Source organism: Lactuca virosa, chromosome 8 (assembly GCF_052849685.1).
Source record: "Lactuca virosa cultivar CGN04683 chromosome 8, Lactuca_virosa_CGN04683_v6, whole genome shotgun sequence".
Lineage (NCBI taxonomy): Eukaryota > Viridiplantae > Streptophyta > Magnoliopsida > Asterales > Asteraceae > Lactuca > Lactuca virosa.
The window spans coordinates 273,799,685-273,871,773 of record NC_136433.1 but is presented as its reverse complement, the minus strand read 5'-3'; positions in this window follow the sequence as shown (position 1 = coordinate 273,871,773).

Sequence of the window (72,089 nt, the reverse complement as noted above, 5' to 3'; positions counted from 1 at the left end):
GAGTCTGTTCATGGACTCGGCGAGTTGATCTGTCAGACAACATTTCAGTTTTTCAAAATCACATATAAACAGCAATATAACAGAAAACAAGCCTAGTCTCTGATACCACTGTTGGGTTTTGAGCATTCTAACACTCCTATGGTGTACATGCAACCCTAGAAACCTTGGATCTATGTTTTCTCTATTATACATGTAAATATTGATTTTTCCAAGGTTTCATCCTATCTAGCATATCATGAGGTATATGTAATATAAAACTAGTAGAATGACAGACCTTTTATTGTTGCTTGATTCCTTAAGACCTTGTGAGCCTAGCACCCCAAGTGTGATGCCTCAAATGTTTTACATAACACCAAAACTCTTGGAATAACTTGAGAATAGAACACTTGTATGAAAATTTCGGCTAGTCCTCTCTCTTTTAGTCTAAGTGCCAATTTTGCTCCATATGAGGCTCCTTATATAGTGTCATGAAATTAGGGTTACACCATGCAAACCCTAATGTGCATGACCTTTCACTTACTCCATGATCCATGGGTTTTAACCACCTTGGAGCATCCATGGAGCACCCTATGGGTTTTAGCCCAATCTTATGAACCATGGATCATAAGCCCATTATATAAGAATGAATGATTTACACAATCAATCCCCATACATTTAAATAGTATCCTTTTGATCACAAAATTAATTCCAAATTAATTCTTGATCAATACCAATTAAATAATATTATTTCATATTAATATATTAGAACTTATAATATATTAATAAATCATAAGTGTCCTTTTCTCTCATTTTTTCTATCCAATTGTTGTGATGCCATGCAACCCAAATGGACCATGCCAAGTCGGGTCAAGTACATACCAAATATAGTTATGGACTTAGACACTTTATCCAACAGTTATTCCGGTGGAGGCGCGACCACCACCGTCGAAGAAGAAGAGTCGTTGTCCTGTTGCATCTGATGCCGTCGATGAACGAGGATCGACGAAAGGAACGCTGAGGCCATTAGGAGAAGCCGGAAGAGCTGCAACAAAGCTGTTGTCATCGCGAAACCTTCCCCTTCTTCTGTTCGTAGTTGCGACGCCGCTATTACCGCCTTTAACCACCGTTGTGGCTACTAGGGCTACCGCTGCCATCGCTGTGCACCACCAGGTGGATGGTTGCATCCAGATTTCCAAGCAAGAGTGTGTGGGGGGTGTGTTTCTGCTTCTAATGCGCATGTGTTTTGTTCGCCGGAAAACCGGGGAACGCCACCACCACCACTGTGAGGTGGTGGCTAGCACCTCCGAACACCGCCTGCCGCCACAGAGCGGTTGTGTATGTGTGTCTTTTATTTTATGTGTGTGTGTGTTTATTTCGGTCTTTTGGTGTAAAATGTATTGTATGGTCGGATAATCAAAAAAACAACTCGTCACCGTCGTGAGGTGGTGGTTGCCACCTCACGCCGCCATTCCACCGCCACCAGCCGCCACCTTGGATGGTTGTGTGCTTTTGTGTGTGTGATTGTTATTTTGGGATGCTTGAATAACTTTTAGTCAAAAATCATAACCACCACCGCAAGGTGGTGGCCGCCACCGTGAGCCGCCGTTGACCACCACTACCCGAGGTGGTAGTGGGTGGTTCCCGACTTGTTTAACCCTAATGGGACCAATGAAGCCCTAATTGACCTAAAATCCCAACCATGTGACTAATGGGCTAGTAATTGGGTTGGAAACCCTAATTAGGGTTTGGAAAACCCTAATTAGGGTTTGGAAAACCCTAATGTCATGAAACCCTAACTTTGGGGATTGATCGGGACCCACACATGAATTATTTAATAAACTTAAAACATTAATTAATAATCATTTGCAAATTAACCTAAAGGCAATAGTGGACTTAATGGATTAAGTCCTTAATGGGTTAAGCAGGAACACTTAACCCTAATCGTCATTTCATGTGAAAAACCCTAATTTTACTTGGGCTTTGAGTTGGGCCTTCCTATTGGGCTTTGGTGATTGGACTATTGATGGGCTATCCAAGAACAAGTAAATGGACCAATATAATTGGATGAGCTTTAGGATAAGGCCCATGTGAAGGACTTGGGTCCAATTTAGAAAATTGGGCCATAGGTGGGCCATAATTCGGCCTTGATGATTATGAGATATTGGGCCATTGGAGTACCAAGAGTTTGGACTAGAATAAATGGATGGGCCTTAAGGAAAGACCATGTAGAGGTGTGGGCCCAATTTGGAAAATGGGGTCATATGTTGGGCTTTGGCCCATTGTTTGACTTTTGGGCCTTTGGAGTGTGAGTTGGACCTTGGGCTTAGAACCCAATTATTAATTGGGTATTGTTTGATGTTGATAGTTTGGGAATGTATCAACCAGCAGTTGGAGTTTTATCTACGCGACTTCAGCAATGCCAGGTGAGCTATCCTCACTATACTCAAGGGTCTAAGGCACCAAGGCCACCCCTTTTGGATTGTTTTCCTGATATGTTATTCTAGTATGAGCTGTTAGATTAGTATCCTAGTAGATAGGATGGTATTATGGTGCTATGCTCTGTTGGGTTAGTGTCTTGATAGATAGGATGATGTTATGCTAGTATTATCTGTTAGATCGGTTTGTTTGTCTATAGACTACTATGTGATTATCTGATATATGTGCACATGTTTGATTGGTGGTTGAGGCGCATCTGCTTTGTGCGAGAGCCAACAGACCTGGGCATTCCAACCCGATGGTTATGGGTCGAGAGTATTCCCTCCCGAGGATGATTGGACTTATAGTGTGTGGGCATTCCAACCCGATGGTTGTGGGCCGAGAGTATTCCATCCCGAGGATGATTGGACTCATAGTGTGGGCATTCCAACCCGATGGTTTTGGGCCGAGAGTATTCCATCTCGGGGATGATTGGACTCATAGTGTGTGGGCACAACCCGATAGTTGTGGGCTGAGGGTCTACCATCTCGAGGATGATTGGACCCAAAGTATGTTGGCATTCCAACCCGATGGTTGATGGCATGGGGTATTCAAACCCGAGGGTTGATTGGAGCCATAGTATGTTGTTTGTGATTATATGTGTGTTGTTGTATGTATGGGTATTTTGGGGGAAACTCACTAAGCTTTGTGCTTACGGTTTCAGTTTATTGTTTCAGGTGCTTCATATGTCTTGACAAGGCGAAGACGTGATCGTACACATCCTCATGATTCAGACTTATGGTTTCTGGGATACTCTGATATGAAACTATTTTGAAAACATTTTGTAATAACTAATGGCTTTTGGATGTTTGAAAAAGTTTTAAATTGGCTTGATTTCTATGGGTGTTACACTAACCTAAGTGATCAAATCAGTAGGATAACAAATAAAAGTGAAGAGAGAAGGATGTGGATAGAGAAGTTGGAACTAGAGCTTAATAGGTCAAAGGACGATGTCATTTATCTTAAGAGACAATTTAGCACTTTTGAAACAACGAAATATTTTTGTTTTAATTGTGAAGCGGTTATATTTTAATATTACTCAATTGCATATTGATTGTGAAATAGGTAAAAATATACACAAAATGATTTTACTCTTTCTTGAATTAAAAGAGGATGAAATCAATGCAGAGTGCTATAAGTGCGAATCCATTGTGTCCTCTGATGATGTTTCCAAATCTTACAAAATTGGGCATGACAAAATTGAAGCTTATATTCAGTCCAAGAAACATAAGAATATGTTAAAGAAAATGTTGGATGAAAATGATAAAGAACAGATTAAATCAAATACTGTGCAAACTTTTGACTCGTTGTGCACTAAATTGAGTACAAAAAATACTTTTGACGCTGAAAACGTTTATGAATTTGACGATAGTGACATGAGTGAGATTTCTGTAAAGGATGAGATTGAATGTTCAGCATTTGTACAAAATGAGACTGAACCAAAGAAAATGTTGATTTCTGAAAATTCAATTGCATATGTTCGTGTTGTTGAAAATAAAGGTCCAACAGTTTTAAAAGCAAAAGCCACAGTATTTCCGAAAGTTCAAACAGTCCCTAATCAAGTTTTCGTAAAAAATGAAATGAACAACAAAGACACGTCAGAACTAACGTCCATTGTTAATGATGATAATGATGATAATGATGATGGTTGTGACGAATTTTTCTAGTCTGGACCAATAGACAATTCAGACGAAACAAAAGCTCTTTCCGAAATGACCTCATGGAAAACGAAAGGAAAATACATTTCGGAACCACTAAATCGTGTTGAATTTCGTTACGATCAGGGAGGACCAAGTGACACTAAGGATGTCCCCAGTGAAACATCTTCTGAACAACATAAAAAGCCTATTAGAAAAGAGAAACCTAGAGCTAACATTCATAAGTCAGCTGAGGAACTTATTGCTAAGAAAAGGCAACTAATTGCAAGACATCAGAAAAACTTAAAAGAAAGAAAGTGTTTGTGGAAATCTAAAACTTCCAAGGAAATCTAAAACTTCCAATTATGTTAACCCAGAAAGATCTGCAAATCAAAATGAGAAATCCTCTCCAAATCTGAAACCTAAATCATTTACAAAGCCACAGTCTTCAACTCCACAGGTTTCAAAACCAAAAGTTTTTCTGAAACCATCATTTTCAAAACAAACGAAACCTTTAGAAAAGACAAAACCCAATTTTTCTCCAAAAACAAATGTTTCAAAATATGTCAACACATCAAAAGATGTTAATGGCAAAAATAAAGTAGTTTCGGAACCATAGATTTCTCTCAAGGAATTCGAAGCGAACTTGAAAAAGGAGAAAATGGCTTTTGAAAAGAAGATGGATGAAAAGCATAAGCATTTTATTCAAAGAAAAACAATTCCATTTGAGGTTGGTCTTTGTGATAATAAAATAAAGGTTTTTAAAATATTTAGAGGATAGAATAGTGTTTTGCTCAAAAGAACCTTTTGGGTTGATACAAATATAACTTTTCCCGTTTATAAGAAAACCTCACAAGGACCCAAGAAAGTTTGGGTTCCTAAATTTCTTTGAATTTTGAAGGTAATGCGTGACGAACAATACTACTCTGAATGGTATATCGGCAATGGTTGTTCACGTCACATGAAAGGAAGGAGACAAGAGCTGAGGGAATTCCAAATGCTGAAGGACAGTGGGAAAGTGAAATTCGGAAATAATGCCACAGGAGAGATCAAAGGATATGGCATGATTACGAATGGCGAATTCTCCATTCTGAAGGTAGCATATGTTGAAGGCCTGCAACATAACCTGATAAGCTTTTCACAATTGGTTGTAGGTATAGGGCTGAAAGTATCATTCGATAATGAGGGATATGAAATCATAGAGAAGAAAACAAAGGCAGTGCTGCTGAAATCCAAAATAAAGGGAGAGATGTTCCTTTTGAACATAAAACCGATCACCGGAAAGCCTTCAATTTTCCTACTTACAAAAGCATCTTTAGATGATAGTTGGTTATGGAACCGAAGGCTCTCGCATCTGAATTTCAAGGACCTCAACAAATTTGTACTTGGCGATCTAGTACAAGGACTTCCTCTTCTGAAGTTTGAGAATGAACATTTGTGTGCAACATGCGAACTAGGAAAGCAAAGTCATAAAAGTCACTCGACTATTGTAAACACCAAAGTAATCGAGCCGCTAGAACTGTTACACATTGATCTTTGTGGTCCATCTTCCATCGAGAGCATTGGTGGTAATAAGTATATTCTAGTAATACTTGATGGTTTTTCTAGATTTACTTGGGTTTATTTTCTTAGACAAAAATCAGATGCAACTTCGAAACTAAAGGACTTCATCAAGAAGATCGAGTTAAAATTGCGAAAGCCCGTTCGGAACGTACGCAGTGATAACGGTTCAAAATTCAAAAACCAAGTGTTTGAAGAATTCTTGACTGAAATAGGAGTCTCTCACAACTTCTCTGCGCCTTACACTCCTCAGCAAAATCGTGTCGTTGAAAGACGAAACCGATCTCTCTGTGAAGCTGCAAGGACTATGCTTTCTTTTTCGAACCTTCCACTATATTTCTAGGCTGATGCCATCGGAACTGCCTGTTTCACTCAGAATCGCTCTCTAATAAATAAGAGATTTCTTATCACTCCTTATGAGATTCTAAATAAACGAAAACCAAACGTTATGTTCTTTCATGTCTTTGGTTCCAGGTGTTTCATATTTAACTCAAAAGAACAACGGAACAAATTCGATGTAAAGGCTGAAGAAGGGATATTTCTGGGGTACTCTCTTACTTCTAAGGCATATAAGGTTCTGAACAAGAAATCCAAAAGGATAGAAGAAACCTATTATGTCACGTTTGACGATAACTATCTTAAGAAGTATCAGAAGACTAATTGTCCCGCTGAGGAAATCTTTCCCTCAACAAATCTGATGACGATTCCTCTTTCAAATCTTTATAAGGAATTCATGAATTTGTTTGATGAGCCTGAAAAGGCCATTTATTCATAATCAAATTCTCCAGATAATAAGGAAGATGAATTGAAGAAAATTATTGATGATGCTGCCAAAGATCTTGGAAATGAGCCACTTATTCCGAAGGGTTCTGAAATTTCGAATGCTTCTAATTTTCCACCTTCGACACAAGCTTCTAATGATTTAGTTCAGGGGGAGGGCTCTACATCAACCTCCACAAATGATACACCTGTTCAGGGGGAGGATTCAAATCCCGAAGTCAACACTGATATTCTAATCCAGGGGAAGAATGAGAATGAAAATAATGACTCATACTTTCAATCGGAATTTGAAGATGTGTAAATTCTGAATTGGACCCAACCTATGATCCGAACTATCCGTCATTGGCCAAATGGACCAAAGATCATCCGAAATCTCAAGTTATCGGAGCAGCAACTTCAGGAGTTCTCACAAGAGCTCAACAAAAGGCAAATCAAACTGCATTTTTTTTTATAATGGAATTTTGCATGTTTACTTGGTTCATCTCGAAAATTGAGCCAAAAACTGTAAAGATTTCTCTTGATCATTCCGATTGGGTGCAAGCAATGCAGGACGAGCTTAATGAGTTTGAGCACAACAAGGTATGGAGATTGATTCCAACTACAAAGGATGCATCTGTGGTTGGATTAAAATGGGTATTTCGGAATAAGCTCGATAAAAAAGGAAATGTGATTCGGAACAAAGCACGGTTGGTTGTAAAAGGGTATTGCCAAGAAGAAGGTATAGACTATGAAGAAACATTCGCAGCGGTTGCAATGATGGAATATGTTCAGATTTCCTTGCCTATGTAGCGCACCAAAATTTTGAAGTCTATCAAATGAACGTCAAATGTGCATTTCTGAATGGTGAATTAGAAGAGACAGTCTACGTGGAACAGCCACCAGGTTTCCTGAATGAGAAATATCCAAATCATTGCTACATATTGGATAAGGATGTGTATGGCTTAAAACAAGCACCATGTGCATGATATGAAACCCTTACTCGTTTCTTAAAGCAATTTAAGTTTAAGCAAGGCTAAGTCGATCTAACTTTCTTTTGCAATAAAGATGGTGACCATCTAATGATTGTCCAAACTTATGTTGATGACATCATTTTCGGATCCACTAATCCGAAATTAACAGTTGAATTCCGAAAATTGATGGAAACTAAATTTGAGATCAACTCAATGGATTCTATTAACTTTTTCCTTGGTTTAAATATTAGAAAGAGTTCGAAGGGAATATTCATCAACCAGGAAGCCTAGACGAAGACCTTACTTGCGAAATTCAGAATGGTGGGAGATTCAAAGGTCAAGGTTCCAATGACATTCGGAACAAAGCTTACACCATCCTTGGACAAGCCAGCAACTGACATGACTCTTTATTGACAAATGATTAGTTTTTTAATGTATCTAACAGCCAGTCATCCAGATAGTATGTTTTCTGTTTGCTATTGTGCCAGGTTTCAGGCAAATCCATGTGATCCCCATATGACTGCCGTGGAGAACATCTTTTGTTACTTAAAAAAATGACCTATCTCAGAATCTGGTATCCCTCCAACTCAGGGTTCTTTGTGCAAGCGTTCTCTGATGCTGATCTTGGTGGATGCGGTCTTGATCGAAAAAGTACAATTGGAGGATGTCAGTTTCTGGATGGCAAACTTGTTAGTTGGCAATACAAGAAGCAAACATGTGTCTCCTTATCCACTGTTGAAGCTGAGTATATAGCATCTGCATCATGTACCTCACAAATAGCGTGTACTCAAAGTCAGCTAAGAGATTATAGAATAAATATGAAGAGGATTCCTTTATACTGCGATTCCAAAAGTGCAATTCGGATTTTCCATAACCCAGTGCAACACTCAAAAACTAAACATATTTCACTGTGATATCACTTCATCAAGGATCATGTTGAAAATGGAAACGTTGAAGTTCATTTCGTTCGATCCTCTGATCAATTGGCTGATATCTTCACGAAGGCCTTACCTGAAGCAACTTTTAATCGTATTCTGCAACGTCTCGGAATGATAGAAGCTGAGTAGGTTTCGAAATCCCATTCGTAATTGGATGTTACTATTCAACTCCGAGCGTTCGCAATCATTCGGATTTTACTGTTCAACTCCGAGCGTTTGCAATCATTCGGATTTTATTGTTCACGATCCGAGCTTCGGAACGGTTCGGAGCATACTATTTATCTGGGTTTCAGAACGTCTCTGTATACTTTGTATATTATGTGTTTTCCGATTGATTCCGAGCTTTCGAACGATTTGGAAACCACTTTTTATTTGAGTTTCTGCATTTTCTTTTCTTAATATTCTTACTATGTTTTCTGTTTTTATTTACTTTTTCAGAAAAACCAAATCACAAAAATATTTTATTTATTTCTGTTTTATCTTTTTCAGAAAAGTAATACTTACAAAAATATTTTTTTATTATTTATTTTTCCTTATTTTAGCATTACTTTGGGAATACGTTTCTGCTTCAGGTACAATTTCTTGTTGTCACAATTTAGAACGATGGGGCAGGTATGAAATTCTGAATCTTTGTACTAGCTAAGTGTCCCTAGAAGCATGCGGCTGCATGTTAACCTAAGCCTCTTAGACTCTATGTTGAAGCCTTAATGAAACTTTCATTCCGATCGTTTCTTCCCAATCAGGCTAATTATTCACATAAGTCATTGAGCTACCTTACTCTTCTCACAATGAGTTAAGAGTTGACTGCTTAGTCATTCGTTTATAGCAAAGGTACACCTTCTTTGGAACCATCTATCTATTTCTCCATCACATTTGCTTTCACACTTATAACCCTTGAGACTCTGAGATATTACCACTGAGGTTTATTGTTGCACAACATCTGTATTCATGATCTTTAAATCGGTATCACCACGATTTAAGTGAAACCCAAAATCTGAACCCTCTTTCTGAATTGACGGTGAACAATTAATATGTTTTAGATTTTTCACCAATGAATTGACGAAAATAATCTTTTGGTTAGTACCTTCAAAAGCATGAACTCTCATTTTTTTTTGTGTAATCTTTATGAAATGCTCTCGACCTAAGACTTTTCTTCCCAAAAGATCCAACTTTATTTGTTTTTCCTGAGATTTTCAAAATCTATCTTGTTACTCTAAAAATATCCAAAGATTACTTGTTTTTATGGCTACACCGGTCAAATAGTACTTCATTCGGATTTTCGAACATATGTTGAGTTTCAGAATTTGATTGAAGCTAAAGCCACCCATATTAGACTATGAAAAGAAGCCTTTCACTATTTCTCAACAAATAGGTGATCGTAATTCAACGGGAAGCCACACAAGCACTTCCGAATATCTCCTGATTCCGAAGGAAGAGATTGTTGCCTAGGATCAAACTGCTTTTACGATTGGTTACTGATTATTCCGAGACAGGTTATGGTGATTGGTTCTTGATTCCAAAAGAACATAATGGAACCAATGGTATATTAGGGATAAGATTTCAATCAGGCGCGTCGACTTTTCGAATCCCTGATATCATGCGTGTCAGTTCTAACGTCGCGTGACACACAACAGTTCTCACACTATCCCATAATACTTTTACGGGAACTGGGGAACGTCAAACGACGGGACCTTCTCTCTCCACTTATCATAGATGTATATAAGGGGATTTTGATGGTTTATTTCTCTCACCGCTTACAAAATACTCTCAAAGCTAAACCCCTTTCTCTCTTCCTTACTGTTCATCATCTTCTTAACCGATTCCATGGCTGGTTCGTCTGAGACTACTTCATTTGCTGACCAATCGACCTATGTGGTCATGTTGAATGTGAAACCAGGTCAGAACTTGATACTCGATCTTACAACTTCCCGCTATAGTGATGTTTTACGACCAATGATTGAGTGTTTGCGTTTCTCGCCACTGGCCCAAGCCCTAACCATGGCAGAATCCATTCCTCTTGTTCATCTTTCAAGGGAATTCTCTACTGCATCTTACGTTCTGGCTGATGACGCAATCAATTTTGAGGTTGCTTCTCGAAGAACTTCCATTACCAAAGCCCGATTTTTCAGAATGCTAGGGTTTGTTACGACTGAGGGCTTGGTTGATCCGGATTTGATTTCATCGGTTGATCTCATTCATATGTTTTATCAAATGGGTTATAATGGTGAGCTTACTCTACTATCCAAGTTCAAGAAATCTAACCTTCCTACCGTATGGAATAGTCTTTTCACCTTGTTGTTCAAAAGCTTCTCGGAACGTGTTGCCGGATCCGACAATGCAAGTAAGCTTTTCACCACCATCCTTTATGGTTTGTATCATAGAATCAACTTGGATTACGGCTCTATTCTCCTAGCACAACTTGTACAAAGCACATCCTCTGCCACTCGCACTGCTAAAATATCATTTGCACGGTTCTGGTCTATCATCGTCAAAAGAGCTTTGGTTCATTTTAATGTTGCTTTTACTGATGATGTTGTTGTTGCTGCGATTTCGATCCTGCAGATGTCAACGTTTATGTTTCCCGATCCCACCAAGTTCAGTTTCATTGGATCGATTCCCTAGGTCATGCTCGCAAAGGTGCCTCAGAACAATGCTATCATCAATGCTTATCGGAAGTTGCCTTTATCAGGTCCTCGTCCAATGACTGATGAATTGCGAACAAGAATTGAAGAGGTAAACAGACCAAAGAAGGGAACAAAGCGAAAGGGCAAGGCTGGTCCTTCGGAAGTGGTCAAAGTTACAAAGAAGAAAGTGAAAAAGGCCGCTCGCAAACCTAAGTCTCCTTCTCCAGTCGCTGAGGAGGATTCAGATTCCCATACTATTTCAAATATTAGGAGAACTGAACAAGTTCAAAAGGAAGTTGAAGATACTGTTGTGAATACATAACTATTGGTCTTGAAAGCAACTCCTACCGAATCTATTCCGAATGTATATTCTCCACTCACTACTTCTATACCATTTTCTGATTCTTTCCACATGAATACCCCACCTCCATCTCCGACCACCACTTCATTTCCTATCACCACAACTCATCCTATAACCATTTCCCCACTACCAAACATATATGTTGGTGTTTCTTAACCATAGATCTCTGTTGCTATTTCAAATCCATTCTATACCGATTCCACAGCCACAATAATTTCTACTGCTAGTACTCTGATGTCAACGGTCAACGTATCTGATACGGGGGAGATGCTACTTTCGGTGTTACAGTTGGTCCCAACGCCTCTCCAATTTCACCTTTGAGGGAAGATGATCCAGATGTTATGTATGGAGATGATCAAGACGACCTTCAGAATTTTGTCTTTAGTCCATTCACAGTCTGTCCAACAAGCAATGATGATGAAGCCCCTATGACGCAAGGGCAGTTCAAACAGCTCAATTCTAAATTAGATTCGCTTTTGGAGCCCTCTTTTGCCTCTTCTAATTATGAGTTTATGCTCAAATCTCATCGAGAAACGGTTAAAAAACTCACCAAATAAAATGAAAAAGTCCTTGAAGACTCAACCAAGTCAATCAAGGCATCTGAAAAGACAATTGCTGATACAACCGAAAAAGTCGAAAAACTACAATCTGAAGTCACACAGTTCATGGCAGATTTCCGAACCTCTGCTGATAAGAACATCGAAGCAGCGAACAAGGTCATTACAAGTCTTGGCACAACTCTACAAACTGAAAGAGAAGCCATTTCTCGTGTTTGTGGTGAACTACAAACCGATTTCGTTGAAATGGTTGCTTCTGTTGTCTCCAAGATAGAGCAGCTTTAAAAAGATCTTACTACTGAGAATACACTAATGGATATGTTGGCTCATAAAACTGAAAAAGTTAAGGTTCTCTCTGTCAAACTCAGTTACACAACCAAGTGTCTGGATCACATGGAATCTAAGAAAGCAGTATTCCGAAGCTGTGTCTTCGACATAAATCAGTACTTGCACAATCTTGTTGAAACTCCTGACTCAATGCTTACAGTTTCAGTTCGCCAGCACCTCTCGGAAAAACTCAAGCCTGTCTTTGCCATGCTCAATCAACTACAGGGTGTTTCGGAAAGCAGTTCTATTCTAAATTAAGGGGGGAGAAGATGTTAAGTAAAAAGAACAACCTAAGCCTCAGGTTAAGAACGCTACTGATGAACAACATAAGGATAAACCGAAGATAGATCTGAAGGTTAATGAAGCTTCGAGATCTAAAGGAAAAGAAAAGCTGATAGATGATGATGATGACATTGAAGAAGAATTGTATAAAGGTGAAAAGCTGGTAAGAAAGAAACGTGACAAGGTACTTGATGATCTTTTGTTTCTTCGCCAAGAGTTAGAAGCTAAAGAAGCTGAAGCTGAAGTTGAGAAAGTCACTCTTGCAACTCGGCAGACTCTCTTTCCTCCATTGACCTTAGAGCGAATTCAAAAGGAAGAAATTGATGATCCGAGCGCTCATTGGTTAGAGCCGTCGGTATCTTTTGAGTTGGATAATACCGATTATTCCCAGCTTGACTCCCCCTTACTCCGAGAGCTTTCCTATTCCTAGGATTTGCTCATATTGAGAAGTCTCCTCTTTCGGATTACGACATTAACAACCTGCTTTTCAATTTTTATCTCAAGTATGGTCAACCTCAGTACAAGATTTGGAACTTGAAGAAACTTGTTGTTATGAATGTTTATGCTCCTTTTCCCACTGAACCCTTCACAAACGTCAAGTTTAAAGGTTTTCGTGGAGCAACTCACATCGAAGAGGACTTCATTATTTCTGATTTTTTCAAAAGATGAAGTGAAATTTAAGCCGATTTTTTCGCACTTGAAAAGAATGCTGATTTGCTACATTCACGAAGTTGCGAAACTGGATGTGGAAATCGCTTTAGTATTGAAGAAAATGCCTGTTGTGGATCTGAAAGAAGAAACAACGGACTTTCAGAAGAGAAGGTTGGGTAAGATAAAGAAAAAGGATTGGAGTGTGATCTATCAGAGAAGGGAAGGTGATAAAGTTAAGAAGAGTTTGTTCTTTTTATTAGACAAACATTTGTACTCCACTACCGCATTGACCCATATCATGGACTTAACCGTATCATGCAAATTAAATAATGAAGGTGATCTGAAATGCTGCAGAGACATGATCAAGTGGTATATTGTCATTCGGAACAAACTTCTGAATTTGATGACCAGGCTGTTTAAAGTCCAGAAGGTTGAACAATGAAGAATCTCCTTTCTTTATTTGACAAAAATGAGGAGATTTTTGGGTTATTTATTGTGCTATGTCAAAGTTATTATACATGTATTTAGTCTTTATTAACGGATTGGGCCTATCCATCAGTCACTATGATGCTAGGGTTAGACTATTTATAGTGCATGCATGTATCGTTCTAGGGTTAATGGCTTTGTATTGGCCTACATTCTTTTAACAGAAAAGTTCTCTTCGAACTCTTCTAAAGCTTTGATTATATAAAGCATTCGGCACTGTTTGATCTTCATTGTTCTTGTTGTTTGATTCATATCGTTATAGAATCTATCGATCAAACTCTTTATTGATTCAACAATGCTAATCGAAGTAATACATAGTTAATTGATAACAAATTTACTTGTGATGGAGACTCATCATGTGTAGCATTTGGCAAATCTGGCATTGGCTTTCCAATAGAAACAGGGTGAGCTAATATTAGGTTATATTGAATGAATATTTGTTGTTTGCGTCTGTTTGTATCTACTTGAACCTCAAGTTTAGCAGTACGATCTTTTGATGAAATTCTACTTCAATGAACATGCCAATATTTGTTTGCTTTGAGTCTCGCGCCAACCCTCTTTAAAAATGCACTATGTTCTTTTCCAAAGACAAAAGAGATAATATATGTGAGAAGATCAAACTTGATTGATCCTTCTTTAATCTCTATTTTTTTGACTTGTTCATAAAACATGACAAATAAATACAGTAGTAGCTGTTATTTACTAATTTGCACAATATATATAGTAAAAAAATTAACAATTAAGGAAGTTTCATTATATTTGTTAATTTATCGGTCACATCCTTAGGAGAGTCACCTTCATATTCTCCCTTTTTATTTACACGTGCTTCCTCCGGTTTAAAGAGCACGACAACTTGATCTTCGCCTATTTCTTTATATTTTACTAGTTTATCACCCGTGAGAATCACGGTTACAAAAATAATTAAACTTTTATAGAAAAAACTCAAATTTATTAATTATTTATTTTAAATAAATTATTAATTAAGAGGTTTTTTAATTATATAAAATTATAATCATTGATTTACATAAATATGTAAAATTATATCACTTTATAATTTGTATAAATTTTATTTTAATTTTTATTCTAATGTTATTAATTTAATGTAATTAAAGTGAGAAATTTAAAATTTAAAATTTAATCAATAGGTTGACAAGTGACATGTATTAATTAGGGGAGACATAATAGGGTGACACACGACAAAAGAAGAATAAAATATACATTAATTAGAAGACCTAATATGGTGACACGTGTCAAAAGGAGAATAAAACTATTCTTTTATTAGAATAGGGAGATAAAACTATTCTTTTATTAGAATAGGGAGATGTTATAATGATTTTCAATCCCATTGCAAAATTCCATTTAAAAAAATCATAAAATTTCGATTTTAAAGCATTGGCAGTCCAATTTTAAAATCCGACTTATGAAACGAGTAACAAGATCAACATATGAACCGACTAAAAAGTATACAATTAGGAAATTGCATACATCAAAACTTGATCAACATTTGTAACAACAAAATAACATGATCAACATTTTCAACAACTAAGAAAATATCATGATCAACCATCGGAACACCATTAAATCATAACATTATCAACATTAACAACATAATAAACATTTAAAAACAAGTAAGAAAATATCATGATCAACAATTGGAACACCACCAAAGGGCTTCTAGCCTAGCGGTATCTGGTGTTGCTCTCCCTCCTTGTGATTGAGGGTTCAAGTCATGCCGTGGACATAGGTGGATTTAAGGAGTAGTTTAGGAGTACGTTAGATTTTCCGTTTCAAAAAAGAAACAATTGGAACACCATTGAATCATAACAAGATCAACATTTATAGCAAGTAGGTTGAATGATGAACATAGTTCTATAATTAAGAATGTCATCAATGTTATTCTAGCATAGTAAACAAATACATAAAATAATCAACATCTAGAACAACCTTCTAACATATATCTCAAGAGCATCGATTAACATACTAATTTTTCTCTTAGGCAAGTGTATCCTGATCGTGCCAACTTATGTAGGTATTTGCAATCTTGTCGCAATACTCTTCCCTTTTTTGACATTGTTAAACTTTTTGTAAGCACTTAAACAAATTATAAAAGGGAACTACTCGGTTGCACAAATAATATAAGACAAGTTGGGGCTAGCCCACTTGGCTGACAAGGTATCTAACTAGGAGTTTTCTAACCAGGAGGTCATGGGTTCAATCCCAGGCAAATACTAACATGACCGTTCAAAAAAAAATTATATAATACAAGGAATCAAGGATTGAATCCACATGGATACAACCTAAAAAGTCAATGCATCATTGCATAAGACACGTACTAGTAAAAAACAGAAAATATGAAAGAGGGGGGTGGGAGTTGAGTAAAATTATAAGTAATAAAGTTACAGAAAATAAAAACACCTAAAAAATAAAGTTAATAAAACTTAGATTGTAACATCCGAGTTTCTAGGCTAGACATTAATGATGATGTAATAGTATAGGTTAACCTTTGTAACCCGTCTTAAAATAATAAAGATGTATTATTTGTTTTGTGCTTAATTGTGTGACTTAAATGAATTAAGAATAAAAATAAGCGTGAAAATGAAATGTTAGATAAACCCGATATCTATGAAGGATGTGGTAGTGGTCGTGACGAGGTTTCCGAATATCTAAAGAATGCCGAAATCCGAGTTATAACGAAGAAGTTATGACATGTCGTAGTTTCGCGACAGAACCGGCACGACGCTGAATGACGTAAATAGTGAAATCTCTATAGAGCGATATTTAGCCTTAGTGATCTAAACGAAAGTCGTACAATACGTTAAACCGAGAGCGTGCATAAAGAGAACGTCTAAATCTGACTTCGTATGAGGAAGTTATGATTTTTCGAAGTTTCAGCATTAGCAGTATGCAGCCCAAAGTTCAAATATGAGATTGAGCGATATTTAGCCAAAACTTTCTAAATGAGAATTGAAGATCTCATCGATAGTAGTCCAACGGAAGAAAGACAGACGACGGAGTCTAACGGAGTTTTCCTGTCCCGACCTACTAAAAATAATATAATAAAAATAAATTCAAAATTAGCCGACGGAGTCTAAACGAGAGTTGTAGAGCATAATCTCACCTACGTGTGCATATAAAGAACGTCGAAAACGGAGCTCGTATGCGAAAGATATGAATTTTTGAAGTTCGGGGCACGAAACCTGATACTGTGTCAGAGTTCACGACGTGAACACTGTGTTCACGACGTGAGCTCAGAAAAACGTCACCTGGACTCTGTCAGACCCCACTTGTGATGAGACATGCAGTGACGATCAAGCCCCACGACGTGAGCATTAGAAACTCACGACGTGAGTGCATAAATTTCACCCTATAAATAGAAATCAAGGGTCAGCCGATTTTGGTTGCTCCTCCCTTACTCTCTCACTCCCGATACCCTCTTTAAGCCCTATTTTAACCCCCCGAAGCCCCGGTATCATCCCGAGACCCGAAGCGAGTCCCGAAGCCCGAAGATCCCGAGAAGAAAAGAGTTTCCAAGCCGAAGATCTGCTTGCGAGAAGCCCGGTGTGCGAAGATCTTCGAGTTTCAACGAAGAATACAACTCTTAGAGCCGTAGTGCTGTCCGATCATCTTCTGATCAAGTGAGTGTATATTCCTTTTCTTCTAATACATAGATATAAAGTATCTCCTAGTGAATACGTGTTATGTATATATAGATATATATTATCCGTTACTTGGAATGAATCTGTATATTTGGAATGAGTATTAAATGAATATCTTATCAGTTTTTAAGTTGCATATGTATGCATATGTATATTGTTATCTACAAAATGTTGTGTAGAACTTGGGTAGATAGTTGTCGTGTGATGAACTGATGAGAGGCCTCGATGTTGATGTTGTTAATCTAGTCATCTAGCGGAGTATGGATGACGACCACGGACTCTTTTTAGACTGTCCAGTTGAACGCTGGCAGGTTCATAACCTGTAGGTGTTGTGAACGATGTGTTCACCGGTGTACTCTATCCCCCTCATGGTTGCCTTTAGGACATCTATTGTCAAGGAAACCCCTTGCAGTAATGTCCGTCCCGATGAAAAATCCTAGATTAGGTCCCTCGAGATAGATGTTGTTTTAGGGACGTAAAGTGAGGATAACGGGAATGGGTAATCGGGTTAATGTTGATTGGTGAATTTAAATATAATTATTTATTGTGGGTTGAAAACCCTATATGCTCACCAGGCTCCCAAGCCTGACCCACTCAGTTTATTTGTATTACAGGAAGTGGCGCGAGGACATAAGATGGATGAATCATCAAGCTATCTTGTTTATAAGCCTGTAGTTGTATATAACTGTTGTATGGCTTGTAATTTGTCGTTTATGCTTTTTGGTCTGTATCGGAACATGACATCTCGAGTTTTGATATCTAATGAAAATACATTCCTTTATGAAAACAGGAATCAACCCCCGGTGATTGAGCAAATACCTGTTGTAGCTGCTGCACCCGAGCCAATGACAATGGATGGTGTACAATTGATGATTAAAACGATGTTGGATCTTCAGATGGAAGAAACTAGACGTCTGCTTCAACAAAATCGCAAAGAACTTACAATTCAAGTTGAAGAGCCCGAAGTGAATGGAGGGCCGTCGGAAGGAGGAAACTTCAGTGGGACTGTTGGTCAAGCTAACCCACCGATTGTTAGAAAAAACAATCGTGATGGAGGAAATGATGGAAAGGGATGTAAATACAAGGATTTTATGGCATCCAAGCCACCATGTCTATCCGGAAGCCCGATGCCGGTACAAGTTATAAACTGGATCTCCGAAATGGAGACAATGTTCGAGAGTTGCGAATGCAGCAACAGGCAGAAGACCGCTCTTGCGATCCCTTTGTTGAAATCTGGAGTGTTGAGTTGGTGGAAGCTGTTAGCTGACTCTATGCCCAAGGGAGAAGCGAGCAAAATGTCTTGGGAAGACTTTGTGGTGCAACTCAAATTTCAATACTGCTCCGAGCAGGACCTTCTGGAAATCAATAATGAGTTTCAGAATTTGAAGAAGGGAAATTTGAGCGTTACTGAATACGCTGCAAGTTTCACAGAAAAGATGAAGCTTATTCCATACCTAGTTCCAAAAGAACTCTCAAAGTTCAATAAGTTTGCCCTCGGATTACTAGCGGATTTTGGTCCAATGGTTAAGCAAGCAACCACATTGAAAGTTGTCATCTGGGCTGCTAGAAATGTTGAGACTCAGATCAGGGAGAAGGGTCTGGAGAGATCAGAGGTTGGTGAGAAGAGGAAGTTTGATGGGCCTTCAGGGTCCAACAAGAAAAATAAATTCTCGAAATCTAGTTCGAGAGGAGGAGGAGGAGGCGAAGCGAAATGGTGCGAAAAATGCAAGAAGATGCATCTTGGGAAATGTGGTGGGGAAGCCACATGCTTCAAATATGGAAAGCCAGGGCACTACGCCAATGAATGCACCCTTACCAAGAAAGTTTGCTATGGTTGTGGTGAGGAGGGGCACATCTCAAGGGATTGTCCGAAAAAGGAGGCAGCAAGACCCAACATTCCACCAAAGCCGAAGGCGAGAGCCTTCCAGATGACACTGGAAGCTGCTAAAGATGAAGCTGATGTCGCTTCAGGTACCTTTCTCGTAAACAAATTGCCTGCCCAAATTTTATTTGATTCTGGAGCCAACTACTCCTTTATTTCACCTGAATTTGGTAGAAAACTAGCTTTTCCTGTTGATAGACTAGATAATGCTTTATTAGTCGAAGTTGCTAGTGGCAAGTTTGTACCTATTAGCCATCGTATGAAAAACATATTAATTGACTTGAATGGGAATAAGTTCCACGAGGAATTATTGCCTATTGAGCTAAATGGTTTCGACATCGTGCTGGGAATGGATTGGCTTAGCGCCAATGATGCCGAAATACTGTGTAAGAAGAAGATTGTAAAAGTAAACCCGCCAGGGAAAGAGTCATTTATGGTGTATGGGGACAAACGCAGAGTAAGTTTTGGGATCATTTCTCTAATGAAAGCCAGAAAGTGTTTGGCCAAAGGATGTACATCATATCTGGCATTCGTTATTGACGCAAAGAAGGAGAAAAAGGAGATGCAGAGCATTCCTGTCGTGTGTGATTATCCGGAAGTATTTCCTGAAGATCTTCCCGGATTACCGCCTGATAGAAAAGTGGAGTTCAGAATAGACTTGTTACCAAGGACGACGCCAATAGCAAAAGCACCTTACCGACTAGCGCCAACGGAGATGAAGGAGCTGATGATGCAACTTCAGGAGTTTTTGGACAAAGGTTTCATTAGACCTAGTTCATCACCCTGGGGAGCTCCGGTGTTATTCGTAAAGAAGAAAGATGGAAGTATGAGTATGTGCATCGATTACAGAGAGCTGAATAAAGCAACGATAAAGAATAGATATCCATTGCTAAGGATTGATGAACTGTTTGATCAAGTACAAGGTTCAAGTTATTTTTCAAAGATCGACCTAAGGTCAGGATATCATCAGCTGAAAGTAAGAGAGCAGGATATCGAGAAGACTACATTCAGAACACGATATGGACACTACGAGTTTTTGGTTATGTCGTTTGGACTAACCAATGCTCCAGCAACATTCATGGATTTAATGAACAGGGTTTGCAATCCGTTCCTTGATAAATCTGTGATAGTGTTCATAGATGACATTCTGATTTATTCGAAAAACCAAGAGGAGCATGGCAGACACTTGCGACAAGTGTTGGAAGTCTTGAAGAAAGAGAAGCTGTATGCTAAGTTCTCCAAATGTGATTTTTGGATTCGATAAGTCCAATTCTTGGGTCATGTGGTCAACCAAGAAGGGATAATGATTGATCCAGCAAAGATTGAAGCTGCGATGAAGTGGGAACAACCGAAAAGTCCCACGAAGATCCGAAGCTTTTTGGGATTAGCCGGATATTACCGAAGGTTTATGCAAGGCTTTTCTTCAATCGCTACTCCATTAACAGCTTTGACTCACAAAGGAGCTACTTATGCTTGGAGTGATAAACACAAAGAAGCATTCGAGTTGCTAAAGAAGAAGCTATGTGAAGCACCGATTCTTTCTTTGCCCGATGGAGTTGAAGACTTCGCTGTCTATAGCGATGCGTCTGGTGTTGGGTTGGGTTGTGTTTTGACCCAAAGGGAAAAGGTGATAGCATATGTCTCTCGACAGCTAAAAGAGCATGAAAAGAACTACCCCACTCATGATTTGGAGTTGGCAGCAGTAGTATTTGCTCTGAAAATATGGAGGCATTACCTCTATGGCTCGAAGTGTAAACTTTTCACTGATCATAAGAGTCTCCAATATCTCTTTAGTCAGAAAGAATTGAATATGAGGCAGCGACGCTGGCTAGAATTACTTAAGGACTACGACTGTGAGATAATTTACCACCCTGGTAAAGCAAATGTTGTTGCTGATGCTCTCAGTCGGAAAGTCAATCTTGAAAGAAAAAGGCCAAGAGCGTTGAGAATAGAAGTTGTCTCGACAATTGTGGAGAGTATAAAGAAATCTCAAGAGGAAGCTTCTAAAAAGAATGATCGGAAGGAGGAACGTTTAGGCAAAACGTTGGTGTTTGGTACAAACGGTCATGGACTGAAGGTATTCCAAGATCGTATTTGGGTGCCTAAGTCCGGAAGAATAAGAGATCTTCTGATGGAAGAAGCTCATAAAACCATGTACTCGATTCATCCCGGCAACACTAAAATGTATAGAGACCTGAAACCCTATTACTGGTGGCTAACGATGAAGCTTGACATTGCGAAGTATGTGGCGGAGTGTGTGACTTGTGCGAGAGTCAAGGCACAACATCAGAAACCATACGAGCGTTTAGAACCTTTACCTGTGCCTATGGGTAAGTGGGAAGACATCACTATGGATTTTGTCACTAAACTGCCCAGAACAAAGAATGGTCACGACATGATTTGGGTGGTCGTTCATCGCTTCATTAAGAGTGCGCATTTCATAGCAGCCAATGAGAAATGGTCTATGGATAAGCTTGCGAATTCTTACGTGAAGGAAATTGTGAGGCTTCACGGTGTTCCGTTAATGATTGTGTCAGATCGTGACAGTCGTTTCACCTCGCGATTTTGGAAAAGTCTACAAGAGGAATTGGGTACCAAGTTGTGTTTGAGTACATCTTACCATCCACAGACTGATGGTCAGATCGAACGAACGATACAAACGCTTGAAGATATGCTGAGAGCATGTACCCTGGAATTCCAAGGTAACTGGGATGAACATTTACCTTTGGTAGAATTTTCCTACAATAATAGTTTCCACTCGAGCATAAATATGGCACCTTATCAAGCTTTGTACGGTCAGAAGTGTCGTACGCCGTCTTGTTCGCTTGAGGCTGGGGAAAAGCAGTTTATGGGACCGGAGATAGTCCATCAAACTGCTGAAAAGTTGAAAATAATTAAGGAGAGAATGTTAGCAGCTCAAGATCGTCAAAAGAGCTATGCTAACAAGAAAAGACGACCAATGACTTTTGAAGTTGCAGATTCGGTTTTGCTTAAAGTCTCGCCGTGGAAGGGACTTATAAGATTTGGTAAAAGGGGAAAGTTAAGTCCAAGATTTATTGGACCGTTTAAAGTTCTTCAGAGGATTGGGAACCAAGCTTACAAGCTCGAATTACCCGAAGAACTGAATGGAATTCATAACACTTTCCATGTGTGTTATTTGAGGAAGTTCACGGGAGAAGTTCCCGATATAATTCCAATTTCTGAGTTAAGAATTGATGAGAACAAAAGGTTAATTGAAGAACCGGAGGCAATCGTTGACCGAAAGACTAAGAAATTACGACGCAAGATGGTCGAATTGGTGCTTGTCCGTTGGAAACATACGAATGGGCCGAATCTCACCTGGGAAATAGAGAGTGACATGATGAGTCGCTATCCGCATTTCTTTATTGATGTGTGATTCCGAGGACGGAATCATCCTAAGGTGGAGAGAATTGTAACGCCGGAGTTTCTAGGCTAGGCATTAATGATGATGTAATAGTATATGTTAACCTTTGTAACCCATCTTGAAATAATAAAGATGTATTATTTGAGTATTATGTGTTTTGTGCTTAATTGTGTGACTTAAATGAATAAGAATAAAAATAAGCGTGAAAATGAAATTTTAGATAAACCCGATATCTATGAAGGATGTGGTAGTGGTCGTGACGAGGTTTTCGAATATCTAAAGAATGCCGATATCCGAGTTATAACGAAGAAGTTATGACCTGTCGAAGTTTCGCGACAGAACCGACACAACGCTGAATGACGTAAATAGTGAAATCTCGATAGAGCGATATTTAGCCTTAGTGATCTAAACGAAAGTCGTAGAATACGTTAAATCGAGAGTGTGCATAAAGAGAACGTCTAAATCTGACTTCGTATGAGGAAGTTATGATTTTTCGAAGTTTCAGCATTAGCAGTATGCAGCCCAAAGTTCAAATATGAGATTGAGTGATATTTAGCCAAAACTTTATAAATGAGAATTGAAGATCTCATCGATAGTATTCCAACAGAAGAAAGACAGACGAAAACGGACGTCAGACGAAGAAGTTATGGATTTCTAACAGAGTTTTCCTGTCCCGGCCTACTAAAAATAATATAATAAAAATATAATAAAAATAAAGTCAAAATTAGCCGACAGACTCTAAACAAGAGTTGTAGAGAATAATCTCACCTACGCGTGCATATAAAGAACGTCGAAAACGGAGCTCGTATGCGAAATATATTAATTTCTGAAGTTCGGGGCACGAAACCCGATACTATGTCAGAGTTCATGACGTGAACACTGTGTTCACGACGTGAGCTCAGAAAAACGTCACCTGGACTCTGTCAGACCCCACTTGTGATGACGCATGCAGTGACGATCAAGCCCCACGACGTGAGCATTAGAAACTCACGACGTGAGTGCATAAATTTCACCCTAGAAATAGAAATAAAGGGTCAGCCGATTTTGGTTGCTCCTCCCTTACTCTCTCACTCCCGATACCCTCTTTAAGCCCTATTTTAACCCCCCGAAGCCCCGATATCATCCCGAGACCCGAAGCGAGTCCCGAAGCCCGAAGATCCCGAGAAGAAAAGAGTTTCCGAGCCGAAGCTCTGCTTGCGAGAAGCCCGGTGTGCGAAGATCTTCCAGTTTCACCGAAGAATACTACTCTTAGAGCCGTAGTGCTGTCCGATCATCTTCTGATCAAGTGAGTGTATATTCCATTTCTTCTAACACATAGATATAAAGTATCTCCTAGTGAATACGTGCTATGTGTATATAGATATATATTATCCGTTACTTGGAATGAATCTGTATATTTGGAATGAGTATTAAATGAATATCTTATCAGTTTTTAAGTTGCATATGTATGCATATGTATATTGTTATCTACAAAATGTTGGGTAGAACTTGGGTAGATAGTTGTCGTGTGATGAACTGATGAGAGGCCTCGATGTTGATGTTGTTAATCTAGTCATCTAGTGGAGTATGGATGACGACCACAGACTCTTTCTAGACTGTCCAGTGGAACGCTGGCAAGTTCATAACCTGTAGGTGTTGTGAACGATGTGTTCACCGGTGTACTCTATCCCCCTCATGGTTGCCTTTAGGGCATCTATTGTCAAGGAAACCCCTTGCAGTAACGTCCGTCCCGATGAAAAATCATAGATTAGGTCCCTCGAGATAGATGTTGTTTTAGGGACGTAAAATGAGGATAACGGGAATGGGTAATCGGGTTAATGTTGATTGGTGAATTTAAATATAATTATTTATTGTTGTATGGCTTGTAATTTGTCGTTTATGCTTTTTGGTCTGTATCGGAACATGACATCCCGAGTTTTGATATCTAATGAAAATGCATTCCTTTATGAAATGCTTTGGTAAATATTATTTTATCATATTTTGTTTTTGGGAACAAATTTCGCAACTCTTTTAAATCCATGGATTTACTCTGAAATTATTTTAAAAGCATAAATTAAAAGGGTCTTTTCTGGCCGTGATTTTGGGGATGTCACATAGATAATAAAAAGCGTTTCAATTCTATTGCGCCTCTTCTAATTATGGAATTAATCAAGATATCATTATATAAAGTGTGTTCTATATAACCTGCACCTGAAAATTACTAATAAGCTCTCTAGTAAATTCTTTTTTACCAAAATGATTAACCAAAACACGATCTTTGATTAATCCTAACTTTTTACTAACCTAATTAAACAAGCTCTAAATCAAATTTTAAAAGCAGCATTATGATTTGTGTATAATTCTCATCAATATTCAATACTTCTCATAAGCTCGGAAGTGTAAAAATATATGATTTTCAGTTTACATCATCATTAAATCCCAACAATGAACCAATTTAATTTATGTTTGTTACTTAGTAGCAACTGATTAAAACAAATATGAATTTTAATAGGTGATTAACTAGATTGATTAATCCTAGATTAGGTGATCACTCTGAAAGAATTAAAAATCAAACTTGAAGCACAAACTAAAAACCAAATCATAGAATCATCACATAAAAAAGTCGAAGTCTTTGTAGAATTGAAAACTAGGGTATATAGACAGTACATGTATTCTGGTGAAAAACATAAGTTGACAAATATTTAAGCTAAAACACAGATAAACACATCAAATATGATGCAAAACTTAAATAAAAACTAATAGAAAAGATGCATAAAATGGCATGTAACAAATCTTCCCAAGCTAGAACCTTACTTGACCTTCAGTAACAAAATGATTAAACAATATAACAAAATGGAAATATGTAGATCACATAAAAAGAAACTTAGAATAAAAATTGAAATAAAACTAAGGAAACTAACAAATTAAACTTGAAACAAAAGTATGAAAATATAGTGAAAAAATACTTCACTCTTTTTTTGACATGATTAGACTTCATTCGAGGAAGCTCCAACGGAATCACAAACTTGAATAACAATCTCAAACCCATAGTGCAAGTTCAGAACTCATAGCCAGGAAAACGCTCGAGATTATTAAGCGAAACCAACCTTGGAGTAAATAATTTTTATGCTGAATTATTAATTGTGAAAACAGTTTATATTTAAAAATAATTTCTCGTAAATTCCTTCATAAAACTTAACTTGACCGATCCATTCTTGTTTCCGAACTCTTCCTATAAACAGGTAAGCTCCATTATGGACATAAAATCAAAGCTTGCCCATATGATCTTGTTATCGAGGGACAAAACTCATTACACCATACAACTTTTTTTGTCTTGATAATCTGTTGGGATTTAGCTTTGCTTGGTCGTTGAGTAGCCTTTGAGTTGCTTTGGATTTGTCTTTGAATTTACTTCACTTAGGCTTGATTATGACTTCAACTTGACTTTGAATTTCAAATAACTTCAAGTTTCATGATGTACCATTTCTATCAAGGTCATTAATTGGGCACTGATTTAACTTTGTGGCCTACCAGATATTTGATACTTCAAAAACAATAATTTGTTGTGCGGATGTAACAAGAATTCCCTCCTAACCTCAAAAGGTGTAGAAACTATAAGGTTCGGTACTTCTCAGGAAAAGGATATTCAATCCAAGTTCTTTTATAAGGAATTAAAGGATATTTTTTTAACACACTTTCATTATAAAAATTATTTAGTTCAAACATTAATTTGTATCTCATAGACATCTCAACTACTGTTTGGTTTTGAAGAACTAATCTTACAATTGGTTGTATTGAGACTGTTGTTTTTGGTCTCAATCACGCTCCATCTTTACTGAGTACATTTGGAAGTAAAGAATGTCATCACATTATTACACTTTTTCTATGTTTATATGAAGAAAAATAACACTAAAAAAAATAAAATCTTTTTGGGTTTTTTTCTTTATATAGATTTAGATAATAGAAAAAAAAACAGAAAAACAGAAAAATATTTTTCGGACTTTTTCTTTCAAAATTTTAAATGCAGATACAGAAGATAAAAAAACTGAAAAATGCTGAAAAAAAAATGTTGAAAATACTGAGAAACCGAATTTTTTTAAAATTTATACAAAAATGAAATTTTTTGATGAACCCCCTCATATGCTTAAAATTAAGCATTTTCCTTAATACTCAGAGAGGTATGAAAGCTCAGTATGAAAGAATTGAATAAATACTAGAAAACTTCGAAAGAATGTGCATGATATTTGTAGAAAAATACTGACTTTGATGATGCTTTCGACGAAAAATCTAAATTTTGGCACTTTAAAAGATCATCTGATTTCCCCAAGCTTGTTAGTAGCTACGATCGACTTTATTGAAAATGAAAAGATAAAACTACACCGGTTGCCTCGTTGACAGATACCATTTTTTAAATTCGTCGTCTCAACTTTGCCCATATATAATTTTAACTGATATGAGTTGGACTTTTCATCAGCTCATCTTCTTTTTCTTTGACTCCGAATCTTTTGAAATATGGCAAATTTTTTGGATATGGTAATTACGCAGTAGAGCGAAAAATCTGTTGATCTTTATTAGATTATTCTTTTTTCAGCTATTTCTTTTTCTAGTACCCTTAGCAACAAACATCTTCTCCTCCCCAAGCTTGCCTGTTTTAAGCTCCCTTGATGTAGCATCACAAAAGTTCATGTCTAAAAATAATTCTTGCAAAGCACGGTTAGACTACTCATAACAGTCCTCAGTTAAAGGAATGTTGGTATTTAAACGGTTAACAAAAAAAATTCAGTTGGAATCACAACATCATTGATACTAAAATTTACTATATCCTCAACAAATTCCATTAAAATGTGACATTAAAAACATAAATTTTCCTTTTAGCAGTTTTCATAAATGGTATACCTAAATTAAATGAGTTTTTTTTAAAAGACGTCTAAATCGTCCATGTCCAAAATATAAAACCAGTGGGAAGAAAAAAATCGATCACTTGAACTATAACATCCTCCTGTAAACCTTTTTGGTGTATTGTCAAATGGTAGGCCAATTGAATGATTTCCCTACTTTTATTTAGCGGTAAAAAATTTAACGATTTAAAAAATAGAAAACAGAGGGACATTGACAGATTCTCATAGATCTAGCATGGCACTCGGAAAATCAAGGTTTCATAATTTACAAGGAATCGAGAAAATTCACGGATCCTTGCACTTTGGAAGTAAACCTTTTTGAAAAAATAACAGAAATAATTTCGCCAAATTTTATGTGTTGACAGTAGGACATGTAACACGCATTACCCAACGCCGAACACCAAATAAAATTCATTGTGATCCAAGTCTCATATTCAATAGGATGTCTATAACAAAGTGATAACTAATAAACTTACCTTATACATCAATTGTAGGTTTGAGATTTGAGGAATTGGATGTTGATGAATGGAATTCATCGTCGTTTGTTATTGGGGACAGTGAAATTTTGCTAGACGTTCACCACTGTCTATATCAAACGATGATGAGTCTTGTGCAAGTGGGAGATTGAAAGATATTTATGCCCAAGAGTCATTATATAATGATATTTGCTAATGACATATGATCCTATAGGGTCACACCTTATAGAAACTTACTACTAATTGATTATTTATTAGAGTAATTTTGATTATTAAGGTGTGTATGTGTGTATATATATATGGAAAAGTTCAATAGAGAACCATTATTAATCAAGGAACCAATCCAAAGCGTCGAAATTTAAAGCGATCAACGGCAAAATGAAGGGTTGTAGACTTTTACAATTGACGCACATGCACCAGATTATAAAAAAACTCACTTCCTTTTTTTCGTTTAAATTATTTTTAGACAATGTTTTTTATCGAAAAAAAAAACCGAGTATACCGTTGTTCACGATTTTTCCTCCTTTTTCCAAAGATATCCATGATGATATATAAAAAACGAACTTTTTTTTTTCGAAAAAAACTCACTTCATTTTCTTTGTTCATAAGTTAATGTCTATTTTTTATAGAAAAAAAATTTAATAAATATAACAAAATTCATGCTTTTTTGTATTTTTTAAACATACATTCATATTCATGTAAAAAAAACGATATTTCAGTTCAGATTCACATTGTGAACCTGTTCAGATTCATATTCTGAACTTATTCAGATTCACATTGTGAACCTTCTCAGATTCATAGCGTGCATAATAGCAAGTCAGATTCACAATGTGAATCTGAACTGATCGAGCTTTTTCACATTGTGAATGTTAAAAATTGAAATATTTACAGTTTAGATTCACAATGTGAATCTACAGTGATCGATGTTTTTTTTTTGTGAACCTTTTCAGATTCATAGTGTGCATAATAGCAAGTCAGATTCACAATGTGAATCTGAACTGATCGAGCTTTTTCACATTATGAATGTTAAAAATTGAAATTTTTATAGTTTAGATTCACAGTGTGAATCTACACTGATCGAAGTTTTTTTTTCTAGTCAGTGTTGATGTTTATTAATAGATTACAAAAAATTAACATTTTTTGGTATAATTAGTTTTTTTTTATACAGATAAACTTAAATATTAAAAAACCTAACAAAATGAAGTGGGTTTTTTTCGAAAAAAAAATCGTTTTTTATATATTATCATGGATCTCTATGGAACGAGGATGAAAAATCGAGAACAACGGTATATTCAGTTTTTTTTTTTCGATAAAAAATGTGGCCTAAAAAATTTTTAAACGAAAAAAAGAGGTGGGTTTTTTGGTAAGAGGTGAATTTTTTTGGTATAATCCGGTGTGTGTGCGTCCAATGTACAAGTGTATATCTATTTCCTTGTCCGTTGATCATTATGGTTTCCGACGCTCACGATTGGTTCCTTGGTTCCTTGTTAATTATGGTTATCTATTGAACCTCACCATATATATATATATATATATATATATATATATATATATATATATATATATATATATATATATATATATATATATATATATATATATATATATATATATATATATGTTATGTACAACTTTTTAGGCACTTTGAGTAAGCTATTTAGTTGCATTGTAACAAGCTAGTTAGTAAGAAAGAGTGCAACACACTCTTGGTTGGTGTCCCCTTACTCAAACCTTCAGTATGTACGCAAGTATAAGCATTCAGTGTTTGACTTTCATACATGCACCATTCCTTCTTACATAGACTTTCTTGTTCTCTTAAAGAAGCATGGTCCTAATGTACTAGTATGAGACTATTAAAGAAGAATAAAGTCTTGCATTTGTGTTAGTTCTTTTCCTTTTTCGTCCTCTCATTTTCTCTCTAATTGTCGAGGGTAATTTCCTACCATACAGTGTCCATGTTTTTTTAATTTGGTGGATGTTCTTGGATGATTAAGTTGCTTCTCTTTTGAAGGTTTAGTTGGTATAAACTTCTAAGGCTTAAGAAAAACTTAATGCAAGTGAAGACTAGCATCTTAAAGTGGTATTTCTTTCTTGGTGGATACTTGTATTGTGACATCCGTCAAATTTCGGTCAAGTCAAAGTCAAACAAAGTCAACAAGTCAAACCGGTCAACTCCAATAACCCTTGTATGTTAGGGTTTACGTTATGTAATCACTATACAATTCGCTATTTTAATGAGAAATCATCATTTGGAAAGTTCATGTGTTTGATTTTCCTTAGCCTTAACAGTGCTAAACAACGAACCAAAGCGATAAAACACTATTGCACAATCATCGGGATTGTGTACGACACTAAAACACGGTTTAACGGGGTTTACGAACCTTGCGTTGTGAAGCCGGACACTCAAATTAATCACAAACGAAACCTCTCTAAATCGTTTTCACTCTATCTCTTTCTATCTGAAATCTCTCCCAAATCTCTCCCAAATCTCTCCCAAATCTCTCTCAAAAGTTACTTTAACTTTTTGTAATCATTTGGGTCATATCGACCCTTAACTGGGTCAAAAATCGCTTGAAACGGGGTAAAAACGGGTAAAATAGCCTTAAGGACCTAGAACTGAAGCTTCAGGACCGAAGCCTCTCATCCGAGGCCTCGGATCCGAAGCCTCTCATCCGAGGCCTCGGATCCGAAGCCTCTCATCAGGACCGAAGCTGAAGCCTCTCAGGAGACCAAATCCGAAGCCATCAGACAGCAGCCTCGCATGCGAGGGTCCGAATCCGGCCTCCATGCGAGAGGTCTCGCAGACGGCCCCTTTTTACCGGTTTTTCGACTACGACTTCGTTTTAACTCCGTTTTTCATTATTTTAACGTGGGATTTTCACCCAAAACTTTATTTTATAAACTAAGGCCCCAAAATATATAAATCTCCAGGGCTTTTATAAAAATATATTAAAAGAATTAGTGGTTGAACTAATTATTGAGGGAATATTTGCTTTTCCTTAATTTATGGCAAAAGCAAACCACCACCACCTCACTCTATGATTAGCCACTCTTTCCACTACTCCTTGTCACCTTAGTGGACCTTTACACCCAATCTCCAGCTCTTCCCACGTTCTAAGAGCTGGAGGATTGATCCTCTCTCCTCATTCTCCATAAAGTTCTTTCATTCTACACTTAGCAACCAAAGGACACTCTCCAAAATTCTCTCATCTTTTCTCTCAACTTCAAGAACTTCAAGGCTTTCTTCAGGGATTTCTTTCTTCAATTAGTAAGTATCTTCATCATTCATATAATTATTACACTCCATTCTACTCAAATCATTGATATCTTACACAAATTCCATCTTATTCGATGTTAGATTCTCGAATCATCAAGACATCTTCTTAGTGTCCTTGGGTTGAACACTTCCTCTCTCTCACTTTCATCTACTGAAACCACATAGGGTGAGTTCATACCCCTACATTTACATGTTTTTCTTAAGTTTTAAGGGGGGAATACAAGTAAAATCATCAAGAACACAATTAAACTTTTTCTAACAGATTACATCAGAAAAGATGGACTTAAATCACGGACTGTTTTGGTCAACTTAAATATTTTAGTTTTCAAAACTGTTCCAGGTGCAAGTAGTTCAAACTCTTAGCTTTAAAATGGCTACTTTCACATCTCCATGTGATGTTTCTACAATTTATGGTGATTTTTACAAAACTGCCTATCATTTCAGAGGCAAACCCGGACCAGTCTGTGATTATGAACATTTTCACCTCTGTTAGAGATCACTAAAAATCATGATAAAATTTACGAACAAACTAGACTCATATTCCAAACTCTCAGAATTTGCGATTTTGGATTTAGAGCTTTGATGATTTTTCTATAAATTTTCTAAAAACAGTAACAGAAACTGTATACAACAAAAAGTTGCTGTCAATTTCATTTCACCTTGTAACATGTTGAGCAAGGTGTATATCTTTATGTGATTATATGTTATTGCAATATATAACATTTTATCTTAATATTTAGACACACATCAGTTTACAAATGGATTTGGACATATAAAATATAAAGAATAACAAGTGATTATAATCAAGGTACAACCGATACATTCAAACATTTAATAAACTATTTTGAATATAGTTTGCATACATTACTACGTACTACCCTTGGTTGATAAAATATAATAGGTATAGTTTATGATATATTACATAACACATACATTTAAAAAGGGTACATTTATACAAAGGATATTTTCATTAAGCAAGGTACGGCCATACGGTACCAAGTTTTCATAACACGTAATTCCGTTAATGATTTTGTGAGACATTTACTTCAAATTACCATTAAATCCTGTATTGTAACCAGAGTCTCCTTGAGGGAGAGCGTGATAGTTGTGTATAGATCTATATTGGGTTTGACAAACCCACACCTAAACTGCATGCAACAGTTAGACCGATAGGTCTGGGGTGACAAATGTCATAACATTTCCGACGCCCGAAGAACGTCGTTTTAGGCAACCTTGGTCATAGCATGGTTATAATAAACTCACACAAAGTATTAATAAATATTGTAATTTACGGGAACTTCAATAAAATTAAACGAGTTTATGTCGATTTAAACTTACATTATTTATTATAAGTAAGAAAAGTTACTTATACATTTCGGTCTTTGAATTTAAGACTACATATACATTTTAAGGAGAATATTGGATTTTCTAAAACAAATACTACTTTTACAAACGAAAATCTTTTAATAATATCAAACAAAAGCTTATGAACTCACCAACCTTTGTGTTGACACTTTTCCAAACAACTTGTATTCTCAGGAAATCATTAAACAGGTAACCAAATGCTTTTGAGGATGGGACGCTAAGGCGTCTACTATTTCATATTTTGTCAACATATTGTAATTGATTCGTAAACATGTAATTCATACAATGATGTAACTTTTTCAATTATATATATGTTGGTTGTGTTTGCTTGAATTACTATTACAATTGTTGTTATGATACTATACATGAAGTCCTCCACCCCCGGACGTTTCCGCCATCCTTGGTTTGGGGGTGTGACAGATTGGTATCAGAGCACAGTTTATAGTGAATTAAGTATATCAAACCACATAAGATATACAAACTATAAACACAATTGGGACTAATAGTCTCTGAATTGTGCATTTTTCAAATAAATATACTTTTAGAAAATAAATGATTTTCTTGATTAAAGTATACATACATACATTACATGCTCGCATGATATCATGACTAGAGAAAACATAAAGCAAAAGAAGAAGAGTTGAACATTTTGAGTATGCCTTAGTATATGTGGATTAATTCTGGGAAGGATATAGCCTGATCAACTATATCAGTCCGAGAATTGACTTGCATATACCGGGGGATGGTCAGGATGGGCAACAAATCTAACAACCTAATATCACACTACAAAGGATACTTTAAGAACTCAAAACTAAATATTTACAAATACTATAGGAGTATTTTGTGTTACTATAATAAATATATTAATTATGTCCCGACTAAATTAGCATATGGGAAACTCTTACAAATGGTCATATACTTGGAAACAAGGAAACTCAAATAAAATATTTTAGACTTTCATTTTACCTCATAGCCCAATGTATTGGGTCAATTAAAAGTATAAAATCGTATGTATCGTAAACATATCGGAAAACAACGTAATAATATACTTTATGTATAAAAGATTTCTCTTCCTATAAATATACTTGTACTAAAAGTACATTGGTTTGCAACTTATGACAGAACCATGCCGCCAAGGAAGGAGACTAGACCATCTAGCAGTGCAGCACCACCTCCACCACCACTACTAACACCTCCACCACCATCACCGACACTTCCACCACCACTACCAACACCTCTACCACCATCACCGACACTTCCACCACCACTACCAACACCTCCACCACCACTACCAACACCTCCACCACCATCACCATCACCGACACCTCCACCACCATCACCATCACCGACACCTCCACCACCATCACCAACACCTCTGCCGCCACTTCCACAATTTGATCCAGCAATACTCCAAGCTGCAATAGCAGCAGCAGTAGCGGCAGCTGTGTCCCAAATTGTCTCTAATGGAAATGGTGGATCTGGACCAGGTGTTACACCCTCTAACCAGGGTGACAGATGGGTGCGCACAAGAGAGTGCACCTACAAAGACTTCACCAATGGCAAACCCGACAACTTCAATGGGAGCGGGGGAGTCATCACTTTAATGCAATGGTTTGAAAAGACCGAAGTAGTCTTTCAGGTGTGCTCTTGCCCCGAAGCGAGCAAAGTTAAGTTCGCAGCCTTCACTTTCACCGGCCGGGCCCTTACTTGGTGGAACTGCCGGATTAATTCACTTACTCTCGAAGTGGCTAGCTCCATAACCTGGGCAGAACTAAAAACGTTGATGATGAAGGAGTACTGCCCGAGAGGTGAGATTCAAAAGCTGGAACAAGAACTTTGGAACCTCAGGATGACGGGCTCCGACCTTGAAACCTACACCACCCGATTCAATGAATTGGCTCTCCTCTGCCCAACAATGGTTACTCCGGAGGAGAAAAAGGTGGAGCGATACCTTTGGGGACTGTCTCCCCAAGTGCAAAGTAGTGTCGTGGCTTCAAGGCCAACTACTTTTGACAGTGCCAGAGAGCTGGCACAACAACTTGTTGACCACCGAGCCGGTCATAATACTACAACCACCACCACTGATCAATCAAAAGGGGGAAACAACAAAAGGAAGTTCTGGAACCAAAAGAAGAGCCAACCAGCACAGGACCCCGCTAAGAAGCAACAAACTGTTGCTGTCCATGCTGCCACTAATGCTGCCACTACTGCACCACCGAAGCCATATGCTGGAACCCTAACCAAGTGCAACAAGTGCAACTTTCACCACAATGGTGCTTGTAGGGAGATGCACTGTATCAACTGCGACAGGAAGGGGCACACTGCTCGTTTCTGTAAAGCGCGGGCTCGACCAATCAACCAAGTCGCCAGTACAGGGGCAACCCGAACCTGCTACAACTGTGGAGACGCAGGTCACTTCAAAAGAAACTGCCCCAAAGCACAAGCCCCTAATGCTGGTGGAGTATGAAGAATCCTGGCAATAGGACATGGGGAAGCAGTTGAGGATCCCGCGGTGGTTACCGGTACGTTTCTCCTCAATAACTCTTATGCATGCGTACTATTCGATAGTGGAGCGGAGAGGAGTTTCGTGAGCCACCAATATAAACAATTACTTGAACAAAATCCCCAATCACTAAAGGATACTTATGTAGTAGAAATGGCAAATGGGAAAGTAGAACGCACTAGCGATATATACTCAGAGTGTACTCTCACTCTAGACAACCATACATTTAAAATTGACCTGATGCCGGTCACTATAAAAAGCTTCGACGTAATCATCGGGATGGATTGGTTAGTTCCTTACCGTGCCGACATTCTATGTTACGAAAGGGCCGTTCGCCTCAATCTACCAAATGACGAAACCCTTCTCATCTATGGTGACAAACCTAGTACGAATTTACAAATCATCTCATGCATCAAAGCCCAAAAGTATCTCCGGAAGGAGTACCACGCCTTCTTGGCCCACGTAGTAGACAAGAAACAAGACGTGAAAGACATCAAAGACATCCCCGAAGTGTGTAACTTCCCGAATGTGTTCCCAGAAGATCTTCCTGGTGTACCACTCGCACGACAAGTCGATTTCAGAATTGACTTAATACCCGGAGCTACCCCCGTAGCCAGAGCTCCATACCGCCTCGCACCAACAGAAATGCAAGAGTTGTCCAGTCAGTTGAACGAGCTTTTGAGCAAAGGGTTCATCAGACCAAGCTTCTCACCTTGGGGAGCACCAGTCCTTTTTGTAAAGAAGAAGGACGGATCCTTTCGCATGTGCATCGACTATCGGGAACTAAACAAACTCACCATCAAGAACCGATATCCTCTACCCCGAATCGACGACCTTTTCGACCAACTCCAAGGAGAAAATTTCTTCTCAAAGATCGACCTAAGGTCAGGTTACCATCAGCTACGAGTTCAAGAAGAAGATATTCCCAAAACTGCATTCAGAACTCGCTATGGGCACTACGAGTTTGTGGTGATGTCCTTCGGTTTAACAAACGCACCTGCGGTATTCATGGACCTAATGAATAGAGTGTGTCGACCCTACCTAGACAAGTTTGTAATCGTATTCATCGACGATATCTTGATCTACTCGCGAAGCGAAGAAGAGCATCGCCTACATCTACGCCAAGTGCTAGAGACACTAAGAGCGGAGAAGCTTTATGCTAAGTTCTCTAAGTGTGAATTCTGGATTAGAGAAGTGGATTTCCTTGGCCATGTGGTAAGTGAGAAAGGCATACATATGGATACCTCCAAGATCAAGGCAATCGAGAATTGGTCAGCACCCAAGACGCCAACCGAAATTCGGCAATTCCTTGGGTTTGCTGGCTACTACCGAAGATTTATACAAAACTTCTCTAAGATTGCGAAACCACTCACCACCTTGACGCAGAAAGGTGTGATATTCAAGTGGGAAAATAAACAAGAAACTGCTTTCCAAACGTTAAAACAAGCCCTATGCAGCGCACCGATCTTGTCTCTCCTAGAGGGAACCGAGGACTGCGTAGTGTATTGTGATGCTTCGAATCAAGGCCTCGGATGTGTGCTCATGCAGAGAGGGAAGGTTATCGCGTATGCATCAAGACAGCTTAAGACGCACGAGGTTAATTATACTACGCACGACCTGGAATTAGGAGCAGTGGTATTCGCTTTGAAGATCTGGAGACACTACCTCTACGGCACGAAATGCACTATCTTCACTGATCACAAAAGTCTTCAGCATATCCTCAATCAGAAAGAGCTCAACATGCGACAGAGGAGATCGTTAGAGTTGCTGAATGACTACGAGTGTGAAATTCGTTATCATCCGGGCAAGGCCAATGTAGTGGCTGATGCTCTAAGAAGGAAGGAGTACTCGGGCCGCCGAGTAAAATCCTTAACAATGACGATCCATTCCCACACGACCATACAAATCAAGGAAGCTCAACTAGAAGCTTTGAAACCAGAAAAGGTGGCAGGAGAGACATTAAGGGGAATGGGTAAAAACTTAGAAGTCAAGGATGATGGAGTACGTTATCTCATGAATCGAATCTGGACACCGAAGTTCGGTGGACTCCGAGACGTCATCATGAATGAAGCACACAAGACTCGATATTCCATCCATCCCGGGTCAGATAAGATGTATCTGGACCTCAAGAAATTATACTGGTGGCCGAACATGAAAGCTGAGATTGCTACCTATGTGAGCAAGTGTCTGACTTGCGCCAAGGTCAAAATCGAATACCAGAAACCATCCGGGCTATTGCAACAGCCGGATATACCTGAGTGGAAGTGGGAACGAATAACCATGGACTTCATAACCAAGCTGCCTAAGACATCGGGCGGGCTTGACACCATATGGGTAATCGTAGACAGATTGACCAAATCAGCACACTTCCTACCGATAAAAGAAACCGACAAGATGGAGAAGCTAACTAGAACGTACATCAGAGAGATTGTACGACTCTATGGTGTGCCGATATCCATTATCTCCGATAGAGATAGTAGATTTACCTCACGGTTTTGGCAGTCTCTACAAAAATCATTGGGAACTAGGCTTGACATGAGTACGGCCTACCACCCACAAACCGACGGACAGAGCGAACGAACCATTCAAACGTTGGAAGACATGTTAAGAGCTTGTGTGATAGACTTCGCTAAAGCGTGGGATACCCATCTACCGCTTATCGAATTCTCCTACAATAACAGCTATCATACTAGCATCAAAGTCGCTCCATTCAAAGCTCTTTACGGTCGCAAATGCAGATCACCCCTGTGTTGGGCTGAGGTGGGGGATACACAGCTAGCTAGAGGGCAAGTCTCTAATAGCACCCTCACTGGCCCTGAAATCATAAGGGAAACCACAGAAAAGATCGTTCAAATTCGAGAAAGACTGAAAGCGTATCGCGATCGGCAAAAGAGTTACGCAGACAAAAGACGCAAACCCTTGGAATTCCAGGTGGGTGATCGTGTACTACTAAAAGTTTCCCCTTGGAAAGGAATGATACGATTCGGCAAACGCGGGAAACTAAATCCAAGGTACATCGGGCCATTCGAATTCCTTGCTAGGATTGGGCCAGTAGCATACAAACGTCGATTACCTCAGGAACTCGACAAAGTACATCCCACATTTCACGTGTCGAACCTAAAGAAGTGTTTGTCTGATGAGACACTCGTAATACCACTCGACGAAATCGAAGTTAACGAAAATCTCCACTTCGTGGAGGAACCAGTCGAAATCATGGATCGGGAAATCAAACGAACGAAACAAAGTCGTATTCCCATCATGAAGGTCCGTTGGAACGCTAAACGAGGACCCGAATTCACCTGGGAACGCGAGGATCAGATGAAACAAAAGTATCCACATCTCTTCCCAAACTCTTGAAATCCCAGTCAAAATGAAAATTTCGGGACGAAATTTCTTCTAACGGGGGGATGATGTGACAACCGTCAAATTTCGGTCAAGTCAAAGTCAAACAAAGTCAACAAGTCAAACCGGTCAACTCCAATAACCCTTGTATGTTAGGGTTTATGTTATGTAATCACTATACAATTCGCTATTTTAATGAGAAATCATCATTTGGAAAGTTCATGTGTTTGAGTTTCCTTAGCCTTAACAGTGCTAAACAACGAACCAAAGCGATAAAACACTATTGCACAATCATCGGGATTGTGTACGACACTAAAACACGGTTTAACGGGGTTTACGAACCTTGCGTTGTGAAGCCGGACACTCAAATTAATCACAAACGAAACCTCTCTAAATCGTTTTCACTCTATCTCTTTCTATTTGAAATCTCTCCCAAATCTCTCCCAAATCTCTCTCAAAAGTTACTTTAACTTTTTGTAATCATTTGGGTCATATCGACCCTTAACCAGTCAAAAATCGCTTGAAACGGGGTAAAACGGGTAAAATAGCCTTAAGGACCTGGAACTGAAGCTTAAGGACCGAAGCCTCTCATCCGAGGCCTCGGATCCGAAGCCTCTCATCAGGACCGAAGCTGAAGCCTCTCAGGAGACCAAATCCGAAGCCATCAGACAGCAGCCTCGCATGCGAGGGTCCGAATCCGGCCTCCATGCGAGAGGTCTCGCAGACGGCCCCTTTTTACCGGTTTTTCGACTACGACTTCGTTTTAACTCCGTTTTTCATTATTTTAACGTGGGATTTTCACCCAAAACTTTATTTTATAAACTAAGGCCCCAAAATATATAAATCTCCAGGGCTTTTATAAAAATATATTAAAAGAATTAGTGGTTGAACTAATTATTGAGGGAATATTTGCTTTTCGTTAATTTATGGCAAAAGCAAACCACCACCACCTCACTCTATGATTAGCCACTCTTTCCACTACTCCTTGTCACCTTAGTGGACCTTTACACCCAATCTCCAGCTCTTCCCACGTTCTAAGAGTTGGAGGATTGATCCTCTCTCCTCATTCTCCATAAAGTTCTTTCATTCTACACTTAGCAACCAAAGGACACTCTCCAAAATTCTCTCATCTTTTCTCTCAACTTCAAGAACTTCAAGGCTTTCTTCAGGGATTTCTTTCTTCAATTAGTAAGTATCTTCATCATTCATATAATTATTACACTCCATTCTACTCAAATCATTGATATCTTACACAAATTCCATCTTATTCGATGTTAGATTCTCGAATCATCAAGACATCTTCTTAGTGTCCTTGGGTTGAACACTTCCTCTCTCTCACTTTCATCTACTGAAACCACATAGGGTGAGTTCATACCCCTACATTTACATGTTTTTCTTAAGTTTTAAGGGGGGAATACAAGTAAAATCATCAAGAACACAATTAAACTTTTTCTAACAGATTACATCAGAAAAGATGGACTTAAATCACGGACTGTTTTGGTCAACTTAAATATTTTAGTTTTCAAAACTGTTCCAGGTGCAAGTAGTTCAAACTCTTAGCTTTAAAATGGCTACTTGCACATCTCCATGTGATGTTTCTACAATTTATGGTGATTTTTACAAAACTGCCTATCATTTCAGAGGCAAACCCGGACCAGTCTGTGATTATGAACATTTTCACCTCTGTTAGAGATCACTAAAAATCATGATAAAATTTATGAACAAACTAGACTCATATTCCAAACTCTCAGAATTTGTGGTTTTGGATTTAAAGCTTTGATGATTTTTCTATAAATTTTCTAAGAACAGTAACAGAAACTGTATACAACAAAAAGTTGCTGTCAATTTCATTTCACCTTGTAACATGTTGAGCAAGGTGTATATCTTTATGTGATTATATGTTATTGCAATATATGACATTTTATCTTAATATTTAGACACACATCAGTTTACAAATGGATTTGGACATATAAAATATAAAGAATAACAAGTGATTATAATCAAAGTACAACCGATACATTCAAACATTTAATAAACTATTTTGAATATAGTTTGCATACATTACTACGTACTACCCTTGGTTGATAAACTATAATAGGTATAGTTTATGATACATTACATAACACATACATTTAAAAAGGGTACATTTATACAAAGGATATTTTCATTAAGCAAGGTACGCCCATACGGTACCAAGTTTTCATAACACGTAATTCCGTTAATGACTTTGTGAGACATTTACTTCAAATTACCATTAAGTCCTGTATTGTAACCAGAGTCTCCTTGAGGGAGAGCGTGATAGTTGTGTATAGATCTATATTGGGTTTGACAAACCCACACCTAAACTGCATGCAACAGTTAGACCGATAGGTCTGGGGTGACAAATGTCATAACATTTCCGACGCCCGAAGAACGTCGTTTTAGGCAACCTTGGTCATAGCATGGTTATAATAAACTCACACAAAGTATTAATAAATATTGGAATTTACGGGAACTTCAATAAAATTAAACGAGTTTATGTCGATTTAAACTTACATTATTTATTATAAGTATGAAAAGTTACTTATACATTTCGGTCTTTGAATTTAAGACTACATATACATTTTAAGGAAAATATTGGATTTTCTAAAACAAATACTACTTTTACAAACGAAAAGCTTTTAATAATATCAAACAAAAGCTTATGAACTCACCAACCTTTGTGTTGACACTTTTCCAAACAACTTGTATTCTCAGGAAATCATTAAACAGGTAACCAAGTGCTTTTGAGGATGGGACGCTAAGGCGTCTACTATTTCATATTTTGTCAACATATTGTAATTGATTCGTAAACATGTAATTCATACAATGATGTAACTTTTTCAATTATATATATGTTGGTTGTGTTTGCTTGAATTACTATTACAATTGTTGTTATGATACTATACATGAAGTCCTCCACCCCCGGACGTTTCCGCCATCCTTGGTTTGGGGGTGTGACATGTACAGAGCTTCTTATTTGGAAGTTCATGCCATCTTCATCAACTTCCAATCTCCCATGAGAATCAAAGTCTTCAAAGGTTGTAACACTTTCCTTTCTATAGTTGTTTTAATCTTTCATTGATTGCAAAATGATCATTCTTTGGTAAAATGGTTTTAGTTTTTTTCAAATCTAAAATTGCTTCTGTTGCTAATCTCGTAGTTTTGACTATATAATTAGACTATTTCTGAATAAAACCCAACATGTTTTAGTAGTGGTGGAGGAATCGGTATTAGAGTCGTATGATTTAGAAGAATATGAGGTTTCAGATTTTGTGGATGATGGTGGGTAAAGTTTCTTTGCACTGTGAGTAGGTGATGGTGGTGATGTGTTTGGGAAGTATGAAAAAGTAGGTTCACATTTATTCCACAAGGGGTGGCGTGGTGATTTCTGGTGATAAGGAGAATGATGGATTGAAGAAACCTGTTTGTTTCTTTTGAAGTTTTGCTTACTTCTTCATCTTTCTTGCGGTTTTCTTTAGTCCTAGATTGAATAATAATGAATATGTATGTGAAGATATGGGTATAAAGACGATTAGAACTATCATGTGCACGATAATGACGCCAATTTGTTAAATGTGTCGTAAGCGCTTAAACAGATTATAAAAAGGAACTGTTTGGTTGCACTAATAATATAGCATAAGGAAGTTGGGATTGAATCCACCCATAATCACTTTAAAAGTCAATGTCTCTTTGTGTAAGACACGTACTTGTCAAAAACATAAAATATAGGGGGGGGGGGGTGAGTAAATCTACAACCAATAAAATTGAAGAAAATAAAAGTGAAAAAAAACTTAATTAAAACTCAAATAATATTAAAATGTTTTAGTTCTGCTGTGATACTCCTAATTATGCAATTAATCTGGATATGGTTATTTAAAATGCGTTTTATCTAAGATGATGTTGAAAACTACTAATATGCTATAGTAAGTTCTCATTTACCAAATTAATTAAGCAAAAAACTCTTTGATTAACCCTAACTTTTTACTAACTTAATTAAACTAGAAAAGCGACATTATGATCTATGTAAAATTCTCACCAAAATTTCAATATTTCTCAAAACCTCGAAATCGTAAAAATATATGATTTCAGTTTACATCAACATTAAATCTCAACATGGAACCAATTTGATGTTTGTTACTTATTATTAGGCGAATAAAATAATTATGGATTTTAAGAGGTGATATACTTGATTGATTTAATTCTAGATTATGCAATCTGTCTAAAAAAAAATTAGAAAGCAAACCTTTATGAAGCACAAAATTGAAATCACTAGATAGAAACACAAATTAAAAATCAAATCTTAGAATAATCACATAAAAAGTCAAGACTTTGCAGAATTGAAAACTAGGAATTTTAGCTAGACATGGCTAAAAAGAGTCTAAAATAAATAAAAAGTAAATTAAAAGAAAAAACTAAAATAACTAAATGTAACATCCCAAAAGTACAGATAAAATTTTGTAATTAAAATTCATTCAAAACATACGATACTCATATCAAAACAGTCAAAAGTGTATCATAGTGACATGTTATCAGAGTACAAATTCCCAAAATCTCAAAATACGTAAATCATAGGGTGATGTGGGGCGATCAAGTCGCGCCCTTCCCCTTTGAACTGGAAGTACCTAACACATAAACTGAAAACTGTAAGCACAAAGCTTAGTGAGTTCCCCCAAAATATCTCATACCATACAAACACACAGCCAAACATATATGGGCGCTTGCAATCCCTCTCAGTCTATTTCAACCGGATACAGTCAAGCATATATAGGTGTTTGCGATCCCCTTTGATCTATTTCAACTAGATACTGTCAAGCATATATAGGTGCTTGCAATCCCCTTCGGTCGATTTCAATCGGACACCGAATCTATTTCACCCTACCACTACAATATAATTTCTTAGCAAAGAAACACAGAGTCATCAAGAAAACACATACATAACTGACAGTTGTCACGAAGTCAACCATCACACTACAACATAAACTAGTGGGTCGTCATTGGTGCCTTCGACCCATAGATATAGTGAATAAAACTCACCTTATACTGAAGACAACTAAATCTCACACTCGAACTTCCGAAACTAAACTCCGCCTAATAACAGAATAATTAACCCTAATTAATAATTAAGGTCCATTTCTCAACTTGCAAGTCTAAGGCCCACAACCAAACCCCATTAAGGGCAAAAATACCCTTTTGCCCCTCCCATGTTCCAAAACCCTAAGTCTTGACCAAAAGTCCAAAACCCAATAAAAGTCAATTGTCCAGCGCGTACGTTGGGCGTACTCTCTACCTATGCGGGGCGTACTCAGGAAACAGGCGTGATCCAGGTCTCACCTTCCTATGATGGGCGTAGCCAGTAGTACGCAGGGCATACTCCGTCTGACCCTAAAAACCAAGCCAAAATGGTCTTAATCATTAAGATATGGATACAACCACATATCTGACCTTCTTAGAACGTCTTAATCCATAAAGTCTAAAACTTTATGCCTTTGCATGGCTGAAAAGGACTTGAACCTTAAAACTCTAAGCTAATCAACACTCATCACCACCAAAATCATGCATGGATAGAAAAGGACAATCAATTAACCATTTTTATAAATCTACAAGACCTAACAAGCATGAAAGGACAAGCTAATATGCTCTGGAGTACTGTGAATCTAACTGAGTTCCTCTGGAAGATCCAACCGATACGCTACCCTGCCCACCCGGGCTACAACCTTGAAAGGACCGATATACCTGGGGCCTAGCTTACCCCACTTCCTGAATTAGATGACACCTTTCCAAGGTGACACCTTCAGGAGAACCATTCTCCAACCTGAAACTCTAGGTCTGATCGGCGCTTGTTATCATAGCTCTTCAGCCGACTCTTCCGTCTAAAGTCTATTCCAAACCTGCTGAATCAACTCAGTAGTCATGAGTACCTCCTCGTTACTCCCCATGACTCGCTGACTGACCTCACCCCCATATATCGGGGTCCTGCATTTCCTCCCATAGAGCATCTCAAAAGGAGATCGATTGATGCTGGCGTGATAGCTATTGTTGTAGGAAAATTCCGCTAACGGAAGATACGTATCCCAACTACTGCTGAAATCCAGAACACAAGCCCGCATCATATCCTCCAATGTCTAAATGGCCCGCTCGCTCCAACCATTTGTCTGCGGGTGAAAGGTCGTGCTCAAATGCAGACGAGTCTTGTAACATCCCCACATGACATGTATCACAATATTGTCCACTTTGGGCTACTCGGCACGAGGACTTCCTAGGGGGTCACCCATCCCGGTACTACTCCCGCCCGAGAACGCTTAACTATAGAGTTCTTATGAGATCTGCTGCCCTCACGGCTTTAAAACACATTGTGTCAAGGAAGGTATCCACACCCTTTTTAAGGAAATGTTTCGTTCTCCTTTCAAGCCGATGTGGGATCAGGTGCAACCAAGGTGGGTTGCACCTGATCCTACATCGGCTTGGAAGGAGAACGAAACATTTCCTTAAAAAATGTGTGGATACATTCCTTGTCACAACGCGTTTTAAAGTCGTGAGGGCAGCAGATCTCATAAGAACTCTACAGTTAAGCGTGCCCAGGCGAGAGCAATTCAGGGATGGGTGACCCCCTGGGAAGTTTTCGCGTCGGGAGCACAAAGCGGACAATATTGTCATACGTGACATACGGGGGATGTTACAAATGGTATCAGAGCTAGGGCACGAGTCGATGTGCTCGAAAGGGGACGTCAAACCCTATAATGGGGGGAGGGGTTAAGGTGGGTTGCACCTGATCCCACATCGGCTTGGAAGGAGAACGACACATTTCCTTAGAAAGGGTGTGGATACATTCCTTGCGTTTTAAAGCCGTGAGGGCAGCAGATCCTATAAGAACTCTGCAGTTAAGCGTGCTCGGGTGAGAGCAATTCAGGGATGGGTGAACCCCTGGGAAGTTTTCGCGCAGGGAGCCCAAAGCGGACAATATTGTGATACGTGCTAGATGGGGATGTTACAAGTACCCAACTCCTCGTGAAACCTCTTCCAAAACATGGAAGTAAACCAGACATCCATATCTGAAAACCACCGAAACCGGTACCCCATGCGGTGCCACAACCTCCCTGAGATACTCTCCTGAATCGGGATAAAGTGCGCGCTCTTGGTCAATCGATCAACGAAGACCCAAATCGAATTCACTCCGCGCGATGTCCGAGGAAACTTCGTAAAGAAATCCATGGTAATCTCTTACCATTTCCAAACGGGAATGTCGAATGGTTGCATCTTGCTGTGGCGTCGCTGATGCTCAGCCTTGACTTTCCTGCAAGTCAAGCACCTCTCCACATACCAAGCTACGTCTCGCTTCATACAGGGCCACTACTAATCCACGATGAAGATCTCTACACAACTTCGTCGCCCCAGGATGAATGGAGAATCTCGATTTGTGCTCATCTACTATCAGACCCTGGCGCATACCCCCCCCCCCCATAAGGAACCCACACTCTCTGATAGAGAGTAGATAAACCCTGGCTATAATAATCGAAGGAAGCCACCTGACCCACTATGCACTCACTCTTTCGGTGCTCTTCCTTCATAGCCTTGACCTGAGTCTCTCGAATCTAATCCAAGAGTGGAGTAATCCTCATACAGATATCCCTGATCAGAGCCGCGACCGCCTTGCAACTAAGAGCATCGGCCACCACATTGTCCTTTCCTGGATGGTAAAGGATCTCACAATCATAATCCTTCACCACATCTAACCACCGACGTTGCCTCATATTCATATTCAGCTGATCCACCAAGTACCTCAGGCTCTTGTGATTCGTGTAAATAGTATAACGGACCCCATAGAGTTAATATCGCCAAATCTTGAGGGCAAAAACCAAAACCCCCAACTCTAACTCCCGTGTCGGATAATTCTCCTCATGAGGCTTCAGCTGCCTCGAAGCGTAAGTAATAATGCGACTCCTATGCATCAAATCCGTGCCCAAACCTGTGATCGACGCATCACAATAAACCACGAAATCCTAAACACCCTCCGGCAGGGTCAGAATTGGTGTCTCACACAATCTCTATCTCAGGGTCTCAAACATTGCCTGCTGCTCAGGCCGCCATGGAAAAGTGGCAGTCTTCTTCGTTACTCGAGTAAGTGGAACCGCTATGTTGGAGAAATCCTGAATGAATCTCCGGTAATAACTTTCCAACCCAAGGAACCTCTGAATCTCAGATAGATACCTCGGAACCTCCCACCTCATCATGGCCTCGACCTTGGCCGGATCGACTAGAATACCAATCTGGTTGACAAGGTGACCCATAAACTGCACCTCGCGTAACCAGAACTCACACTTGGAGAACTTCATATACAGTCTTTCCCTCCTCAGGGTCTCCAATACCTCCCTTAAGTTATCCTCATGCAGCTCTTGGGTCTTGGAATAGATCAGGATGTCGTCAATGAATACAATCATAGACTGATCCAACATCGGTCGACACACGCGGTTCATCAGATCCATGAATGTGGCTGGAGCATTGGTGAGCCCAAAGAGCATCACCACGAACTCATAATGACCATAACAAGTCCGGAAGGCCGTCTTCTACACATCGTCCTATCTGATCCTTATACGATGATAACCCTAACGAAGATCAATCTTGTAAAATCAAGATGCACCCTGAAGCCGGTCAAATAAATCATCAATCCTCGGGAGTGGATAACGGTTCTTCACCGTTAGCTTATTTAGCTCCCGGTAGTCGACACACATCCGGTGTGACCCATCCTTCTTCTTCACAAACAGGATCGGCGCTACCCAAGGCAGACTACTCGGTCGAATGAACCCCTTGTCTATCAGCTCTTGCGGGTATGAAAACAACTCCTGCATCTCTGGTGGAGTTAACCGACATAGTGCTTTGGCTATCGGAACTGCACCAGGAACCAAGTCAATCCGGAACTCCACCCGCCTCTCCGGAGGTACTCCAGACAAATCCTTCAGAAACACATCTGGGTACTCCCATACAATCGGCACATTATCTACAGTCGCCTTACCCCTCTCCTGGGTATTCATAACGTATGTAACGAAACCAAAACAACCCTGATGAAGATAATGTCTTGCCCTAGCGGTTGAGCATACGACCGGACCGCGTTCAGCACCCTCTCCATGGACCACCAACTCTCCCCCACTTGGGGTACGAACACGCACCATCTGACGCTCGCAATCAATCACCGCCCCATTGGGGCTCAGCCAATCCATCCTCACTATAACCTTGTACCCGCGTAAAGGAATAGGAACCAAATCGATCAGATACTTCTCGTTGAACATCTCTAGAACACAATGCCGATGAACCCTCGATACCCGGACAAATCGATCATCCGCAATGTCAACCTCTAATAGATGATCTAGCTCTCCCAGAGCTCCAACAAACCACTTGCTAAGCTCAAGAGATATGAAAGATCGGGTAGCCCCCGAATCAAATAATATCAAAGCAGAGATACCGTTCACAAGGAAGGATCCTAAAACAAAACACACACATATAAGCAGAGAAATCAACATAAATAAAGAGTTAAGGAGAAGAGAAATACCCGTCACCATATCTGGCACCACACGTTCCTCGGCGGTCAGCTGAAAAGCCCTGCTACTCACAACATGCGCATTCGCCTTGCCCTGGCGGCATTCAGTGATCCGTAGGGTCACTGGAACAGGTGCTACCACTCGTCCTCCTGTCGCTAAACTTGGGCAGTTGGCCTTCTTGTAGCCCCTCTTATTTCAATCGAAGCAAATCAAATCCGATGTCTGGTGGTGGTGATAACAGCAGTGCAATCCTTGCTAAAGTGTCCCGTCTTGTCGCACTTATAGCAGCCCAAACCACCCGCTCTGCAATCCCCATCATATGGCCTGCCACATTTTCCATAATGGCTTCGGCCCTGCTGGCCCTTCGACCTAGAGTCGAAACCCTTGGGTTTCTTCGCTGAAACCCCCATCGTCTACCCATGCTCTGCCTTCCTCTTCCCTATGTACTCCAAATCAATCTCTCGTTCCCGCGTCCTGGATATCAAGTCATCCAAGTTCGGGCAGGCGGAGAAACTAACGAACTCCCTGATGTTAGATCTCAGCATATCATGGTGTCGGGTCTTCCTCATCTCCTCATCGGCTGTGTACTGGGGTACCAACAAAGTCCTCTCTCTAAACTTGGCAGTAATCTCCGCCACTGTCTTAGTCGTCTGCCTCATGTCAAGAAACTCTGTAGCTAACTATTGCACCTCAACAGCTGTTGAAAACTCAGCTCGAAATCGGGTCACAAAATATGGCCAGGTCATGGCCTCAATGGTTGGGGTTCCCAAAGCCTAGCCAACCTCCTCCCACCAATCTCGGGCTCGCTCCCTCAAACATCCTACAACGAACCTCACCTTTGAACCCTCAGGGCAAAAGCTCGTCAGTTGAGCACACTCAATGTGGGGCGTACTCCGTCTGACCCCAAAAACCAAGCCAAAAATGGTCTTAATCATTAAGACATGCATCCAACCACAGATCTGACCTTGTTAGACATCTTAATCCATAAAAGTCTAAAACTTTAAGCCTTTGCATGACTGAAAGGGACTTGGATCTTAACACTCTAACCTAATCAACACTCATCACCACCAAACTCTTGCATGGCTAGAAAAGGACAATCAAGTAACCATTTTTATAAATCTACAGGACCTAACATGAATGAAAGGACAACTAATATGCTATGGAGTGTCCCTGTAATACTAAAAAATTCAATTTTTAATTTAATAAAACCATTATCCAAAATAACATCACAGAAACCATGGGGAATCAAAGTGTATCAATAAACATCCAAGTACATCAGAGTAATATAAAACGTGGAACGATGCGGTGTGTGCACTGCAATCATCCCGGGCTCTTCCCCTTCAAACCGGAAGTACCTGAAACTTAAATTGAAAACCATAAGCACAAAGCTTAGTGAGTTCCCAAAAATACCACATACGATACATACCAAACATATATTGGGTCTCGTCCGTCATTAGGCCCCGCCCGACATTGAACCCCGCTTGGAACAAATATGTCAGTCATCAAGCCCCGCCTGGCATCGGGCCCCGCCCGGTATACATACAACATATAAACACATGCATAAAAATCAAAACGATAAATAGCATACAATATACTCATCTGGCCCCACCTGGTAAACATATAAACACATAACACATGCATAAAAATCACAACGATAAATAGCATACAATTTACGTTTCTTCTTATTTGGCCCCAAAACTAACGCCCAACCCATCTACTCAAAAGGCCTAACTTCCTTAAATGGCATTCCAAGGCCCAATATGGCCCAACTTCCTAATTGGGCCCAAAAACTATCATGGACCTAAACCCAAGAAGCCCATAGTATATCCATGGCTCAAAGTCATAAGTCTAATGGCCTAACAAGGACCAAACCCTAAAAGCCTAAAATATGGCCCAAACTCGAGGAAGTCAAGCCAAAAGTCAAACAGCTGAGTACGTTGGGCGTACTCAGACTTACGCTTGGCGTACTCCTTCCGGAGCCAGTACGCTCAGCATACGAGATGAGTACGCCTCACGTACTCCGCAGACAGCCAACCCAACTCATTAAGCACTTAATTGGTTAAGCCAACATGCCAAACTCTCATATATGATTCAAGGAAGTGACGTAACATGTACAGTTGGCAACTGTACACCCATGCATGACTTAATAGGGCCTAACACTCAATATGAAGCATAATAAGAACCTTAACACTTGCATGGACCAATATCGCTCATAAAGATTACATTTTTATGGACAAGGGATCTCAATGGAGCTAAGATCTAACATCCATGACTTCTGGAGTAGATCATAAGCTTAACTTTAGCTAAAAAGACCCAAAATTGCATAAATAACACCCTAAGTTGGATCTAGCAAAAAGAATCATCAAGATGGGAGCTTTTTACCTCAAATCACTTGCTAAGCTGAAGATGACCCTGGATCTACAAGCCTAATCTACTCCCAAGCAACCTCCAAGTGTTCTTCTTCTTCTTTTTCTCACTAAAACAACACCAAATCTCACTTTCAAGCTCAAAACTCACAAGCGGCACTTAGGGTTTCGTTTTTAGGGTGGAGAGTGATGGAGGATGATCAATAGAATATACAAGAGTGGTATAAGTTGTTTAAATAGGTCAAAAACCCTAAAAATTGGGGTTTGTACCTGCCTTGCGTACGCCATGCATACTCCCACATACGCCCAACGTATGTGGGTGCATGCACGATTCGGAAGCGGGCTAGTACGCTAAGCATATTCATAGAGTACGCCCCGTGTACTAGCTAGGGACTATAATGGAATGAATTTTTGCATTAAGGGGCTAAAGGAAACATACCAAATTATCGAGTGTTACAATTCTCCCCCACTTAAATCAGACTTCACCCTCGAAGTCCAGTGCCCTAAATAACTATGGGTGATGCTTCCTCATATCGTCATCCGGCTCCCACGTCTATTTTGAGCCCTTTCGATGCTGCCACTAAACTTTCAACAACTCAACAACCTTGTTCCTCAGGGTTGTTATCTCCCGGTAAAGAATCGCCATCGGTCTCTCGATATAATTCATGCGATCATCCACCTGAATATCCTCCAATGTAACCACCACGGGATCATCCACTAAACATTTCCACAACCGAGAGACATGGAACGTGCTGTGGATCTGACTAAGCTTCTCAGGAAGATCAAAGAGATAAGCAACCCAACCCACCTGGGCCAAAACCCTAAAAGGACCAATGTACCTGGGGCCTAACTTTCCCCTCTTCCTGAATCGGATGACACCTTTCCAAGGTGACACCTTTAGGAGAACCATATCCCCAAACTGGAACTTTAGATCTGATCGGCGCTTGTCGGTATAACTCTTCTTCCGACTCTAAGTTGTCTGGAGTCTACTCCGAACCTCCAGAATCAACTCTGTAGTCTTGAGTACCACTTTGGTAATCCCCATGACTCGTTCACTTAACCTCAGCCCAACAAATTGGGGCCCTGCATTTCCTCCTATAGAGCATCTAAAAAGGAGGTCGATCAATGCTGGCGTGATAACTGTTGTTATACAAAAATTCTTTTAATGGAAGATACGCATCCCAACTCCACCGAAATCCATTACACACGCTCGAAGCATATCCTCCAAGGTCTGAATAGTCCGCTCGCTCTATCCATCAGTATGCGGGTGGAAGGCTGTGCTGAAATGCAAGCGAGTACCCAACTCGTTGTGGAACCTCTTATAAAATCTGGAAGTAAATAGGATGTCCCTGTCTAAAACCACAGAAACCAGCACCCCATGCTGTGCCACGACCTCCCTGATGTATATCTCGTCCAACTTCTCCGCAGAGATACTCTCCTGAATCGTAATAAGATGCATGATCTCGGTCAATTGATCCACGATGACCCAAATCAAATCCACTCTACGCCCAGTATGAGGTAACTTCATAATAAAATCCATGGTAATCTCCTACCATTTCCAAAATAGGATGTTTAACGGTTGCATCTTTCCGTGAGGCTGATGATACTTGGCCTTGACTTTATTGCAAGTCAAGCACCTCTCCACATACCAGGCTACATCTTGCTTCATACAGGGCCACCAATAATCATGACGAAGATCTCTATACATCTTCCTAGCCCCGGGATGAATGGAGAATCTCGATTTGTGCATCTCCTCCATTAGAACCTGATGCACACCACCCCAATAGGGAACCCACACTGTCCGATGGAGAGTAAATAACCCTCGGCTATCATAATCAAAGGAAGCCACCTGACCCACTATGCGCTCCCTCTTCTGGTGCTCTTCCTTCATAGCCTCAACCCGAGCCTCCCGAATCTCCTACAGAATTGGAGTAATCACAGTCATCCTGAAAGAATTATCCCTGATCGGAGCCGCGACTTCCTCACGGCTAAGAGCATCAGCCACCACATTGGCCTTCCCCGATGGTAAATGATCTCAATATCATAATCCTTCACCACATCCAACCACCGATGCTGCCTCATCTTCAGATTCGACTGATCTATCAGATACCTTATGCTCTTGTGATTCATGTAAATAGTAAAGAGGACCCCATAGAGATATTGTCGCAAAATCTTGAGGGCTAAAACCACAACCCATAACTCTAAATAATGCGTCGGATAATTCGCCTCATGAGGCTTCAGCCGCCTCGAAGCGTAAGCGATCACACGACCCCTATGCAACAGATTTGCACCCAAAACCATGATCAATGCATCACAATAAACCATAAAATCCTCAACACCCTCTGACAGGGTCAAAATCAGCGCCTCACACAATCTCTGTTTTAGGGTCTCAAAAGTTGCCTGCTACTAAGGCACCCATTGAAAACTGACTGTATTCTTCGTCAATCGAGTCAGAGGAACCACTATCTTGGAGAAATCCTGAATGAACCTCCGATAGTATCCTGCCAACCCAAGGAAACTCTGAATCTCATATGGAGAGCTTGGAACCTCCCACCTAATCACGACCTCGATCTTGGCCGGATCGACCATAATACCATTCTGGTTGACAAGGTGCCCCAGAAACTGCACCTCGCACAACCAGAACTCACACTTTGAGAACTTCGCATAAAGTCTCTCCCTCCTCAGAGTCTCCAATATCTCCCTCAAGTGATCCTCATGCAGATACTGGGTCTTAGAATAGACCAGGATGTCATCAATAAACACAAGCACAGAACGATCCAACATCAGCCTGCATACGCGGTTCATGAGGTCCATGAACGTGGATGGAGCATTGTTGAGCCCGAAGGGCATCACCACGAACTCGTAATGACTATAACGAGTCTGGAAGGCCGTCTTCTGCACATCCTCTCTCTGACCCTCATATGATGATAACCCGAATGCAGATCAATCTTGGAAATCCGAGATGCACCCTGAAGCTGGTCAAACAAATCATCAATCCTCAGGAGTGGATAACGGTTCTTCACCGTTAGCTTATTTAGCTCCCGGTAGTCAATACACATTCGGTGAGACCCATCATTCTTCTTTAGAAACATGATTGGTTCTCCCCATGGCGAACTGTTCGGTCGAATGAATCCATTGTTTAACAACTCGTGCAGCTGTGTAGACAACTCATGCATCTCCGGAGGAGCTAACCGATATGGTGCTTTGGCTATCGGTGTCGCACCCGAGACTAAATTAATCCTCAACTCCATCTGTTCTCCAGAGGTTCCCCAGGAAAATCCTTCGGAAACAAATCTGGGTACTCCCGTACGACTGACACATCCTCCACAGTCGCCTTACCCTTATCCCGGGTATCCATAAGATAGGTGACATATTCGAAACAATCCTGATGAAGATAGCGTCTGACCCTAGCTATTGAACATAGAATCAGCCCACACTGAGTTCTCTCTCCTTGAACCACTAACTCTCCCCAACTTGGGGTTCGAATACATACTAACTAATGCTCATAATAAATCACCGCCCTATTGGGGCTCAACCAGTCCATTCCTACAATAATCTTGTTCCTGCGTAGAGGAATGGGAACTAAATCAATTGGATACTTCTCGCTTAACATCTCAAGTACACAAACGCGATGAACCCTCGATACCCGGACAGATCGATCATCCGCAATCTCAACATCTAAGGGGCAATCCATCTCCCCTGGAGCCTCAACAAACCTCTTGTTAAGCGCAAGCGATACAAAGGATTGGGTGGCCCCCAAATCAAACAATGTCAATGTAGAGATACCGTTCACGAGGAACGATCCTAAAATAAAACACACAAATATAACCAGGCAATTCAATATAAATAAAGAGATAATGAGAAGATACATACCTGTCACCACATCAGTTGTTGCACGAGCCTCCTCGACTGTCAACTGAAAATCCTTGCTCCTCACCACAGGTGCATCCGCCTTGCCCCGTCGGCCATCAGTGATCCATAGAGTCGCTAGACCGGGTGCTACCACTAGTCCTTCTTCTACCAAACTCTGACAATTGGCCTTCTTGTGTCCCCTCTGATTGCAATGGAAGCAAATCATATCATATACCTGGGTGGTGGTGGTAGTACCTGGGTGGTGGTGGCCCCCAAATCAAACAATGTCAATGTAGAGATACCGTTCACGAGGAACGATCCTAAAATAAAACACACAAATATAACCAGGCAATTCAATATAAATAAAGAGATAATGAGAAGATACATACCTGTCACCACATCAGTTGTTGCACGAGCCTCCTCGACTGTCAACTGAAAATCCTTGCTCCTCACCACAGGTGCATCCGCCTTGCCCCGACGGCCATCAGTGATCCATAGAGTCGCTAGACCGGGTGCTACCACTAGTCCTTCTTCTACCAAACTCTGACAATTGGCCTTCTTGTGTCCCCTCTGATTGCAATGGAAGCAAATCATATCAGATACCTGGGTGGTGGTGGTAGTAGCAGTGCAATCCATGCTAATATGATCCGTCCGACCACACTTGAAGCAGCCAAAAACACCCACCCTGCACGCCCCATCGTGCGTCTTTCCGCACTTTCCACAGCGCCTCCGACCCTAATGGCCTATCGATTTAAAATCAAATACCTTGGCCCTCTTACCTGCACACCCTGAAACCTGAAACTGATCCGACTTCCTCTTCCACTCCATCTCTAGATTAATCTCCCTCTCTCTGGCTCTCGTAATCATATCCTCCAGTGTCTTGCAACTGGATCGGCCCACAAACTTCCGAATATTACTCCTCAACATCTCATGGCACCTCGCCTTCTTCACCTCCTCATCCGCCACATACTGCGGAACCAACAACGCCCTCTCGCGGAACATAGCGGTGATCTCAGCCACTGTCTCAGTAGCCTAGGGAAGGTCCTGGAACTCCCTCGCCAACTGTTGCACCTCAATCACCGGTGCAAACTTCGCTCGAAATCGAGTCACAAAGTCATCCCATGTCATCAAATCAACCGCCTCATCACCCACGGAATGCCGAACCTCCTCCCACCAATCTCGAGCTCTGTCTTTCAGAAGACAGGAAACAAGTCCGACCTTTGCCCCATTAGGACAACTGCTAGTGTGGAAGGCGTTAGCGACATCCGCTAACCATCATATGGTCATGATCGGGTCCTTCTCCCCAAAGTACTTCGGAGATCCACATGATCGGAACTCCTATAAGGTCAATGTGAGAGCTCCCATCAGTGCCACCATCTCAGATCGAAAAGCGCTCAAACGCTCATCCAAAATCTTCAGAATGCCCTCCTTGACCGTACCAAAGATCACAGGAGTCTGCTCAAGTATGTTGTGGGTAATCTCAGACGAAATGAACTTCCGTCTCTGATCATCCAACTGCCTAGCTCCAAAACCCAATCCTGAACCCTCACCAACACTGAAACCACTCACGGTCTGCCTCGAAGAGTCACCATATTGAAAATAGACCATACAAACCATCAGAACATACAGAAATATATATATATATATATATATATATATATATATATATATATATATATATATATATATATATATATATATATATATATATATATATATATATATATATATATATATCGAGGAGTCTCACACTCTACGAGCTACCTGGTTTCATCTCAGCTCTCCTTGACTCGAGTATGGATCCTCTGCTTCCAGTAGAACGAGCCCATACTACCTTCCACATCTATCCGTACTTTCCTCATTTATCGCTTTGAATCCTCCAAGTCACTCCTTATCCACACATACAATCCTCAATAAGACAAGGATCCCAACACTAAGTCTCTTCCTAGGTTTTCCTAGGGCAACCACCACACTACTCCCCGCCATCAGTTGCAGAAGGAACTCCCTCTAAAATCCTCTAACTAGCTCACAAGTACAATTACATATCGTCGACACCAGATAATTCTTTGAATGTAAGGTCTCACACTACATTGGTTGGACTCAAACAAAAGTTGCATAATCGAGTTAAAACCTAACCTTCTAAAATTATTTAGTCTCAAAATTATGTAACTTAGTATATTTGCTTATAGCTGAAGCTAATGGGAACTCCTAAAAGCACAAAGCAAGAAGCATTCGAGATCAAGTAATCGGAACAAGCATAACCTAAACAGACCATCCTATCACTGACTGATCAGTACTAGCATGCAAGTCTACAAGCTCATACAGTAGGCATAAAAAGGCATATCTCCTAGCATTCTATCATGCAAATCCTGAGTAGATCCTTAGCCCTAACTAGCATGTGATTCACAGATTCACAAATCAAATCATATCATAAAACATGTATGACTTGAGTTCGGTCGATTGCATGCACCACATCCCTTTTTCTTTTATTAGAAAACCCTTTTATAAAACATTTCTTTTTTTGAAAAATTCTACCAAACCCTCAGTTTGAGTTCAGACAAACCCGAGACTATGCCCGAATCCCTCAAACTAAGACTCTTATACGAACTTCTAACGTCCCAAAAATTAAGACTAAATTTTTTATTTTTAATTTAATAAAACCTTTATCCAAAATAACATCACAGAAACCATGGGGAATCAAAGCGTATCAATAAAGATCCAAGTACATCAGAGTAATATTAAACGCGGAAAGATGTGGTGTGTGCACTGCAATCATCACGGGCTCTTCCCCTTCGAACCAGAAGTACTTGAAATATAAACTGAAGACCGTAAGCAGAAAGCTTAGTGAGTTCCCCAAAATACCACATACCATACATATCAAACATATATTGGGCCACGCCCGCCATTGGGCCCCGCTCGACATCGAGCCCTGCTCGGAACAGATCTGTCAGTTATCAGGCCCATCCTGGCATCGGGCCCTGCCCGATATACATACATCATATAAACACATAAATAAAAATTAGAAAGATAAATAGCATACAATATAATAATCAAGCCTCGCCCGATAAACATATAAGCACATAACACATGCAAGAGTCACTCAAACAACTAGAATCCTAATCATAACAAACGATGGGCCGACATTGGTGCCTTCAATTCGCTAAACAGAATGAGGAAACTCACCTCAAGCTGCAGTATCTCTCAGGTAAATCTCAGTCTGCTGGTCAGGAAAATCTCCGCGCTAACATCATCAAATAAATATCCAATTAATAATTGGATCTCGACTCATAATCAAGAATCTAAGTTACATGTCCAATACTCAGGGTAAAAGACCATTTTAACCTTCTTCTTATTTGTCCCCAAAACTAAGGCCCAACCCATCTACTCAAAAGGCCCAACTTCCTTAAATGGCATTTCGAGGCCCAATATGGCCTAACTTCCTAATTGGCCCCAAAAACTATCATGAACATAAACCCAAGAAGGCCATAGTCTATCCATGGCCCAACAAGGCCCAAACCCTAAAAGCCCAAAATATTGCCCAAACTCGAGGAAGTCAACCCAAAAGTCAAACAGCTGAGTACGCTGGGCGTACTCAGACTTAGGCTTGGCGTACTCCTTCTGGGGCCAGTACGCGATGAGTACGCCCCGTGTACTCCGCAGTCAGCCAACCCAACTCATTAAGCACTTAATTGGTTAAGCCAACATGCCAAACTCTCATATCTGATTCTAAGAAGTGACTTAACACGTAAAGTTGGCAACTTTACACCCATACATGACTTAATGGGACCCAAAACTTAATAGGAAACTTAATAAGAACGTTAACACTTGCATGGAACAATATCTTTCATAAAGATTACATTTTTATGGAAAAGGGACCTCAATGGAGCTAAGATCTAACATTCATGGCTTCTGGAGTAGATCATAAGCTCAAATTTAGCTCAAAAGACACAAAAATACATAAATAACACCCTAAGTTGGATCTAGCAAAAAGAATCATCAAGATGGGAGATTTTTACCTCAAATGACTTGCTAAGCAGAAGATCACCCTGGATCTACAAGCCCAAGCTACTCCCAAGAAACCTCCAAGTGTCCTTCTTATTCTTATTCTCATTCTTCTTTTTCTCACTAAAGAACCACCAAATCTCACTTTCAAGCTCAAAACTCACAAGAGGCACTTAGGATTAGGGTAGAGAGTGATAGAGGTGTTGGATAAGGTGTCTAAGTCCATAACTTATTTGGTATATACTTGACCCGACCCGGCATGGTCCATTTGGGTTGCACTTCACCCGAACTAGTTATGGATAATTTTATGAGAGTTGTATACTTACGATTTATTAATATATTATAAGTTATAATATAAAGTCATGTTACTTAATTAGTTTTAATCTTGAATTAATTATGAATTAATTTAGTGATTAAAAGGAAGACTAATTAAATCATGGGCTATTATATTTATATGGTGTGGGCTAACACTCATTTGGAATGGGCTAAGCTTATATGGAAGTCCATGGATGATCCATGGAGCTTTTACCCATGGATCCTTGGAAGAGGAAAAGACATGGGTTATTAGGGTTTCACCCTAACCATGTACACTATATAAACAAGCTTATGTTGCATGAAAAAGAGACTAATGTGTGTGTAAGTGTGGTGGCCAAAATCAAGAGTTAGTATACTCTCTCATACATCTTTTCCAAGTTTGTGGTGATTTGTGATTTCCATTTGAGGCATTCACATTATTGGTGCTTGGCTCTCAAACTCCAAGGAATCAACAATCAACAAAAGGTATGTAATTCATCTAGTTCTTTTATGGTTAAAAGTACCCCATGCCATGCTAGATAGGTTATAAACCTTGGAAAATAATATTTTGCATGTATCTTAGACAAACATAGATCCAAGGTTTAATAGGGTTGCATGTACACTTAGGAAGTGTTAGAATGCTCAAAACCCAACAAGAGGTTGATCAATAGAATGTCCAAGAGTGGTACAAGCTGTTTAAATAGGGCACAAACCCTAAAAATTATGGATTGTCCCTGCCTTGCGTACGCCGTGCGTACTCCTACGTATGCCCAACGTACGTGGGTGTATGCACGATCCGGAAGTGCGCTAGTATGCTAAGCCTACTCATAGAGTGCGCCCCTCGTTCTAGATAGAGACTATAATGGAATGAATTTTTGCATTAAGGGGCTAAAGGAAACATACCAAATTCTCGAGTGTTACAGTCCCAAACTCATAAAGGTCCAAACTTTGGGGACAAAAGCTCATAAAACCCAACTATGGAGATCAAAAAGGAAACACATCAAGGTATAGACTTTATACCTTTAAAAGATGCACAATGAGGAGTAGTTTCTGGATCTATAAGCTTGCAAGCAACACCTCCTTTTTCAATGGTGTTCTTCTTCAACCAAAAAGCACCAAAAGTCACTAATAAGCTCCAAACTCCCACAAACAAGGCTTAAACTCGAGTTAGGGTTTTTAAGGGAAGGTGGCTGATAAGGAATGTCCAAGGGAGGCATAAGGTGGCTTAAATAGGGAAGCAAACCCTTAAAATTAAGGTTTTGATGTTGAGCTAGTACGCCCGACGTACCATACATACGCCCAGCGTACTAGAATGCACTCCGTGATCTGATCACATGAGTACGTTGCACGTACCCACATGTATGCCCATCGTACAGGATGAGATGTAAAACTCACTAAATGGGACCAATTGCGCAAACTTAAATATGTTAAGGCTAGAAATAGAAATACCTGATATTCGGATGCTACACTAAACTAACTGATCGATTCATATTCTTCGGATCTCCATAATCTGCTAGAAAACGTTAGTAACACCAGAAATCGTATGAATTGAATATGATTATAGTCTAACTTGATCATGAAGTTAGGAAGGGTATTTATAGGAATCTGGTAGAGTCAGATAAGTATTCTAGGGTTTAAATGGCCATGTAACCCGAAAAATGCATTCGCAAAAAAATACAAAAAATTTGAAAAACGTGTCTTGCAATTTTTAGTGAAGTACGATGATATTTCGCGACCTCATCAAAGTTACATGACTGTGGAACTTCAAAGCCATGATCTTTATGATCATGTTATTTATATGAAGTTATAAAAATTAGTTTTTCGGCTGTTTAAGCTTGCGGTAAACTTCCACGATTATGTAAAACTTGATGTCATTATGTAACATGTTCGACCCTCCAAAGTGGTCCAAAAATGGTGTGAAGTAAAAACATAGTCATGTAAATTCGTAAATACGCGATTCGGGCTGGAATTCTTCAGCTTCAGCAAAATTAATCCAGACTTCAGCTTCCTCATGTGTATCAACTCTAGTTAAGCTCCTAATATGCTCCAAGCCGCATCCAAGAACCTCCAGAATACTATTCATCTTTGAAATACTTAAAAACAACATAACACATCAGAAGTACATATATTCTGGTGAAAATACATAAGTTAACCGTTATTTAAGGTAAAACACATAAAATATGATGTAAAACTTAAATAAAAATAATAGAAAATATTCATAAAATAACATTTAACAAACACAATTGTAACGACCCAATTTTACAAAGAAAATTTTCATTATATTTTTTTTTCCTTTTAAAACCAAAGCCAATCCCCTAAACCATAAAATCCCAAAACATTTATTTTCAAATCAACATTCATTACTTCATTGTTTTCCTTTTTAAAACATCAGAGGGTCCCAAACACATCAAAAGAGAGATAGAGTGCATGCCACGTCATCACGCCTTGCCCTTGCCCTTAGGTTCAGAAGTACCTGAAACAAATCAACAACCTGTAAGCGAAATGCTTAGTGAGTTTCCCAGAGCATACCACACACATTCGTATACATATAACCTGATAGCTAAAAATAAGCTATAAACATGCCACAGAAACTATGCAATACGATTCAACAAGAGTGCCATGGGCTACCCCACATGGTCTTTACCTAGGACCACCATGGGCTACCCCACATGGTCTTACATCCAACGCCATGGGCTACCCCACATGGTCTTTACCTAGGACTGCCATGGGCTACCCCACATGGTCTTATATCCAATGCCACGGGCTCCCCCCCGGGGTCTTCCATACCAACATAATATCACACAACATATCAATTCATAAATGAATAACACACACATAACATGATCACATAATGGGCCCGCCTTGGTGCCGTAGACCCATAGGTATGGTGAGAAGACTCACCTCCGTCCAATGAATACAATTACTGCCCTCCCAATAATCCGCAACCTACCAAGCTGAATAATAACAATAATATATAATCAATGATAAGACCTTAAATTACCCAAGGAAAGGCCCAACCATCAAACTCTACCCCCAAGGCCCAATTACCCCTTTCTTGCAAATTGAACCCCAAAATCCAAGTCCAATATCCTTAATGGGCCCTTTGGCCCAATAAAGCCCAACCAATAAGTCCTTGGCCCAAACAGATGGAAAGGCCTCAATCTTACAGAGTCCAAACAAGCTCATCAGCCAAATGAGGCCCAAAGGCCCAAAACAGATTAGGGCCCATCTGAGCTGCGTACGCCCAACGTACCTCCCTGGTACGCACAGCGTACTGAGGGTCTAGTGACTACGTGCTGCGTACAGACAGTTACGCCCAGCGTACAATCGCATTAAGCACTTTTCCCATTAAGTGCTTAATGCTCGAATCTCTCACGTCCAAAAGCTAGATCTAAGATTGAAAAGATGTCCCAAGGCATAAAGTTGGCAACTTTATGCCCTTGCATGTCTCATACACTCCCAACCACCCCATTAAGACCTTTTCAAGGTCTTTTACCCAAGCATGAGGTCACAACTCTCATCAAGCTTCCATTTTTATACTTCTAAATGACCAAGGGACCTCAGATCTGACTTTCATATCAAAAGGGAAGGCTTAACTCAACAAAAGAGGTCCAAAGTTCATAAAAGGGACAAACCACCAAAACCCTAGCTAGATCTAAAGATTAGAAAGGAAAGATGCAAGCTTTTTACCTCCAGAAGCTTTGCAAGATGCTTTTGGTGCAGGATCTTGAAGCACCCTCTTGATCCAAGCTTGCTTGACCACCCCTTCTTCTTGAAATACACACAAAAAGGCCACAAATGCACTCTTTAAGGCCTAAGAATGATCTCACAAGGTTTCCAGGAGTATATGGACGTTCTAGGGCTGTGGAGGCTCTCTAGGGTTTAGTCCAAGGGACTTAAAGTTGTTTAAATAGGCCTCAAGTCCGGAAAAATAAGGGTTTGCATCCCTGGCGCGTACGCCCCGCGTAACTCAAGGTACGCCCGGCGTACCCTGAATTCCCCGCGACCATTTTTATGCGGTACGCTAAGCGTACACTTAAGTACGCCCAGCGTACTTAAGGGACCAATTATGCAAACTTATCATTTCTTAGGGTTTCAGGACATACCAGAATTTTGGATGTTACAACTCTCCCCCACTTGAACTAGACTTCATCCCCGAAGTCTGTAGCTGAAAACAGTTCGGGGTAATGCTCCTGCATTTCCTCATCTGGCTCCCAGGTCCATTCGGAGCCCTTTCGGTGCTGTCATTGCACTTTTACCAACTTTACTTTCTTATTCCGAAGTCCCTTCGTCTTCCTGTCTAGAATGGCAACCGGCCTCTCGACATAATTCAGGCCCCCATCCACCTGAAAATCGTCCAAGGATATAACCGCGGACTCATCAACAACACTCTTCCGAAGCTGAGACACGTGGAAGGTGTTATGAATCTGACTAAGCTCCTCTGGAAGCTCTAAGCGATAGGCTACCTTGCCCACTCGGGCTATGATCCTGAACGGGCCTATAAATCGAGGCCCCAACTTGCCTCTCTTACGAAACCTGATAATCCCCTTCCAGGGTGACACCTTCAGCAAAACAAAATCCCCCACCTGAAACTCCAGATCTGATCGTCGTCGATCAGCATAACTCTTTTGACGGCTCTGCGCGATCCGTAACCGGTCGTGCACCTGTTGAATCAACCCGGTGGTCTTGAGTATCACCTCCGTGCTTCCCATCACACGATGACCAACCTCGTCCCAACACACTGGGGTCCTGCACCTTCGACCATATAACATCTCGAATGGAGCTCGATCGATACTGGCATGATAACTATTATTGTATGAGCACTCTGCCAGTGGGAGGTACGTATCCCAACTTCCTCCAAAATCCAGCACGCACGCTCGCAGCATGTCCTCTAATGTCTGGATCGTCCTCTCACTCTGACCGCCAGTCTGAGGGTGATATGTTGTACTGATGTGTAGCTGAGTCCCCAGTTCCTCATGGAACTTTTTCCAAAACCTGGATGTAAACCGAACATCCCTATCTAAAACCACTGACACCGGCACCCCGTGCCTAGCCACCACTTCTCGAACGTAGATATCTGCCAACTTTTCTGCGGATATACTCTCGGAGATCGGAATGAAATGGGTACTCTTCGTTAGTCTGTCCACAATAACCCATATGGCATCCACTCCCCTCGCCGTCCTCGGTAGCTTCGTAATGAATTCCATAGTGATCTCTTCCCACTTCCACATGGGAATGGGTAACGGCTGAACCTTGCCATGAGGCCGCTAGTGCTCAGCCTTGACCTTTCTGCAGGTCAAGCACCGCTCCACAAACCCGGCGATCTCCCGCTTCATGCAGGGCCACCAATAACTCAGTCTCAAGTCCCTATACATTTTTGTTGCACCTGGATGTATAGAAAACTTGGACTTATGCGCCTCCTCTAACAGTCTCTGCCTCACGCCCCCTGCCAATGGTACCCACACTCGGCCACACTGAGTCAAAAGACCGCGCCTATCCTTGACAAACAAGGGATACTGACCCCAAATTTTCTCTGTTTTCCAGTTCTCCTTTTTCACCCCCTCAACCTGAGCCCCCTTGATCATTTCCAACAAAGGCGAAATCACTGTCATCCTCATACAAATATCCCTAATCGGGAACCCCGTCACCTTGCGACTCAAAGCATCGGCCACCACGTTGGCCTTCCCTGGATGGTATAGGATCTCGCAATCATAATCCTTTAGTACATCCAACCATCTCCTCTGCCGCATGTTGAGGTTCTGCTGATCCATCAAATACTTTAGACTCTTGTGATCGGTATAAATAATAAACCGCACTCCATACAAATAGTGTCTCCAATTCTTGAGGGCAAACACCACCGCCCCCAGTTCCAAGTCATGTGTGGGGTAATTTGCCTCGTGAGGCTTCAACTGCCTCGAGGCATAAGCAATCACATGCCCTATCTGCATCAACACTGCACCCAACCCTGATATCGATGCATCACAGTATACCACTAGATCATCCAACCCCTCAGGCAGTACCAAAACTGGAGCCTCACATAATCTCCGCCTCAGGGTCTCAAAAGCCCTCTGCTGATCCTCATCCCACCGGAAAGTCACATTCTTCTTGTTCAAACGTGTCAATGGCACAGCAATCTTGGAGAAATCCTGGATAAACCTCCGGTAGTAACCCGCTAAACCCAAGAAGCTACGAATCTCTGAGGCATTCCTCGGTACCTCCCATCGCATCACAGCCTCCACCTTAGCTGGGTCGACCGAAATACCCTCTTGATTGATGACATGACCCAAAAACTGCACTTCCCGCAACCAGAAATCACATTTGGAGAACTTTGCATAAAGCTTCTCCGCCCTCAAAGTCTCCAGTACCTCTTTCAAGTATTGCTCGTGCTGCTCCCTGGTTTTGGAGTAAACCAGGATATCATCAATAAAAACGATCACTGACTGATCCAACATCGGCCTGCACACCCGGTTCATGAGGTCCATGAATGCTGTTGGGGCATTGGTGAGCCCAAATGGCATCACCACAAACTCATAATGCCCATAACGAGTCCTGAAAGCTGTCTTCGGTATATCATCGTCCCTAATCCTCATCTGATGATACCCGGACCGAAGATCAATCTTGGAAAACCAAGATGCACCCGGAAGTTGATCAAATAAGTCGTCGATCCTTGGCAAAGGATAGCGGTTTTTCACTGTCAGCTTGTTCAGCTCCCTATAATCAATGCACATCCTGTGCGATCCGTCCTTCTTTTTCACGAAAAGGATCGGTGCTCCCCATGGAGAACTGCTCGGACAGATGAACCCTTGGTCTAGCAGCTCTTGAAGTTGCGTAGATAACTCCTGCATCTCAGGTAGTGCCAACCGATACGGTGCCTTGGCTATCGGAGCGGCACCCGGCACCAATTCGATGCGAAACTCCACCTGCCTCTCCGGAGGCACCCCAGGCAACTCTTCGGGAAAAACGTCCCGAAAATCCTGCACTATCAGCACACTGTCAATATCTGCTACCTACTTTATTCGCGTGTCCGTAACATAAGCCAAAAATCCCGTGCAGCCCTGCTGCAAAAACCTCCTGGCCCTCGCGGCTGAATAGAGGGTCGGGCCCTGCGAGGCCCTCTAGCCCTGAATGACTAGCTCTCCCCCCTTTGGGGTTCGAACCCGGACCAACTGTCGCCCACAATTGATCATGGCCCCGTTGGCCCCCAACCAGTCCATCCCAATGATCACCTTCAATCCTCGCAACGGTATGGGAACTAAATCAACGCGAAAACTCTCGCCATGCACATTCAGGATACAGTCCTGGTATACTCTTGCAGCACTCACAGTGCGATCATTTGCAATCTCCACCTCGAGCGGGGTATCCAGAGTCCCCAGCGTGTCTCGGAACTTCTTGCTAAGCGCAAGAGACACGAACGATCGGGTAGTACCCGAATCAAATAAAACATGAGCCGACATACCATTGACCAAAAAGGTCCCTATAAAAAAAACATAATACATACATATAAGCATTTAACAATACAAGGTAGAAAAGAGTAGACACATACCAGCCACAACGTCTGGCGCTGCCCGAGCCTCCTCGGTAGTCAGCTGAAAAGCGCGGCTTTTCACCGATGGAGCTTCCGCCCTGACAGGGTGACCGTCAGTAATCCTCATAGTGGCGGGCGTGGGCGCCACCACTGATCCTCCTCCTCCTCCTTGCAACTTCGAACAATCGGCCTTTTTATGACCTGTCTGGTTGCAGTGAAAACATATCAAGCCCTTCTTGGGGCAATCCTTACTCATATGGCCCTGCTGGCCACAAGAGTAATATCCTGATATCCCGGCTGTCCGACAAGTCCCACTATGAAACCTCCCGCACTTGGCACACCGGCCCCGGCCCTGCTGGCCCCTACCCGAAGAATCGGAGGTCTTAGGCTTCTTAGCCTGAGCCCCTGCTGCCTGTACCTGCTCAGTCTTCCGCTTCGTGCGGGACTCCAACTCCATCTCCCTCTCACGGGCCTTCTCCACCATCTCATTCACGGTTTTGCACCCTGTAAAGCTCACAAACTCTCGAATATCATCCCTCAGCATGGAATGATATCTCGTCCGCCTCATATCCTCATCTGTAGCGTACTGTGGGATCAACAACGCTCGCTCCCGAAACTTGGCGGTGATCTCCGCCACGGTCTCGGTGGTCTGCTGAAGGTCTGAAACTCCCTCACAAGTCGTTGCACCTCGATAGGTGGTGCAAACTCCAAATCAAATCGCCAAACAAACTCAGGCCACGCCATCTTAGCCACTCCGGCTGGCCCCACCTGGCTAGTAACCTCGCCCCACCAATCTTGGGCCCTGTCCCTCAGCATACAGGAGGCAAATCCAACCTTTGCCTCCTCCGGGCAAGAACTTGTGCGCTGGGCATTCTCAATGTCCGCTACCCAGCGTCTGCTCACAATGGGATCCTTGACCCCCGAGAACTCTGGAGCTCCACATGCCTTGAACTCCCGAAACGAGGGAGTTCTGGCTCCACCCTGACCCGTAGAAACATTAGACCTGAATGCCCTAAGCCTCTCTTCCATGATCTCCATCATGCCCTCCTTGACCGTCCCAAATATGACTGGGGTAGCGTCAAGGATGCCCTTCGTAACCTCGGCCGCAATCAACTCACGTAGCCTCTCGTCAATACCATCAGTAGGGCCGCCTGACCCAGCCCCGGACCCAGATCCCGATCCTGATCCCCCTGCTCCAAACCGTGTCATCACCATGTTGAACTGAAATATCAAAACATAATGATCAGGATATCTATAACGAGGGTTCTTTCATACTGGTTTCCCTCCCCTTTGGAGCCCCAGGTAAAACATGGCTTTGGGTACAGGTCCTGTGCTTCCAGTAGTACGGGCCCAATACTACCTTCCACACCTACCTGTACCTTTTCCCCACTGCTCTACCTAATGACTCCAATACAACCCAATACAATACCATAATCCACAACTAACACCCGAAACAAATCCTGGGCTGCCCTATGATTTGTCCTACCCATGACAATCAAACCCATCACAACAGGTTGCTTTTATGCATGCAAATTATACACAGAAAGAACCAAATAGACTTTCGAATAAGAGATTCTACCCTAAGACCACATCCAAACAAGGAAAAGAAAATAAGGCCAAATCAATAATTCTGAGGCTATAAGCTCCTAGCCGTATATAATTCTACAAGCATACACATAGCAAGCTCCATATAAGCCATAAGACTCAAATATCAGTACAGCATGGCTATTCAAATTGGGAAACTACTTACTTGGCTCGGCTGATCACGCGCGTTGCACTCTCATCTTTTGGGTTTCTTTTAATTCCTTTTTGGTTACTTTTGAAAACATTTTATCACCTTCTTAGTTTGAGTCCTGACACACCCGAGGATGTACCCGGATCCCTCAAACCAAGGCTCTGATACCAACTTATAACGACCCAATTTTACAAAGAAAATTTTCATTATATTTTTTTTCCTTTAAAAACCAAAGCCAATCCTCTAAACCATAAAATCCCAAAACATTTATTTTCAAATCAACATTCATTACTTCATTGTTTTCCTTTTTAAAACATCAGAGAGTCCCAAACACATCAAAAGAGAGATAGAGTGCACGCCACGTCATCACGCCTTGCCCTTGCCCTTAGGCTCAGAAGTACCTGAAACAAATAAACAACCTGTAAGCTAAATGCTTAGTGAGTTTCCCAGAGCATACCACACACATTCGCATACATATATCCTGATAGCTAAAAATAAGCTATAAACATGCCACAGAAACTATGCAATATGATTCAACAAGAGTGCCATGGGCTACCCCACATGGTCTTTACCTAGGACCGCCATGGGCTACCCCACATGGTCTTACATCCAATGCCATGGGCTACCCCACATGGTCTTTACCTAGGACTGTCATGGGCTACACCACATGGTCTTATATCCAATTCCACGGGCTCCCCCCCGGGGTCTTCCATACCAACATAATATCACACAACATATCAATTCATAAATGAATAACACACACATAACATGATCACATAATGGGTCGGCCTTGGTGCCGTAGACCCATAGGTATGGTGAGAAGACTCACCTCCGTCCAATGAATACAATTACTGCCCTCCCAATAATCCGCAACCTACCAAGCTGAATAATAACAATAATATATAATCAATGATAAGACCTTAAATTACCCAAGGAAAGGCCCAACCATCAAACTCTACCCCCAAGGCCCAATTACCCCTTTCTTGCAAATTACGCCCAGCGTACAATTGCATTAAGCACTTTTCCCATTAAGTGCTTAATGCTCGAATCTCTCATGTCCAAAAGCTAGATCTAAGATTGAAAAGATGTCCCAAGGCATAAAGTTGGCAACTTTATGCCCTTGCATGTCTCATACACTCCCAACCACCCTATTAAGACCTTTTCAAGGTCTTTTACCCAAGCATGAGGTCACAAATCTCATCAAGCTTCCATTTTTATACTTCTAAATGACCAGGGGACCTCATATCTGACTTTCATATCAAAAGGGAAGGCTTAACTCAACAAAAGAGGTCCAAAGTTCATAAAAGGGACAAACCACCAAAACCCTAGCTAGATCTAAAGATTAGAAAGGAAAGATGCAAGCTTTTTACCTCCAGAAGCTTTGCAAGATGCTTTTGGTGCAGGATCTTGAAGCATCCTCTTGATCCAAGCTTGCTTGACCACCCCTTCTTCTTGAAATACACACAAAAAGGCCACAAATGCACTCTTTAAGGCCTAAGAATGATCTCACAAGGTTTCCAGGAGTATATGGACGTTCTAGGGCTGTGGAGGCTCTCTAGGGTTTAGTCCAAGGGACTTAAAGTTGTTTAAATAGGCCTCAAGTCCGGAAAAATAAGGGTTTGCGTCCCTGGCGCGTACGCCCCGCGTAACTCAAGCTACGCCCGGCGTACCCTGAATTCCCCGCGACCATTTAAGGGACCAATTATGCAAATTTATCATTTCTTAGGGTTTCAGGACATACCAGAATTTTGGATGTTACAACAATCACCCAACAGATTTCAAAAGGATTTCAAAAGATCTGTAAAGTAAAATAATATATTTAATGTGATGATGAACATAATTAAACATTAAAATTTGTAATCTTGAATTCTTCAGAATGTCTAACTTCTACGGAATTTTTCCAATCAGCTTGTTCAACAAACATACAAATTAGACACTATGAGCTTTTTATATAATTTTCTTTTGAAATTAAGTAGATGTTCTTCAAGACGAAATATTATATAGTTTCTCCTATATCCTTTAGTTCAGAATCTCGCTGAATTAATAATAATCCATTTGCTAGTATGATGTAATCGAATATATATATATATATATATATATATATATATATATATGTGTGTGTGTGTGTGTGTGTGTGTACGCATGCGTGTGCGTGTGTATGTGCATATTTGTGTACCAGGATGATCCGTTCATATTGGTCACACAAAAAAGCTAAGTATTTTATGTGAGAGACTAGCTGAAGAAGAAAAAGGTCGATTGCGTGAACGTCACCTCCCAAAAATTACAGATATGCATATGTCAATGTATATGAAGAATTTCAGACCACACTTCCTCATAATGGTAATATATTGTCATAGGTAGATTTACTTGACATGGACAAAAATCTTTATTTGATTACTTTCAGAAGAACTATTAGGGTATAACTATACATAACGTCAAATAAACCCTGTGATGATTATTCCTCACCTCTTGTAGGAATATATTATGTAAATATACGAATTCAAATAAGAAAAACAAAGATGTTGAGGCATGTGTTTAACAAAGTGTCCTTAAAACAAATTCGCCCATTATCGGGTGTTTGTTTCCCATGATGCAACAACTTGAAGTGGTTCTTCTAGACCACACGAACCCTTAATAGGCATGGATTATACATTTGATACAACAAGAAAATGAAGAAGATGAAATGTAGAAGAAGAGAGTTTGGTTTCTTCGTTTGTGTGTCTAAAATGGTTGTCAAGAGGTTGTATTTATACAAAAAACCATAAACGAAAAGAAAATTAAATCAACATTAAAACACAATTCGTATCCGATATTATATTTTATATCGTTCTTAATTACAATTTGTTACCGAAAAATAAACATCAATTTTCAATTATACACCATTCAACCCCTTAATTTTAGTGATTAGTTTCAGTTTATCATTTTTTTCCAACAACCCCACTTGAATTGAAATTGATCAAAAAATTTCAAGTTAACTAGATAAAATCTAGTAGTTAAATCATGTATAGGATAGGTAGGTTTTTTACCCTTTGAACATTCCCTTAAGATACATGTATATTTTACTAGCGGACTAGTGGACTCGATGTCTTTAAACTGTTCTTCCGTTTTTGTAAATAACCAATACATATCTCACATGATTCTCCCTGACCTAGTTAGGTTCTCATTGATGTGTCCGTTACGGTCATAGACACTTGTTTGGTTCTGTAAGAACTCTTAGGAATGTACACATACTATTCTTTTTGAAGAGACCCCACTTTTGTCTCACATAGATGATTCCATCGTAATCACCGAAAGCTAAGATGTTATGATCTCCAATTATCATCTACTTCAATAAGCTTAACCTACTTCAATAAGATGTGATGATCTCCAGTCAACTAGGTTGGGTTTTCCTTCACAATAACTTTTAATTCATGGGTTTTAATCCCATTCCTCATAACAATATCTTATTTCAAGGATTTCGTTAACGGATCCACAATCTTATTTTGACTTTATGTAGCCATTAAAAATAATTCATCTTGAGAGTCGTTGTTGAATGATGTTATGTCTTTGACTAATATGTCTAGACTTACCATAATTAACATCATCATGTAAATATATATGAGTTATTGGCTCATCACGGGATGTCTCTGAAGAACATGTAGAGCCCTTTAGTTGATAGTCTAAACTTGGTCACATATTGTTTATTTATAATGTTGTGTGTATTTTTAGCGAACTGGTTTTTGGTTCATTCAAAAGGAAAAAATCCACTTCCTACTGAAGAAAAAAAGTCATTTTTTAAACATAAAAGAATATGCAAAAAGGGTGTCTTATGCATTAATCGTGACATATTTCTTTGTGTTTCTAATGTTCTATTTGTAGACATTAAAAAAATTAATGTAATGGTTTTTATTGTAAGTCCATGAATACGACTTTTCCAGCCATTTTGTTGTGAAGGAGATACAAATCCAAGGGGGGAGGAAAAACACTACCATAACAAATCCTATGGATTTTAGATACTTACCAGGAAACCTACGACACTTTTAGTACCCGATCTTCCTTGATGAACCCTAGCCACCGTCCTTATGTTATCTCCGACCAATTGTCTCTCTCTGTACCTTATATCTCTTTCAACGTGCAGCGATGATCGAGGAGTATCTCGATTCTCGGATGAGCAAAGAAGGCAGATGTTTACAAGGCAATGATGATGAACATGTTATGCATTTTCTTTCTGCTTCCATCCTGTTTGACTGTTTCAAAAGAACGAACTATAGAAACAACATATTTTAAGGATATATATATATATATATATATATATATATATATATATATATATATATATATATATATATATATATATATATATATATATATACAGAGAGAGAGAGAGAGGTTTATTTGCGACCATGTTAATTTTG